The sequence below is a fragment of the Cricetulus griseus genome, chromosome 6, assembly GCF_003668045.3.
Source record: "Cricetulus griseus strain 17A/GY chromosome 6, alternate assembly CriGri-PICRH-1.0, whole genome shotgun sequence".
NCBI lineage: Eukaryota > Metazoa > Chordata > Mammalia > Rodentia > Cricetidae > Cricetulus > Cricetulus griseus.
The window spans coordinates 146,565,453-146,618,335 of record NC_048599.1 but is presented as its reverse complement, the minus strand read 5'-3'; the positions used below and the strand labels follow the sequence as shown (position 1 = coordinate 146,618,335).

The 52,883-nt window shown below is 43.7% G+C and overlaps 2 protein-coding genes across 3 annotated transcripts; one reads left to right on the top strand and one right to left on the bottom strand.

Annotated features, from left to right (window-relative positions):
* Positions 1-1,992: 1,992 nt before the first annotated feature.
* On the bottom strand, positions 1,993-25,407 carry LOC100756214 (protein CutA homolog). Its single transcript, XM_027423706.2, has 6 exons — positions 25,142-25,407; positions 10,760-10,905; positions 7,461-7,520; positions 6,221-6,266; positions 5,839-5,888; positions 1,993-2,461 (listed from the first exon to the last, which is right to left on the bottom strand). Exons 2-6 carry the CDS (start codon positions 10,885-10,887, stop codon positions 2,359-2,361), a joined length of 387 nt encoding a protein of 128 aa, XP_027279507.1. The 5' UTR covers positions 10,888-10,905; positions 25,142-25,407; the 3' UTR covers positions 1,993-2,358.
* A 78-nt stretch (positions 25,408-25,485) lies between these two features.
* On the top strand, positions 25,486-45,385 carry Psmd5 (proteasome 26S subunit, non-ATPase 5). Of its 2 annotated transcripts, none has more exons than XM_027423703.2 (10): positions 25,486-25,700; positions 29,151-29,295; positions 30,100-30,213; positions 30,730-30,858; positions 33,656-33,765; positions 34,265-34,407; positions 38,427-38,618; positions 39,379-39,488; positions 41,845-41,985; positions 42,488-42,676. In XM_027423703.2, exons 1-10 carry the CDS (start codon positions 25,528-25,530, stop codon positions 42,503-42,505), a joined length of 1,275 nt encoding a protein of 424 aa, XP_027279504.1. In that variant the 5' UTR covers positions 25,486-25,527; the 3' UTR covers positions 42,506-42,676. The 2 variants fall into 2 exon arrangements, with proteins under 2 accessions (XP_027279504.1, XP_027279503.1); XM_027423702.2 differs by lacking the exon at positions 42,488-42,676 and adding an exon at positions 44,339-45,385 and having other exon boundaries at positions 25,490-25,700.
* Positions 45,386-52,883: the final 7,498 nt, after the last annotated feature.

The window sequence follows — 52,883 nt, the reverse complement described above, 5'->3', positions numbered from 1 at the left end:
TTAGATAGATAGGTTTTTCCTCATTTCCACAGTTGCCTTTTTTTTAGAGATTCTGGGAATCATTAAGAACTGCTGGAAGGGAGTTCCCACATGGAGACACTAGCCGGAGATCTAGCCTGCCTTTAACAGCCTCATCTTGGGAGGACTACGTAGGATAGTGGCTGTCACTGGACTCTACTCTCTCTTCATCCATGGAGTTGTCACACCCTCCAGATCTATGGTAAGGAAGAAACAAGGTAGTGGATGGACAAGTGTCCGGTTGACAGACAGGTGTCTTAGAGACTAGTAACTTTGCCTGTGGCTATGGCAGACTCTCTGGATCTGTGGCCTTCTTGGGGACTAACTTACCTAAATAAAAAGCAACAGGAGTGTTAATTTTAGAATCAGATTCTGGTCCACAGCCTCACTTTCCTCTTAAGTGGCTTATGCTCTCTGATCTCAGGTTTCAACAGCAAAATGCTGACAAATAGGCCTAACTTAGAAGAATAAGATGGAGAACTTCCTAAACAGTTCAGCAAGTACCCCTCTCTCTCCTTTTCCTGCACACTGTGGCAGACAGGTCACCAAAAAGGGTTTTTTTGATGGCAAACATAGCACTGAAAATGAACCAATGAAGGCCACAAGTATAAAAACCTTTTAAGTTTAAGAAAATTCGAGAGGAAAATACATACTTTGCCTATTTCAAAATGTAAAAGTAAATTTCATGTTGTAGAGAAACCTTTGTTTTTTGTTTTTTTGTTTTTAAACCCTTGAAACTGAAATGTCAACTTGGGAAATAATTTCCAAACCTTGTTGGTGCAAGAGACCAACAAGATTTAGACAGGCCTCCAACCTCCAGCACCTGGTGATCCAGCCTGTAAGTGAGGCTTTTCAAAGGAGTAACACCGGGTAGAGGGGATAACATGACCACTGAGACCATGCACAGTGAGGCCACCCATCTGCCACAGGGGGATGATGAGACTGTGATAGAAACAGGTTCTAAAAGGAAGACACAGAAACAACTTTATCCTAAAAGCAGCACTGATGGTACATCCGGGGTCCTGGGTACATCTTAAGCAGGGTTTTCAAGACTCGTATATACCTCAGAAACTGGGGGTTAAGACCAAGGACATCTCCGTTCCTCGGCCCTCAAAACTGCCAGTGGACTTCTTTGGCCCTTTGGAAGGGCCTCGGTCCTGATCTCACAGATGGCCCTTGAAGACCCTTCACCATCTGGGTCACCATTGGGGCACAAGGTTGGAGACACACAGCAGCTATCAGAACTAGGACATAGTTCTATGTGGCGTATGTAACAACCCCCACCCCATGGAAGAGACCAGGACACCACAGATGTCTGGATCCTGACTCCACCTCCCTGTGCCACCACCACTACCACCACCACTGGTGAGATTCATGAAAAAGACCTGGTTCAACTCTCCCTTTCCACAGCCTTGGGCTCAGCATCCCCTAGGCTCCATGTTCTCTTCACCAGAGATCCTGGGACAGGTATAGAAGAGCCCTCAACATAGGATGAGAAACCATGGCTAGGCTGTGTAATTTAGCATGCCTACTTGTAAGGAATTCCATGAAGTGCAGTTTTTCTTGATGATGCTTAAAATGGAGAATCACAACAGTGATTTACAAACTCCTGGCAGTTTCACTTAGGATGTGGATGGGGGCTGCATTCCTCAAGAAGTTCAGGGGTTCCTCTGTCAGCCCTAGAAGCTCTGTACAGCAAATGTGAAGAACCCTGGCCCAGCAGGTTCATTACCAGGGCTGAGAACATATGTCTCCAGGGTCTTTGCATATCTGTTACATTAAGTCTAATAAAGAGCCAAAGCTTACTCTCAGCTCACCAGGCTGTGTTGAAACCCTGATATTTCCTTAGTCTGTATAGGCTCACCTCTGCAAGTTCAGGAGCAACAAAAGCCTGTCTAATAATAAGTAATTCTGCTGACCCCTGAAACGGTACCACTGCAAAACATGATTTTGAACAGCGCACATGTTAGTTTCTTTAGATGTTTATCCCGCACACACCCAGGTGAGCAAGGCCCTTTGTCCCCATGAGAAGCAGAGGAGCACTTACACCTGAGCACTTACAGCAGGCCCAGTGCCCTCACTGCCACCTCCCCTCTGTCCCTGCATCCTCACCCTCTGTCCACCTGCAAACACACAGCACTCAGAGACAGGCTTCAATTGGTGCTTGCTGGTCGGGCTGGCCTTCACTTCGGACCTTGAAATTCTCAGCCCTTCATTCATCATGCATAGGTCACTTCTGTGCTGTTAGGAACCCCCTAGGGAGGCAGAAGGAGGCCTGCTTTTCCCAGAGCACAGTCAGGAAAGGCTTACAGCCAAGCCAGCAGCCTGCAGTTTATCTGCTTAGTTTTCCTTCATGCCCTCCTCAAGCCACTTTAAATAGCGAGCATCTCCTGGGTCCATGGGAATACTGAAGACCTCTGGGATTTCAAAAGGATGAGCCAACCTTTGGAAAGAAAGCAGAGCTCTAATGAGTGACTGTGACAGGATCAACCTACAAGACAAAACGCAACCCACAGACTCTTGGAGACCCCTGTAAGCTGCTGTGGTTCACTGCCTTGGGCCAGCCTGCCTGAGCCTGTTTCCCATTCAACAGGTGCTGGTTTGGATCAGTGCCTTTAGAGCAGCGGTTCTCAACCTTCCTAACACTGCAGCCTTTTAGTACAGCTCCTCATGTTGTAGTGACCCTCAACCATAAAATCATTTTATTGCTCCTTCATAACTGTAATTTTGCTGCTACTATGAATCTCAACCCACAGGTTAAGAACTGCTGCTTTAAAGTCTTAGAGGTGTGGGTTCAAATTCTATGTCTGCCCTTATTTGGTTCTGTGACTGTGGACAAGTCACTTAATTTCTCTGAATGTCCCTACAGAAGGAGATAAAAACACCTTTTTGGCTGGACTGCTGAGGACCAGCTAGGACACTTAGCTGGAGACCAGCTTTATACACATTGGAGCTCACGACTCTTTTCACCTCCATCCATACACATCACTGTGTCTTCCTGCCCCTTCTCCAAAGTCTATATACTCCTTCCTACCTACAAAGTCCTCACTGCTCCTGCTGACCAACCCAAATCCTTTTTCTTGAGCCTCAAGGCTAAACAGTCCTTGACCTTCCCCCACAGGGCCCTTTTTGCAAGTTTGGCTCAGTCACCTGGCACTCAGTGCACAAAGCCAGTTGTCTTCGTGTCAGTCTCTCATGTGCTGATGCACATAATAATTCTTTCTTTCTTTTTTAATAATTTATTTAACTGTATGTTATGTGCATTGATGTGAAGGTGTCAGATCCCTTGGTACTTGAGTTATAAACAGTTGTGAGCTGCCATGTGAATGCTAGGAATTGAACCTGGGTCCTCTGGAAGAGCAGCCAGTGCTCTTAGCTGCTGAGCCATCTCTCTAGCCCCCTCTTTGCTTACCTTCTGATCAACATAGAGCCCTTGGGAAATTCTCATGAGATAACAGTTAACTAATCATAGTAAAAATAAACACTGTAGCATTTACAGCAAGTAGGGTTGGTTTATTCAGAAGCAGAAGATTATCAGTTTGATGAGCTCATTTCATGGACACGGAAGCCAGAATCTTTTATAAACAGACATATTGAACTCAAAGAATCAGATATGTTAGCAATAACACTCCATAGGTATACTTCATATATTCTAATATGTATAAGAACCTGATAGGTTGATACCCATTTTATAGATAGACAGATGACGCAAAAAGTATACTAATATTTTTCAAGCACTAGGGTACAACTATTGAGTAGGAAGCCAGACTTCAGCATCAGAAGAAGTAGACTCTGGAATTCTCTCCTAACCCAGAAGCTGTCCCTTGCAGGTTTCAGTTTAGGTTCAACCAAGATGCCTCATTCCCTGACCTCTGCTGATGTGCTAATAACAGGGCCTTCCCTGTAGTTAAAATTCAGACTCAGCTACATACAGCTCTGTGGCCACAAAATCCTAGTTTCCCTAAGATGTTAAGGAAATGACTTTTATCATGCAGAGCAAGGTCATGTAGCCCAGGCTGCACATTACAGTCAACATAGGATGCTACTTAAGAAGTGTACTTGACCTACAATCTGCCCTGCCTGCAAGATGTGCTGCAGCAATGGTGGTACAGAACTTGTGGGGGTGGCCAACCATGACTGGTCCAACTTGAGGCCCATGCCATGAGAGGAAGCCCACACCAGACACTGCCTGGATGGCCAGGAAACAGAGCCATGACAGCCCAGAGACCCAAGATAGAACCAAACATTACTGGCAAAAAAAAAAGTCAATAAAATGATTCCTAATGACATTCTGCTATACTCATAGATTGGTGCCTAGCCCAGTCATTATCAGAGAGGCTTTATGCAGTAACTGATGGGAGCAGATGCAGAGACCCACAGCCAAACATTAGTTGGAGCTGGGGGGAAGGGAAGCCCCACAGAAGAGGGGAAAGAAGGACTGTAGGAGCCAAGGGGTCAAGGACACCACACAAGAAAACCCAAAGAATCAACTAAGCAGGGCTCACGGGGGGGGGGGGGCTCACAAAGCCTGAAGCAACAAAACACAAACCCTGTATGGGTCTGAGACAGGTCCTCTGCATAATGCTTTCTGGTTGTGTAGCTTGGGTTTTTTGTGAAACTCCTAAAAGTGAGAATGGGGGTGTTTCTGACTCTTTTGCCTGCACTTGGACCTTTTTTTCTCCTACTGAGTTGCCTCACCCAGCCTTGATATGAGGGTTTGTGTCTAGTCGTATTGGAACTTGTTATGCCATGTTTGGTTGATATTCCTGGGAGGCCTCCTTTTTTTTTTTTTTTAAGGGAACGGAGGAGGAGTGGATCTGGGGGAGAGGAGAGGTGGGAGGAAGGACTAGGAGGAGTAGAAGGAGGGGAAATGTGGTTGGGATGCAATGGACAAGAAAGAACACAAGAATAATAGTGACGATGCATTTGATCCCCATACTAGACAAACCAAGTTGGAATCCATGAGGTAGTGCTTATGTTGGACAATTGAAAAATATCTTCAAACAATGTAACACATGGCCAGCACTGAGGCCACTGGTTAGACCAATGCTTCAAGTGGCAATGTGGACAAGAGTCACTAGGTATGATTCTTGGAATGCAGTTCTATCCAGTAGGTCTGAAGTGACACAAAATCCCATCCCCAATACTGGAGGTAGAAGGGGATTGCCACTGACAGAATCATTTGCAAGCTAAAATTCTAAATTTTGTCTGAATTTGTCATTGTAAAATTAAAACTGTCCCTAGCAGCTATCTTATGAAGCCACAATTTGCAAAATGTGAATGATGCCATTTTCTCATTAACTTCTTGGTTTTGGAGAAATATGACTACTTTTCATAAAAAATGGTATTTGTGTTATTAATATATAATGGTTTTGTTGTTGGGTTTTGTTGTTGGGTAAAAACAGTTTTCAAAATCCTTAGCACTTATGACTAAAAAGTTAACTTTCAAGGACTTATCAAAGCCTTGGAGACCTCAGAGGTAAAAAGACCTCACTTTGTGAACTCCTGACATTAATCACTGGGACTCAAAGTGTGAACTTTAGGACTGCATTACTGGGACAAGCTAGAAATTAACCCATGATGCTTTTGTGAGTCTGAATAATCTTTTTTAAAGATCTGAGACCAAGATTTGAAACCACCAGTGTAAACTATCTTGTTCTACTGTCAATTGTCCAGATGAAGAACTTGAGACAAAGAGAAGGGCAAGGAGTTTTATGGGCAGCCGTGGCTAAACCCCAGCTCCCCCACTCCCCAGCTTCATTTACTCAGTGCCCAGAACATCCTGACCTGGCCCTGTAGTAAATGAGTGAGAAGCCTCACCTCATGTAAGTGGACAGCCTGGAGATCTTGGAAGTCTTTGTCTTTATTAGCTGTGACAAGAAGAAAATTAATCAGCAATTTGGGACCTGAATCCCAGCTCAAACCACCATTCATATGGCCATTTTGCATTCCTCACAGTCACCAGACCAGGTCACTAGATTGCTAGTGAGCCTCAAACATCTTAGGTGGGGCAAGAACCTCAATCAGTTGATTGATGTTGTTTTTGTCTCTATGAGGACTGAACTTAAGGACCGCTGCATGTAAGAAGTCGTCGCTGAGCTACACCCCAGGCTTGTTCCTGATTTCTAATTAGAATCTGGAAAATGACCTTGATGTCACTCATTGTCCTATTAAAATCACCTCTGCCCCTATCCTCACTTACCAACAAGATCTCAGTGGATTCTTCTATTTCTCCCTTCCAAAAGTACCTAGAGAAGAGAACAAAATCAAATTGTGACAGTCACAAGAGAAGCCTGTCAAATTGACAAACCTGCCAGAGCAGGTAAATTACTGAAGAGGAGATGCCACAATCTTCCCCCAAACCCATTTAGCTGGCACAAGTTAGAGTGATTAGAGACAGAGAAGAGAGGCTCAACTGGGAAGAAGCCTCCCTAAGACTGGCCTTCAGGCAAGCCTGTAGAGTATTTTCTTAATTAGTGATTGATACAGGAGAGCCCAGCCCATTCATTGTGAGTGGTGCCATCCCTGGGCTGGGTCCTGGATTCTAAAAGAAGGTGTACTGAGCAAGCTATGAGGAGCAAATCAGTAAGCAGCATCTTCCATGGCCTCTTCATCAGCTCCTGCCTCCAGATTCCTGCCCTGTTTGAGTCCCTGTCCTGACTTCCTTTTGACAGAGATATGGATAAACCCTTTCCTCCGCAACTTGCTTTTTGGTCATAGTGTTTTATCGCAGCAATAGAAACCCTAAGGCACCCATAAAAGAAGTCTAGAATTGGCCAAGGCCCCACAGGTCAGTTTGTCCAACCATTCTGACAAATGCATTTAGCACCCACCAGGGCATTCCTGGAGGTTCTCTCTTGAAGACAGCTTCCTAACTTAAGATTTCACATGAGGTCTCCTTGCTTCCGTCCTTCCCTTGCTTCTTCCTCCATTAGCCCTCCCTCCCTCCATCCCTCCATCCCTCCATCCCTTCTTCCTTTTTGTTATTCGGGAGAGCAAACCCAAGACCATATACACAACAGGCAAGCAAGGACTCTACCACTGAGCTACATTCATAAGCCTCTAGAAAACATTTTAAAAATTCAGAAACTCAGACCTCAGCCTTAGAAAGACTAATTCAACAGACCTAGGCTAAGGCTTAGAGATCAAAAGGAAAGCCAAGTCATGGAGCCATGCTCAAAAGGAAGTGAGCAGCTGAGCAATAGCATGGCTTTTCCCTCCTTTCTCTATACATAACTTTTTATTATTATTTTTTTTGCTTTCCTTGGATGACACAAATTGACAATAAACATAAACTCTGAATACAAGTCAACTGTGAAGTGTTGATTAAATGCCTTTTAAACATTCTCCAACAGCTCACCATTTGTTCCATGTTCTCTCTATCATCCAGGACCCAACCTTAACACTCCCAACTCCCCTCCATTGGCCTTGGCAAAACTCACAGTGAAGATGTCTTAGGCAAGATGTTCACAGAGGCAGCCAACTTCTTATCCAGTATGGCCCTAGAGCAAAGGGGGGTAGGGGTAATCACTGGAGCAAATGCAAGGTTTTAAGAGAAGGGGTGGGAATTACTATGAATATCTAAGTCTAAGCAAACAATCATTTAGGGTGTCTGTCCCCTGCTATGCTTTACATATGCCCTGAGAATTCTTATGTTGTAAACTTAATTCTGAAAGTCTATGTTAATGAAGCTGTAGGTGAGGACCTTGGCAAGTAATTAATGAAGTGAAAATGTGGGAATCACAGCTGCCACAATCTTCATTTAAGCAATGCTAGGAGAGCTATGGGGACTAAACTGCTATCAAGACACAAAACTGTAGAGCTACCAGCAGAGCTAGTTTTATACCAACTTGACACAAACTATAGTCACTAGAGAGGAAGAACACTCACTTGAGAAAAAGCACCTATAAGATGTGGCTGTAGGTAGCTGGAGAGATGACGGCTCAGTGGCTAAGAGCACTGGCTGCTCTTCAGGAGGACCGGGGGTTCAATTCCCAGCACCCACATGGCAGCTCACAACTTAACTCCAGTTCCAGGGGATCCGACACCCATAGCAAAACACCAATGCACATAAAACCACAAATAAATGAACAGATAAATTTCTAAAAGAGAGAGAGACACATTCACACACACACACACACAGAGAGAGAGAGAGAGAGAGAGAGAGAGAGAGAGAGAGAGAGAAATGTGGCTATAGGCAAGTCTGTGGGGGTATTTTCTTAATTAGTGATTGATGGGGGAGAGCCCAGCCCATTGTGGGTGGGGCCATCCCTGGGCTGGTGGTCCTGGGTTCTAAAAGGAAGCAGGCTGAGTAAGCCATCAGGAACAAGGCAGGAAGCAGTACCCCTCCATGGCCTCTGCATCAGCTCCTGCCTCCAGGTTCCTGCCCCATTTGAGTTCCTGTCCTGACTTCCTTCAGTGATGAACAGCAATGCTGAAGTGTAAGCCAAATAAACCCTTTCCTCCCCAACTTGCTTTTTTGATCATGGTGTTTCATCACAGCAATGACAACCCTAAGTAAGACACCTGAGACCAGCTACTCCCTACTGCTTGCTTATTTCTCTATTTGGAAATGTAAATGTCTGCTCTATGCCAGCTTCACCATTGTACTTTAGAACAGGTAATTTGTTTGACTTCACAAGCCAGTGAAGTCGCTTTGCTTCAGGTGTGTTTTGAGTCTCACCCAAATGAATTCAGATGAGAGCTGGATTTGGGACTTTTGAAAGGGTGCTGTAGCTAGTTCAATGTCAGGGCTATGCGGACAGAAGAGCACAGTTTTCTATGTCAGGTTAAGAATGCTGTGGGCAGCCGGGCGTTGGTGGCGCACACCTTTAATCCCAGCACTTGGGAGGCAGAGGCAGGTGGATCTCTGTGAGTTCGAGGCCAGCCTGGTCTACAGAGTGAGTGCCAGGATAGGCTCCAAAGCACACAGAGAAACCCTGTCTCGAAAAACCAAAAAAAAAAAAAGAAGAAGAAGAAGAAGAAGAAGAAGAAGAAGAAGAAGAAGAAGAAGAAGAAGAAGAAGAAGAAGAAGAAGAATGCTGGGGGCCAAAGGGAGAGTACCACAGTTTGAGTGTGTCCCCAAAATTCCTGTGCTGGAATCTAATCCCACAAATCCTGTTAATGAGTTTGGAGGGAGAGCTTTTAGAGGGTGGTCAGTGAGGTTGTGATGGTGGGGCCCCCATGGTGACATTAGTGACTTCAAAAGGAAAGGAAGAGAGGGCGAATCAGCAAGCTTGCCCTCTACCTCCAGGGATGCCCTGTGCCATGTTATAATGCAGGCAGAAGGCTCCTGTCAGATGCCAAGTACCATGCTCTTGGAATTCCCAGAGCTACAACCAGAAGGTGAAATAAATCTTTATTTAAAAATAAATTATCTATTCTGTGACATTTAGTTAAAGCAACAGAAGGGTGGGGATCGCCTTTTTACATCCACCTTCAAACCATCATGTCCTGTAACTGCACACACAGCATCTGAGGACACAGAGAAGCAGCTGTGGGAGGCCACTTTAAATGTGAGCTCAGTGGTGGGGGGATGAGATGATTGGCACTGGGCCTGCAGAAGATGGACATGGACTGTGCCTGTCATTCCTGCCTGAAATGTGTACCTGCTTTGTGATAGGCAGCTCTCCTCTTTACCTTACTAGATGAAAACTGGTTTAGTCAGTGGTGTCTCACCTTCACTCCCAAGAGCTACTTTCATAATGTCATCCCCACTCTGCTGCACACCTGTCTGATTTCTAGATCCTCACGTGACCACAAAGAACTCATACAACTCCAAGCAGAAGTTGCCCGCCCAGTGTTTATTTTGGCAAGTAGAAAGTCTTTCTCAAGTTGTTTTTTCCTGGATCTTTTTTTTTTTTTTTAAGATTTCTTTATTTAGCCGGGTGGTAGTGGCACATGCCTTTAAGCCCAGCACTCAGGAGGCAGAGGCAGAGGCAGGCGGATCTCTGTGAATTTGAGACCAGCCTGGTCTACAAGAGCTAGTGCCAGGATAGCCTCCAAAGCCATAGAGAAACCCTGTCTAGAAAAAAAAAAAAAAAAAAAAAAGGTAAAAGCCCAGAGGCAAAAGATAGACAGGATAATTTAAACTAAGAAAAGCTGGCTAGAAATAAAGCAACCTAAGGCCAGACATTTATAAGTAATAATATGTCTCTGTGTATATTTATTTGGTAGCTGGGTGGCAGGCCCTCTAAGAGTAAAAGAGTAAAAAAAAAAAAAAAAAAACGCTTGCCCAAAGCCACATAAATAAAAGTAGCACAGTCAACAGTAAAACTATGATGTAATTACAAGCCCAGTGCTCTTTCTAGCTCACCACAGTCATTTCTAGAAAAACACCCAATACATGGGGCAGCCTCTTCTTTCTTACTTATCATGAGCACCTCAGGAATTGAGCTAAGGGGATGAGAAAAGAAGTTAGACTAGCAATTGGGGGTTTAAATTGCCCCATGTAGGTTTTCCCAATTCTTTTATGGCCTTAAGCAATCCACCTGTCTCTATGGGCCTCATATTCCTTTTCTGCCACATCAATTACTTAACAGTCTCTAGTATAGCAATAGGATCAGCCCTGGATCACTCCAAGCAGGATCATTCAACAGGTTCCTCATCCCACGCCAAGCAGAAAGTATGGAGTTCATCACTGGACTTTAGAAAGGGTTGACAAAAGTAATGGCAGGGCTACCATATGGCCCCTGGTATCTTCCCATACATTTAGGGGCATCACCTAGCCCCTGCACTATACCTGGCAATGTCTCTGGCAATTTGCTCATTGGGACAGTTGACAAAAACGATGGAGTAAGTGCCAGAGACATAGCTCCTGGTGAGGGAGGAGTGGAACCAGAGGCTAAAGATCCTGAGCATAGGGTACATCAGAACAGCTGTCAGGACCTGTATGGTAGAAAAGACAAACACGGGTCAGTGATTCCTGGCTCCACCAGACTGGAGTCACTTTGTTATCCCCATCTACAAACTAATTCCAGAGACCTGTATTTTACTTTACTACTTAGAGTATTCATGCCCAGGGACTGGGAAGCCAGCTCAGTTGGTAAAGTGCTTGCCAAGTGGGCTTGAGGACCTAAGTTAGATTCCCACAAACCATAGAAAAACCCTAGATTTGGTGGTCCATGCCTGTAATCTGAGCACTAAAGATGCAGAGCCTGGCAGATCCCTAGGGCTCACGGGACAGCTGGCATACTTGTGGCTCCTACTCAGCAAGATCTATGCCAATGACAGACTCTACCCAACACTCCCCCTCCAAAAAAGAGCAAGGTTAAGAACACTGAATACTCTTTCAGAAGACTTGGGTTCAATTCCCAACACACACATGGTGGCTCAAAACCCGAGTTCCAGGAGATCTGACACCCCCATCTGGCTTCCCAGGGCACAGGCACACACATGGTGCAAGCAAAACACTCATACACATTAAGTAAATAAGTAACAAGATGAATGAAGAGTGGTACACCAAGACTGACTTCTGGCACCCATACATACTAGTTTATTCACACATACACAAACAAAGTGCTCAAGCCTAGATGTTTGCAGCTAAGAAAAAAATGGAGGATCACAAATAACTAAGGCAAAAAAAAAAAAAAAAAAAAAAAAAAACCTTTCTCAAAACCATAGCTTTATAGCTTTATATGCTGAAGCCAGAATTTGGACTCAAGTCTGGATGAGTTCAAATCCATTTTTACTGCATGGAAGTGTTACTGCAGGTAATTGTAGCTTTCACTTGCTGAAGAACTAACATCCTATGAAGGTTATTTTAAATGGTAAGCACTTATCTCTCCTGATGTTTTAGTAAACAATTTTACTTGCATTCACTTATCTGAACCAGGTGTTGTGCATAGCTGAATACAAACATACAGTTTTAAAATTATGCAACACACACTACTGGGACTAATCATTACAAGGACCCAGAAATCGATTCTCCTTGAGGGAAGAGCACAGCAGGCTTTGCTGAGCAGATACTCTCTGTATTGGTTACTTTTCTCATTGTGATGACTGGAAGCAACTTGGCTTCCATGTGGTGTGTGTGGCTGGGGAAACAGGACAACAGGCAGTGCTGTAGCCTGAGGTGTTTATCTTGCCAAGAAGGCAAAGACCAGACAGAAGCTGCCTGCCAACTTGCTCCAGTTATTAACCTTTACCTGAAAGTTTCACAGTGTCCAAAGCCACACCATCAGCTGGGAAACGTGTTCAAATATATGAGCCTACTGGGGACATTTCATATCGACCCAAGGATATTCTATATCTGCCCCCAAAGGTCCATGACCATCTCACAATGCAAATATATTCAGTCTTTCTTTTAAAGTCTTCATACATAGTCTTACAGTTCCACAGAAGTTCAAAGTGAGGAGCCCCTATAATTCAAAAGTTCATAAATACCCTACTGGGGACATTCTCATTACCAAAGTTAAGAATAGATGCTTAGCATCGAAAACTGAGCCAAAGTATGACCAAAACCCAGCAGGGCAGACCCAGACCCTTCAGGGAAGAGTTCAATACTGCACCAGGCTCGGTTAGCCCCGCCCCTCCAACTCTGTCACATATCCTGTGTGTCCCGTCTTGGGTCAGCTCCACCAGTATCATATTTCTAGCATTCCCAATATCTTGCCGTCACCACTGCAACCGAGATGTCACCTTCACAGCTTCAGAGTCAGCCCACTCAGGAGCCGCATCCGTGGAATCTGGCCTCTGAACTTTGTGGATTCTGGTGCGGCCTCTGTGAGCCTGTAACTCTTGTGCTTTGCATGCCTGTAATACCAGCATCTTGTGAGGAAAGCCAAGTTCCGCCGCCAACTCGGATATAGCCTGTCCCACTTAGAACACAGATGCAGTGTTCTCTGTGTTCCTTTAAGGTTAAATCTGGAAAACCACTACCCTGGGCAGCGTGTTCCAGCAGGGCAATCTGTTCAAGCACTCTCATTTCAAATGAATTTGCAACAGAGCTTTCCACCGGAAGGGTTTTGCCCTTAGGGCACCTTTCCTAATGCCCCAGCAGCTAAATCCCGGGTTTCTCTAAAGGCGACCTGTTTAACAAGAGCAGCTGCTTTCTCCATGCCCGCTCTGCCCTGGGATGGAGAGGTGCCTTGGTCCTATCTCAATGAGATGATGGGACAGACTTAGTAGATTTCCTAAGGGAGGGCTTACCTTCTCTGAGGAGAAGATTGGAGGTGGGGGAAGGAGTGGGTGAGTGGGTGGAGAGGAGTGAGGGGGAACTGGGATTGGAATGTAAAAGATAAAAACAAAAAACAAAAAACAAAAAAAAACCCTTCAGGTTAAATGAGCTCCTTTGCTTATCCCAGCAGAGAGTCTTTGCTCTACTCTGAACCCTCAGAAGCACAGCACCACTAACATTTACATAGTTACTCTGGCCCTCTAGAGTGCCACCACAGATCCACAGGCTCTATTTACACCAGTCTAGAGGTTCCCTAGGCCATAGCTCCAAACCATTTCAGGTTCCTCCCACAAACCAATTCCAGAGGCATAACAAGCAATAGGATCAGGCTTATCATACCAGCAGCCCTGCTTCTCATCGTCAATTTTCTGTATTAGTTACTCTTGACATTGTTTTAAGCAGATACCTGACAAGAAGCAAATTAAGAGAGGCAGACTTTATTTGGGTTTAGTTTAGGGGAATTCAATCAGGCTAGGGAGATGGCTCACTGGGTGATGTGCTCGCTGTGCAAGCATGAAGACTTGAGTTTGGATCCCCAGCGCCCAGGCAAAACTCTAGGCATGCCAGCACACGCTGTAGTCTCGGCGCTATGAGGCACACAAGAGACTCAGAGGGGCTCACTGGACAGCAGTCTAGCCAGTCAATCAGCTCCAGGTTCAGTGAGAGACTCTACTGAAATAGAGAGCAACAATGGGAGGCACTCAACACAAACTTGCACAGATATGTGTGTGCATATCTTCACACACACACACACACACACACACATACACACACACACACACACACACACACACTCCCTTAAAAAACAGAACATTTTTAGCCGGGCAGTGGTGGCGCACACCTTTAATCCTAGCACTCAGGAAGCAGAGGCAGACAGATCTCTGTGAGTTCAAGACCATCCTGGTCTTATGAGCTAATTCCAGGACAGCCTCCAAAGCCACAGAGAAACCCTGTCTCGAAATACCAAAACCAAACCAAAACAAAACAACAACAAAAAAGCCCAGGACATTTTAAAACAAACAAAACAGTAGTCCACCATGGTGAGGGCAATGTGTGGAAGCTGATTGTTCACGTTTTGCCACACGAGGAAGCAGAGACTGGAGAGGTCAAATTATAAGCACCAAGGCCCACCTCCAATGACCTACTTTCTCCAGAGAGTCTCTGTCCCTTCAAACCAGACCGCTACCTGGGTGTCAAGTATTCAAACACACAAGCCTGTGGCAAACATTCAAACAATGACAGTAAATCAGATTATTGATGAGGGGCACTAAGGCACTAAACCAACTCAAGGGGTATAGAGTACACTGTTTCCATGGGTCTTCCTATGTGGGTAGGAGAAGGTCGGGAGGCAATGAAGCTGGCTAGAATTACAAAGCAAGGGGGTTAAGCTGGCGAGTGTGGGTCTGAATTCAGGTAGCAGGTACTTTGGAGGTTTTAAGTAGGACAGTAGCAATACGGTCAATCAGAGTAGAAGAATGAGCAGGCCAGGAATGGAGACCAGACAGGAAGCAGCCTATTTAGGAAGTCATTTCACCGGCTTAGAAAAAGACATCAAGACTCTGAGTAATGTGACAGCAGCTGTGGGAGAAAACATCTGAGTTATCATTTTCTTATTATCGTAACGAAAGGCACTTGCGAGGAAAAGAGCTGAAGTACCTTCCATTCCAGCGTCATTTTAGAAGCATTAAAAGGACAGTGGCAGCCTAAGAGTCAGGATGCAACCCAGCCAGCTTGAGCAATGGCTGCCCTCTTGTCTCGCAGCCTAGACTCATGCTTTCTTCTAGTGAACCTCTGCCCTCCCCCCATTTTAAATTATCATGTGGTTTCTGACTGTAGTTCTTGACAGGCTCTGAATAATGTTTTGTTGTTGTTTTACCCTTTTTAAAATTTTTTCATATGTATGGGTGTTTTGTGTGTATGTATGTCTGGGTACCATGTGCATGTCTGGTGCCTGCAAAGGCCAGAAGATCCCCTGGAATTGGAGGTACAGATGGTTGTGAATTAGCATGTGGGTCTGGGAATCAAACCCAGGTCCTCTGCAAGAGCAACCAGTGCTCTTAACAACCAAGCTGGCTCTCCAGCCCACTAGGTGATGTTTTTTAATGTCCTGAGTTAGATTTTTATGTTCTGGTTGAATTCTTCTTAACCCCTACAGCTTCCTCTAATGCCTCCACTTCAACACAGCACCCTTTGGAACTGACCCAATAGCTATGAAGCAAAAACGAACCAAGATTTTCAAGGAAGCTTTTACCATTGTTTCTTAAATGAAAACTCATTTGGTTTATTGGGGAAAACCAAAAACCCTGACCATAACCCCAGGTTAGCTCTTGACACCTGGCTCTCAATAAATACTTGCAGGCTAGCAAAATGGACTGTCAGTATGCAAACCAGATGGCAGTGTCAAGATTAGCTAACTTGAAGGAAGTAGGGCTTGAGGGCATTACTGGCCTTTCTGCAATATATGTGTCCCTCAATCTGACCATTCGACTGCTGGAACAATGGGCCCAAGAAACTAGACTTCTCCCCAGGATGCTCATGCTACCAGAAGAAAAAGGCTGTACTCAACACTGACCAGAGAGGGAACTTGCCTCCCAGAAATAGATTTCAAATACAGCTAGCTAACAGTTTGCTGGACCACCTTGTTGGAGACAAGACCCTGACAATGATGGGTTAGTGGTGGGTGAGTCACCTTGACCTGGAGAGCCTCCATGTGCAGATGCCTGGCTCTTTACATCTTGCTCCTCAATGAGGATGGACTTGGTGGGACCACTGGGTCTCCTCATCTCTCTTCCCAATGTGGGTCAATCTTTCTTTTGCCTGCTTTTCACTATTTGGCTGTTTTAATTAACATCTCAATGGTAGCTGTGGCACAGATTGTGACCCCCAAATTCCCTAACATGTGGCTTGAGCACAACTGTAAGCAAAAGGAACACTTACCAAGGGGAGGCTGACCCACAAATGTTACTGAAGGGAAGGAGGCAGCCTGGCTGTTCCTCAGCTGAAACAAGCAAGATCTGGGTTTTCAGCCAGCAGGTGTGGTGGGGACACAAAGCTGACATACAAACACAACATTAGCTGCCCTGGAAGTGTGCCATGAGTTCACAGTCAATGCACTAAAAGGCTACCTAAGGCAGCCTCCACTCAAAGTAATCTGAGGCAGGGGATACAAACTCAAACCAGGGTGGTTTTTGTCCTCCAAGGGACTTAGCAATGTCTGAAGACAATTTTTGGCTCATGACTGGGAAGGGGACGCTATTGTCATCTAACAGGTAGGGATGAGAACTGCCAGCACACTGAAATACATTGTGGTTGCTATCACCTCCCCCATTGGGCAGTTAAGTCTTCATTCCTATTTTTTCTGTATTGACAGCACCTTAGCACTTTAGACAGTGGAAATTGCTTGTGTACATTTGCTGGGGAATATCATTTGAAGGTGTGTGGCATTTGTTTAACTCTGTGAAGTTGTGTTACTGTGATTGTCTCAAACACCTGAACGGTCGACCAATAGTGAGGTAGGAGCAATGATAGGTGGGGCTGGTAGACAGAAAGTATAATTAGAAGGAGAAGAAGGAAGGCAGAGCAAGGAGAGAACAAGGAGAGCAGAACGTCAGGGACTAGCCACCCAGCCATCCAGCTACACAGCAGTCCACAGAATAAGATTTACAGAAGCAAGAGAACAGGGAAAGCCTGGGGGAAAGGCAGACAGGATAATTTACAATAAGAACAGCTGGTAGAAACAAGTCCAACCAAGGCTGGGCACTCATAACTAAGAATAAGCCTCCCTAGGTGATTCATTTGGGAGCTGGGTGGTGGGCCCCCTAAAAGAAAAAAATCTTACTACCAATAAACTTTAACAAAGTATCATCAGTACAAAAGGTCAGTGTGGCCCCCCAACAATGGATGGCAGTTTAGAAAATGACTTCTATGAATGCAAAATGGGTGGATGGAAGGGATCACATTCTCTGACAGAAATGTTTACTATAATTGAAGGCAGCTATACTCACCACTGTCAATGGCATACCGAATGCTCACTATAGTGGGAAAAGATCTGACTATAATTTATGTGTTGTGTGTGTACATATGCATACATGTGCAGATGCACTGAGCTTGTGAAGGCCAGAGGTCAGTGTTGGGTGTCTTCCTCAGTTGCTTTCCACCTTTTAAAAAACTCATTCTTTTGACATTAAAATATAATTGTCATCCCCTCTTCCTTTTTCTCCCTCCAATCCCTCCCACTCCCCTCATTTTCTTTGTTGTCACTGCATATATATATTCATATACATATGCACATAAATATGTAAATACAACCTGTTCGATCTATTTAGTGTTATAGACAGACAATTTCAGGGCTGACCACTTGGTAATGGATAACCAGTTAGGGACATATCCCTGGAGAAGGCTACTTCTCCTGCTCTCAGAATTCCTTAGTTACCTATAGTTCTTTGTCTAGAGTCCATTTTGTTTTGAGACAGTTCAATGAGCTCCAAGGATCTATCTGTTCCACCATCCCTAGTGCTAAGGTCCCAGATGTGTGCTGCTGTGCCTAGTTCTTCTGTACATCAGAATGAGGTTCATGGCAAGCTCCTTTACAGACTATGGCAACTCTGCAAACAAGTTTTAAAGAAATGTCTTCACATTATAAAGTTTTAATACTTTATGTATTTTCTATCTTTACTATACACCATTTCTAATTTTATACTTATATGAACTTTTTATGTATCATTCAGTTATTTCCTATCTGATCCATCCATTCTCCCTTTTTTCTTTTTTTTTTTTTGGGGGGGGGGCGGTTCCGAGACAGGGTTTCTCTGTGCCTGTGGAGACTGTCCTCTTGTAGACCAGGCTGGTCTGGAACTCACAGAGATCCGCCTGCCTTTGCCTCCTGAGTGCTGGGCTTAAAGGCATGCGTCACCACCACCTGGCTCTCCCTTTTTTCTTTTCTTTTTTTTTTTTTGGGGGGGGGGCAGGGGCTTGCTATGTAGCCTTGGGTGGCATGAACTCATTATGTAGACCAGGAATGCCTCAGCTATGCAGGGATCACCATGCTTCAGCCTCTTGACTGTTGGGATTACAGAATGCACCAGCACGCTGGGCTTCTTTCTCAGTGTCTTAAAGTATCTCTGCCTCTAAGAGGTTAGTTGGCTTCACAAGCCTCACCTAACCCAGTGGATTAAACTTTTAACCAACCTAGTTTTAAGTAATCTGTAAATACTGTGACATCAACACAACATTCAGCTTGTATGTTTTCCTAGCTACAAATCCGGAGCTTAAGTAAAACAAACAAAAACCCTCAAAGAGATTTACCAAGTTTTCACTAATGAGGACATAATGGCCAGAGATGGGGTAATCGCTCCAAATGAGTACACCATGGTCATGCAGAACCTTGGGCTTGGGACTCTACTACAGTCCTGTTCTCCTACCAGCTGCAATTATTCTGCTGTCGCGTCTAACATTAACTTTGTAAAGTGTTTAGGAGATGAGAAAACAGCCTGCAGAAAACGGTAGGAAAGCATAATGCAATAGGTAAAGACCCTACCAAAGGGTCTCAGGAGAAAACACGGCCCCACTTATCCCCACAAGGCAGACAGGAAAGGGTGCTGGTAACCCTGAAGCACTGCACAGCTTCCAAGACGTTAAGGGCTTCCAAAGATCTCAGTTCTTCTACAAGCTGCCCATCGCTCAAAACCCCGGAGCAAAGAAGAGAAATACCTTTTCTTCATCTCTTCCCCCTCAACCCCCAAGTAGAAGCTTCAGGCAAAGAGACGCGCGCAGGGCACTCACCAGGAGGCATGTAAGGACAAATAGCCTGAGGGAGCCTGGTGGAGGGCACCGTGATTCCGGCCTGTCCATGGTGTTGCTGGGGATTTAGCACTAGTCAGTAATGGAGCACTAGTTAGCCTTAGGTAGGGTGCCGCTGGCAGGCAGAACCAAGGACCTTTAGTTGCAGCCTCCTCCACCCCCACACACCTTTTTCCAGGACAACACCCAGCTCTGCCCCTCCCAGCTAGACTGGCCAGGAGACAGCCTGCCAGCAGCCCTTGAAGAGAAGCTGTTTTTTTTCCCCACTGGTCTCACCTCTCCTTTGAACTTACTTTCTAGAGCTACTACTCAAGCAAAAATAATGCTACTTTTCCTTTCTCTTCAAGTAAACAATAAAATCATAGACATACAGGTAAAAAGACAAACCTTTCTTAGGAAACAAAACCTTCAGAAGCCACAGCACACAAAGCTGCAACACAGAGATAAAACTCTTCTGTCATCAGGCCAAAGCCACCCACAAAGTCAAACAAATGAAGCACACAGAGAACTGCTTCTCTGTCACATGTTCCTCTCTCCCTCTCTCCCTCCCGACTTACCTGTACCTTAACTTTTGATCTCTACTTCTCTTCCCACTGATTGATCCCTCCCTTCCCAGGCCAGTTAGTTGTCCTTTGCTAGAATTAAGCCCAGCACCATCTCATTTTAACACAGACCCACTTAGAAGCAAGGCAGCAGCACAAACTGGAGAAAAGCAGTAAGTCAGCAGCTGAGTGTTGACCTTCAGGAATACAGAGTCCTTAGTTGCTAAAGTTTCCAACTTTTTGTTTGTTTTGCTTTGTTTTTTTGTTTGTTTGTTTGTTTGTTTAGACAGGGTTTCTCTGTATTGCTTTGGAGCCTGTCCTGGAACTTGCTCTGCAGACCAACCAGGCTGGCCATGAACTCACAGAGATCCGCCTACCTCTGATGGGATTAATGGGATTCAAGGGCTGGAGAGATGGCTCAAAGGTTAAAAGCACTGACTGCTCTTCCAGAGGTTCTGAGTTCAATTTCCAGCACCCACATGGTGGCTCACAACCATCCATTATGAGATCTGGTGCCCTCATCTGGTGTACAGATATACATGGAAGCAGAATGTTATATACATAATAAATAAATAAAATTTAAAGAAAAAAAGGCGTTTAAAGAATAAAAAGCTGAGCTGTACTTTTAAATGTGAAATAGCCTAATTTGACAACTCCAGGCACAGGGAAAGAGCGTTAAGGAACTGTTTATAATAATCTAATATATCTAGATTATTCTGGTTGTTGTTGTTGTGTGTGTGAACGTGTGTGTGTTCAACAAAATATACACTTAAACTAGTGAGTTTTGAGCCAGAGAGATAGTTCATTAAGCTTGCCATCAAACCTGATGAATTGAGCCAATCCCAGAATCCAAGTGATGGAAAGGGAGCAAGTTGTCCTCTGACCTCTACACATGCATCGTGACATACTCACACCCACAGACACATATAATAGTCAAACAATAATTTAAAAAGTGCACTGGTAACATTTACTGTATTGCATAAAATGTAGCAAACTCTCAAACAAAAATGAGGAAATATGGGAAACAAACCAAAAATTGTTCCAAACTGAGCAGAGAAACACAACATTAACCAAATCTGGTCTGTGAGACCAGTTCATAGCTGCCAGTACTTGTAACGATCTTTTTATCTATTGTTAAAGCCCTGGTTTCCTAGCAAAAATAATAACCAAAATTAAATTGTTAGCTGTACATTCAAGCAAATCACTTCCTTGAGATGAAAGGAATAAGGAAAGGCTCATACTTCCTTCCCAGATATAAAAAACAAAAGATTAATATTGAGTAATTTATAAAACGTATAACCATGCTACAGTTTCAAAAGCAGTTTTCAACTACCTGTTTTTACTTGTAAATGAAATATCTGTACAAAATATAGTTAGAAAAAATAAGACTGAAGATCCCTAAAAAAAAAAAAAACCTATATAAGCCTATGAAAGTAAATCAGTACTATACTATAATCCTTCATAGTTATTACATCAATGAAAACCGGCATTGATAATGACCATTGCCTCAGTCCATCTCCCAAGACATTATTGCTCAACGCCTGTTGGATGACTGGATGTTACCGGTGTGTGGCTTGTGGCTATGGGAGTGGTGGCAGTCGTGCTGTGATGCTGAAAGATGGATGTCAGGAGAAACCAACATTTGGAAGAAGCAACCTCTGGATGCTTCTACTCTCTTCAGAGTCAATTCTCAGGTTAGATCCCCTAAGTCCAACTGTGCATGTGTGGCTTTGGCAGTCTCTTGGGACAGTCTTCCCATTTCCTGGGATTACAAACATGCTTCTAGAGGCCTTTTATTCTCATCAATTCTCCCTTTTCCTCCTTATGAAATTCTGACAGTTTTACTCTGGCCGGTGTTGGACTTGCCCCTCAGACTTGGATCCTGCATCCCTCTCCGTCACTGATTCCCATCGCTTTCTTTTGTGAGTTCTCTTCTACCTCTTTATAGGTTATTCAGAAATCCACTGCATATGGAGGGTGCTGTGGAATAATCCTTTTGTACACTGTGAAGATCTGTTGCTCTCACTGGTTTAACAAAGAACCAACTGGCCAATAGCTAGGCAGGAAGAGGTTAGGCAGGAGAGCCAGACTGAGAGAGAGAATGCTGGGAAGAAAAAAGGCAAAGTTGCCAGCCAGATGCAGAGGAAGTAGGATGTGTAGAAAATGAGATAACAAGCCATGAGCCACATGGCAGCATGTAAATTAATAAGTATGGGTTAATTTAAGTTGTAAGAACTAGTTAGTAGTTTGTGCTGGAGAGGATGTGGTGAAAGGGAAACACTTCTCCACTTCTAGTGGGAGTGCCAACTTGTACAGCCACTTTGGAAATCAGTATGGCGACTCCTCAAGAAAATTGGAATCAGTCTACCACAAGATCCAGCAATTCCACTCCTAGGCATATACCCAAAAGAAGCACATTCATACAACAAGGACATCTGTTCAACAATGTTCATAGCAGCACTATTTGTAATAGCCAGAAACTGGAAGCAGCCTAGATGCCCCTCAACCGAAGAATGGATAGAGAAAATGTGGTACATTTACACAATGGAGTACTACTCAGCAGAAAAGAACAATGGAATCTTGAAATTTGCAGGAAAATGGATGGAACTCGAAGAAACCATTCTGAGTGAGGTAACCCAATCACAAAAAGACAAACTTGGTATGTACTCACTCATATGTGGATTTTAGACATAGAGTAAGGGATTAGCAGCTTGCAATCCATACTGCCAGAGAAGCTAGTAAACAAGGAGGACCCTAAAGGAGACAAACTTTGTCCCCTGGAGAAGGGGAAAGGGTCACCATCCCCTGAGCAAATTGAGAGCATGGGAAGAAGGGGAGGGAGCTACGAGAATGAGAAGGGAAGAGGAGGGATGCAGAGGTCATAAGGGAGCAGAAAGGTTGAGTCAGGTATAGATTAGAAGAAAGGATATGTGATAGGTAGGTTTTTAGTTGTGGGGGTGGAAGGGGAGGAAGGGAGGGAGAGGGGAACTGGGATTGTCATGTAATTCAATCTTGTTTGTAATTCAAATAAAAAATTAAAAAAAGAGCTAGTTAGTAACATGTGTAAGCTATTGACCAAGCATTTATAATTAACAAGTCTCTGTGTGGTTATTTGGGAGCCAGCGGTCCCCACAAAATAAAATACCTACAGGAGGCCGTGTGTGTCTATGTGCCAGCACTTCCACAACACGGTGTTGCATCCATATGACAACTTGTGGGAGTCAGCTCTCTCCTTCCACCATGAGGAATGGAACTCAGATCAGTTTGACAGCAAGTGCCTTTCCCTGCTGAGCTATCTTGTAGGCACAGGATCCATGTCAATTGCAGGCAGTGGGGGGCTGAGGCCTGGCATACACAGCATTAAATTTCCTTATCTTTTTTTAAAAGATAAGTTATCTTTTTTTAAAGATTATTTATTATGTATAGTGTTCTGCCTGCATATGTGGCTGCACACCAAAAGAGAGCACTAGATCTCATTACACATGGTTGTGAACCACCATGTGGTTGCTAGGATTTGACTTCAGGACCTCAGCCAGTGCTCTTAACCTTCAGAGATGGCTCAGGCCATCTCTCCAGCTTGAGATGGGATGTCCTTTTGTACACTGTGAATATATATTGTTCCCATTGGTTGATAATTAAAGCTGCTTTGGCCTATGGAAAGACAGAATATAGCTAGGTGGGAAATCTAAACAGATATACAGGAGAAGAGAGAGGTCGAGAGGTATTCAAGCCAACTGCCCAAGAAAAGAGATGTCAGCAGCCTAAGGAGAAAGATTCCAGAACAAAAGTAACGCCAAGGTCATGTGGCAATACACAGATTAGTAGAAATGGGTTAATTTATAAGAGAGCTAGCCAGTCATAAACCTGAGCCATCAGCCAAGCAATTCTATTTAATATTAACCTCTGAGTGGTTATTTCATAAGCAGGTACGGGGGACTGATGGGTGAGACAAAACAGGAAAACATTCAGCAACACAAGCCTCCTTAGCATTATTTTTAATTTCTGCTTGTAGGGACTGGTCTTTTATGTCTATGGATATAAGCTCTTAGCTCCATATTTTCCCTTCTTAATGTTAGGGGTTTTTTGGTGTTTTTTGGTGTTATTGTTTGTTTTTTCTGAGGCAGGGTTTCTCTGTATTGCTTTGGAGGTTGTCCTGGAACTTGCTCTGCAGACCAGGCTGGCCTCAAATTCACAGAGATCCTCCTGTCTCTGCCTCCCGAGTGCTGGGATTAAAGGGGTGCACCATCACTGCCCAGCTAACTGCTGAGTTTCTTAAGTTAGGTTTTTTTTTTTTCTTTCTTTCAATGCAGTGAGCAAAGTGATCTAATGTCTTCTTGGCATAATTACTGAATGCTTCCAAAATACAATTCAGGGGCCAAAACTAAACAGGCCTCTGAGAGGAAGTGGGGAGAACAAGTTATCAACATTAAAGTAAGCAAAGGATGAGTTTGAATGGCTGGCACTTTTGTTCACAATCACCAGCACCTTTAATTTAAGACTTTTCTCTGCCTATCTGTTTCTAGGTTTCATGAAGTAATCTGAAAAGAAGGCAATCGTTACTGATACTTCTGGGTGAGCATGGCATAAAACAGGAAAACGGTGGCTTATCTTTTTCCAAAGACAAGTGGGATTAGAGTTCTTATAAAGCCACAGAACTCGACTGAGTCCCTGACATGCACACACACACAGGAGTATCCCATCCTTAGTTTTGTCTAAGATTTCTGAATTTTTGTCCCTTTCCCTAAAGTATAGGAAGCAGTGCTCGCTTTCCAAAACAGACTCATCTCCTTGGCCTTGAGGACCAGACTTTCCAACTGCTTGAAATAGTTGACTGTTATCTTCATTAGGGTTTCTACTGCTGCAACAAAACACCATGACCAGAAAGCAAGTTGGGGAGAAAAGGGAGTTTTTGGCTTCCACCTCCATATCACTGTTTATTTTTGAAGGAAATAAAGGATAGGAACTCAAACATGGCAGGATTCCGGAGACTGGAGCTGAGGCCGAGGCCATTGAGGGGTGCTGCTTCCTGGCTTGTTCCTCATGGCTTGCTCAGCCTGCTTCCTTATAGAACCCAGGACAACCAACCCTCCCCCGTCAATCACTAATTAAGAAAATGCCTTACAATTGGATCTTATGGGGACATTTTCTCAATTGAGGTTCCCTCCTTCCAGATAACTCTAAGTTGTGTGTCAAATTGAGGTAAGATTACCCAGCACAGCTGTCGACTATCTTTTAATGGTTCTTCCTCCTCCAACAATATTGTATTTCTCAAGACAGCAGCGACTTTAGAACTTTTTCCTCTTGCTTTCATGTAATTTTTTTAAAAAAAGATTTGCTTATTATGTATACAGTGCTCTCTGCGTACACATATGTCTGCAGGCCATAAGAGGGCACCAGATCTATTATAGATGGCTGTGATGTGTTTGCTGGGAATTGAGCTCGGGGCCTTTCCAGCCCTTGACCACTGGTTTCCACCAGATACCTAGATATGCATTTGGCTCGGTTGCAAACGGCCCTCAGAGTCTGAGGCCAGCCCCTCTATGGCCTGCTCCTCCACTCCAAACACTAACGCAGAGTCCATCCTTTGGATGGTTCCATCACGCACAGAATCTTGAAGAACTTTCTGCACACTAGCCCCAGACGGGTCTTAATCCAGCTTCCCGTTGGCTGACAGGCGTCAAAACCGCGCCGCACGGCGTCCAGGTTGTTATTCTCAGAACTTCCGTTTCCGCACGTCTTCCTGAGGTGGGACCACGTCCCTGGTCGTCTGGAAAACCATCCGTACCCGGATTCCGGTTCACCCATCCCGGTTCCGCTCGGTCGGACCGAGCGGCTGAGAGTGGGCGGGCGAGCACCGCTCGGAGCAAATCCCAAGGCTCTCGCTTCGCGAGACTTGACAGACCCGTGGGAAGCTACGCCCACTCAGGTCTCGCGAGACTCGGAGAAGGGCTCCCGAACTGGTCGGTGGGTGGGCGGACGGGAGCCTGGAAGATGGCGGCGCAGGCGGTGACGCTGCTGAGGGAGGTGGCCCGGCTGGAGGCGCCGCTGGAGGAGCTGCGTGCGCTGCAGTCCGTGGTGCACGCTGTGCCGCTCCACGAGCTTCGCGAGCAGGCGGCGGAGCTGCGCCTCGGCCCGCTCTTCTCCTTGCTTAACGAGAACAATCGGTGAGAAGCCCGCGCGCCGCTGGGGAGACGGGTGGGAAGGCGTGGCTCCCCGGCTCTTGGGAGAAAAGTGAAGGTTGTCCCGCTGGAAAAACCCCTCCACTGTGTATTGGCCCGGGCTCGGCGGTTGTCCTCTTCAGAGGGGATCTTATGCATTGGTGCCCTTTAATCTCAGCATCCGGTGTATGGATGCTTGTGTACCTGTATTAGTGTTCTATGTATAGAGGGGCAGTCAGAGCAGATTCGTGAGACAGCAGAAAACTAGAAACAACCAAATCAAGGACATAAATTCTTGCTGTGTAACATTGCACAGCTATTTAAAATTTGAATTGTGTGTGTGTGGATATGGAAACGTGGATTAAAAAGGGCGAATTGCAAAGCTTACGATCCGGATACGTGTAATTTAATCCATTATATAACCCCTACAGGCAAGAGTTAACTGCCTAACCCAGGATTATCTGTAGAAACTATTAATATGGAAACTGGAGTTAAAATGTTAGGGTAGCAACCTTTGATTTAACACGCACCTGTAGTATTAAGTTAAAAACATCTTGTATTTGATAACTTGATCATTTAATGGATTTTTTTTAATGTGAGCCAGAATTTAAAAGTGATTTTTTTAATTTGAAAAGATCGTGACCTCTTTGATCAACACTGAATGCTGTCAGGCGTTTTACCTCTCTTATCCTCTCTCTCTTCAATATAAACTCTCATTCTCCTCCTCTTGCTACATTTGTTGAGTTGGTTTTAACAGTCATTACGGTAATGGTTATTTCCCTCTCTGACCAGTCCTCACCCTGCAACCAGGGTTAGTGTCTCAGGTCAGCTGGCGTGGCTTGTCCATGGTTACCCTTGCTAACAGTGTGAAGTCATGACTACATAGCTTGGCATTTGGGCCCTTCCTGGTATATTTCCAGTCTAATCCTTATCATTTACGCAGCTTGAATTTGTCTGTTCCCCCTGTCATGTAACAGCATTAGTGTTCCTCGAGCATGACTTGCACTTTCTTAAAGTCGAGCTTATCAAAGCTTCCAGCTGAATGCCCTCTTCTCGGTTCATATTCTGCAAAGGCCCAGCGGAAATGCCATCCCTCCATCTGCAAGTGACTATTCCTCAGACGTCTTAGTGGATACTGTCATTGTCTGTGTTTGTGATTCTGGACTCTTTGGTTCCTTTGTGGTAGTTCCGTGTCCATCTTTGTGGTTTTGAAAGATCTCTAAGGACAGGAACCATATTTCATGTCTGCATCTCCTGAAGCACTGTACATAAAATAGATGCCGAATACAAGATGAGGCTTGTGGCCTTTAACTCTGGTCCCTGGCCCAGGTTTTGTATTTTTGAGATAGGCTCTTGCTATGTAGAGGAGTATGTGTAGCTCAGGCTAACTCGCAGGGTGCACATCACTCCTCGCCAGCTTTTCATGTTGGAAGTGAAAAACTGAAAACTCATAGTGTGGACTGGCCCAGGCACTGAAGTTGAGTAGTTTGCTACTTGATGTACTGTGTCAGTTGCAGTTTGTGGGAGTGGCTCTTCTCTGGAAAACTTGTGGCCATCTCCACATTACATTGCTGTCGTCTTGGCTAGACCACTTAAGAGAGTATGCTGAGATTGGGATTTTGTTGATGGAGATCTGTGATCTTGACACTTTTTTGGAGGGAAGTAATTATCACCTCAGATTACTGATACACACCATAGAAGTCAAACAAGAATGATTCTAGCTTACCACCTCTAGCTTGTGTGGCAGCTAAAGTTCACATTGGACCTGCAATTTATATACAATGCAAGTTTAACCCATCACTGCTTTTAAAAATTCTTTTCATGAGAGACAAGGATTGCGTGGGGGGGGCGGTGGGAAGACACCTTCAGGGAGTCCATTCTCACCTTCCACCTGCTGAGCGTGACTTGTGTTTTTTTCTGCCGCTGCCCTATCCTACTCCAGGCCATTGGCTCTCAACCTTCCTAACACTGCAGCCCTTTAATACAGTTCTTTATGCTGTGGCGACCCCAACCATAAATTACTTTTGTTGCTTCTTCATAACTGTAATTATGCTACTGCTGTGAATCATAATGTAACTATCTCTGTTTTCCAATGGTGCAGTTTTCCAAGGGGTTGAGAACCTCTGCTCCAGGCTAGCTGGCCCATGAGCATCCTTCCGATTCCCTGTCGGGTGCATACTACTGTAACATTCAACTTTTTCCATGGGTTCTGCAAGTCATCAGGCTTTGCATAGCAAGTCTTTTCACTGAGCCAGCCAGCTTATGGCAGTTCTGGGAATCTGAACTCAGGTCCTCACTGTAAGATATGGCAAGTGTTTACCCACTGAGCCATTGCTCCAGCCCAGGTGTGTTTGTTTTTAAAGCTTTTGATTTTTATTCTTGTCCCAAATAGGAAAGTTAGGCCCGTTTAATTCTGTACTGACACCAGACATAGGTTAGCCCATTTATTTATATTGCCTATTAAAACAGAAGTAAATTATTCTTGGAATAAGATCTGTACCTATAGTGGGTAGTCAACAAATATGGATTGGTTTGCCTTTCTAGTAGTTTTCATATATACCTCTTCTCCATCTTGCCTACTGCTTGTCTGGTTCACTTCTTCATCACCTATAATCTCTGATATGCTGCAGAGTGGCTCTCTCTCTTCCTTCATGTATTCATTTGTTCTTTCTGCTTTCTTGGCATTAGGGACTGGACCTAGGATTTGTACATGCTAAGCTTGTGTTCTACCACTGAGTTACATCTCCAGCCCCCAAAAGATTTCTGTAAGCTAAATGTCTTTATGTTAGTTAGTTTTCTGAATAAAGCCACTGGGTCACTTGGCATTGCTTCTCTGGAAAAAGCCTCCACTTCAAGGATGGCGTAAGAGACTCTCAGCATCTGGCTGGCGTCTGTGCGGTGTTTAGTTTTGTTTCTTTGCCGTTCATCTCACCCGTTCACCGTCTCTCTACCTCTTCCCATACTGACCCCAGTCATAACATGCTCCATGAGGTTTCTCTGACGTTTTAATGCAGTAGCTTATTTCTCTCTTTTCTTGTATGCTGCTACCTCCTCTGCTTGCAACACCTGTCTTAATCATAGTCATTTATTCCCCCTTTTTTTTTTCCCATAAAACTTAGTTCAGCATCACTGCCCCGGAAGCCTTATCCATACCTTACAAATTTATCTTTAATCTCCCACAGCTTGTAGCATTCATCTGTAATTTGTCTATCTTTGTGTGTGTGTGTCTTGTATTAAAGTGAGCTCTCTGAAGCCAGATAGTATGCCTCGTTGGTGTCCGTGGCCCCAGCACAGGCATCACAGACAGTGGGTACATATTGAATATCTAGTGTGTGACTAGACACTACTAGTTTGGAGAAAATCTTCAGGAAGAAACTGTGATAGAGCCAAGTTTGAGGTGTTAAGTGCTTGTTTGCAGTCTGGCATGATGTGAATAAGTTCTGGTGTCTCCTTTAGGGAACAGACTGCTTTGTGTGTGTCCATCCTGGAGAGGTTGCTCCAAGCTGTGGGACCGGTTCATGTGGCCAGGAACCTCAGGGTTGACCTGCAGAGGGGACTGACTCACCCAGATGACTCTGTCAAAACCCTCACTCTGTCCCAGGTATGTAATCTTAGTAGTAAATGCAAGAAGCAGCCTAGTGGTTCTCTTGTCAGCTGTTCATTGAAGTTTTCCAGCATGCCAGGCATTAACAAAACAGACCTGTTGTTTTTTTCTTTAAGGAGTGCCTACTTTGAAGAAAATGATTTTGGGGTGTTTAAAGATTGCCTTGTTACATTCTATTGTTTGGAAGAAGCATGAACTAAGTGTGACGTTCATTAGCCGGCGTTAAGAATAGTAACTCCCATCCTGGCGTAGCATTTATGTGACGTGCTGCTGGGGTCACGCCAGAACGTTAGGCACCTCAGCTGGTTACCCAGTAGACAGTCTGCAGCCTTCCCTTTGTGTTCAGCCGGGGTGGTGTTTGTTCCTTGCCCATGTGTGTATGCCAGAGGATAGCAGATGCTTACCCCATCTTCATTTAATTTTCTTCTGCCCTAGAATTGAAAATTGCATTCCTATTTTATATTGCTTAATTTGAAAATTAAGCTCAAAGAAAGTAATTTGTCCAAGATTTGTGCAACTAAAATTACCCTATTAGGATTTATATTGTTTTCATTGACCTGTCCCCACTCTTTACCTACTCTTTACTGTTCCTTTTCATTTAAAAGTGTGACCACACCCTATGCTTTAGTGAATATGGATCATTGTGAATTTGTAGTAACTTGTGTAATAGCTGTAATGACTACTTGTAAAATAATTATACACTAGAAAAAGTTCAAATATCCTGTGTTCACGTGTTCTCCTTGGGAAGAGTCCCTCTCTGCTGGCTTGTTTTGTTGTTGTTTTGTTTTGTTTTTCTTTCAGATTGGAAGAATTGTTGAAAATTCTGAAGCTGTTACTGAGATTCTGAATAACACTGAACTATTAAAACAGATTGTTTATTGCATTGGTGGAGAGAATTTATCTGTTGCCAAAGCGGTGAGTTCTCTAGAACTCTCAGCCAACTGTGCAGAGGCACTGTGTCCTAAAGTCGGTAGAGAAGGTTTCGTGGATGATTTGTACGATTAAGGTAGAATCGAGTCTGCAGCCTTGTGTAAATGATATCAAATACATAGCAGTGAGTTCCTAAGACACAGGTCTACTTGGGCTGTCAGACTTACATTTGGTTGCTTAGTGTTTTCCAGTTATAAATAACAGTAGCAGCCAGGCGGTGGTGGCATACACCTTTAATCCCAGCACTTGGGAGGCAGAGGCAGGCGGATCTCTGTGAGTTCGAGGCCAGCCTCGAGTTCCAGGACAGGCCCCAGAGCTACACAGAGAAACCCTGTCTCAAAAAAATAAATAAATAAATAAATGAATGAATGAATGGCAGTAGCTAAAATGTTAATACCTGTTAGATTAGGGTATTTTATATACTAATTTTCATATCAGGCTTAGGAAGTAGGTGTAAATATTCTGTGCTTTTCTGACAATTATTTTCTTTCTGTATATAAGGCTATCAAATCCCTGTCAAGAATATCACTAACCCAAGCTGGACTGGAAGCTTTATTTGAAAGTAATTTGCTGGATGATTTGAAAAATGTAATGAAAACAAATGACATCGTTCGATACAGGGTATATGAGGTAAAACTAAAAGCACACTTTCTGATGCTTTCAAAACAACGTAGTACATGTACAAAGGAAGACAAAATGGTTCACTTGCACACATTTATTGATAGTCTGTGTTAAATCCTGTATTACATGGTGCTCATAATACCTAGATGCATTCGAATCCTGATAAGGGGGCAGTCACAAACATACTTAGGGTGTGGTATAAGGGTCACTCTTGACAGGACACCATTGAAAAGATGTTAGTACTGGTAGTGGGAAGGTATGGCTCTTCTTTCCATCTGTTTTCTGTTGAATACTGCTAAAAACCTCACGCTGTCATTAATTCCTTTTGTGTGTTTGCACTTGCTTAGATGTAAGCATGTGGAGGCCAGAGGTCAGTCTGCATCATTCCTCAGGTCTGTCTTGTTCTTTGAGATGGGGTCTCTGGGCCTGGAATCCACTGATTAGGCTAAGCTGCCTGGCTGGTGAGCTCCAGGGACCCACCTGTCTTTGTCCAGCATTAAAATCACAATTGCATGCCACTGCACCTGGTATTTTTAACATGGGTCCTCATGCTCTAAGCACTTTAGCCCCTGCATCATTAATATAGTAAATGCTGTATGTTGTTAATCTTACCATTGAAGAATATTTGACCTAAGTCCACACACCTAAGTAAGTAGCATATCTAAAATGAAGCCGTGTGTAATTTAATTCCCTCACTACATGTAATCGATTCCTTCCTGTGAGCTTTGGTGTTCCTTTGTCTGTTTCTTCTGCTTCCTGCCTCATTATTCCTTACTTGACTTCATTGTTGATTGCAAAGTCCTAACCCCTGCTTTCACATTTACTCTATACTCAAGTGTTGGGGAGTACTATTTTAAGGTGTGTGACTTTTGTATATGTTGCATTTGTTTAACTTGGTGAAGCTGTGATTCTTTCCCTGTCTAAAACACCGGATGGTCTAATAAAGAGCTGAATGGCCAGTAGTGAAGCAGGAACAAGGATAGGCAGGGCTGGCAGGCAGAGAAAATAAATAGAAGGAGAAATAAAGAAGAGGAATGAGCAAGAAGAGAACAGGAGAGGAGGATGTCGGGTGCCAGCCACCCAGCCAGCCCCAGAGTAAGAAGGAAAGTAAGATATACAGAAGTAAGAAAGATAAAAACCCAGATGGAAAGGTAGACAGGCTAATTTAAAGATAAGAAAACCTTGTTAGAAATAAGCCAAGCTAAGGCCAGGCACTCATAACTAAGAATAAGCCTATGTGTGATATACTTGGTAGCTGGGTGGTGGGCTCCCCCCAAAGCCAAAAGAACAAAAAACAAACACAACACTCAGGCAAATTTATTCTCATGATTTCAGTTTCCATTTCCACCTATGTGATAAGACTTTGGTACATAAACTTCTAACCCACACCTCTTCTGAGTTAAGATTCAACCTTAATGCAGCTGCTTGCTGACTGTTACCCCCTCACATTCATACTGGGACTGAAGTCCTGGCCTGTGCTGGACAGTGGTTCTTTGTTGAGTCTGGACCTTGAGCTCACTCTTCACAAAGGGTTGTTCTCCTGTCATACCTCCCATCACATCTGTGTCTTTCCTCACTGGTATAGGTGCCACCACCCTAGACCAACCTACCAATATAACTTTCTGCACTTGCATTTGCATCCAAATGAATTTCCCTTCTTTTTCTCATCCCGAGTTTCTCTTAAGTACAATGGAGTATTGTTTTCCCCAAATATATATATTTTAACTAATACACTAAATGGTATTTATTTGTGGTGTCCAGCATGATGTTTGTAGCATATAGAAGAATGATCTTTAGGCCAGTCAAATGGCTCGGTGAGTAAAGTCACTTGCTGCCAAGCCTGATGACTTGAATTTGGTCCTCAGAATTCTTTTTTTTTTAATTAATTAATTAATTTGTTATGTATACAGTTATCTGTATGCATGCTTGCACACCAGAAGAGGGCACCAGATCTCATTATAGATGGTTGTGAGCCACCATGTGGTTGCTGGGAATTGAACTCCGGTCCTCTGGAAGAGCAGTCAGTGCTCTTAACCTCTGAGCCATCTCTCCCACCCCCAGTCCTCAGAATTCTTATGGCAGAAGGAGAGAACCAACTCTCACAAGTTGCCTTCTGGTCTCCACCTCTCCTCATACACACATACTCCTCTTCACAAAATAAATAACTAAATAAAGATGTAAAAAACAAATTCCTGATTTACCACTTCTCTGCTTAAACCCTTTCAGTATCCTTTGCCTTTCATTAACCTTTAGGACATGCTTGTCAAATGAAGATGTGACAGATACATATTGTTGTTTGTTTTGTTTTGTGCTGCTTAGATACAGGCCTTATACATAGTAGACAAGTGCTCTCTTACTGACGTGCGTGCGTGCGTGTTTGTTTGTTTAGAAAGACTCATCTTTATGTTTGTTGATGATGCCCTGGTTAATAGGTTTCTTGGTGGAATTACACATATACCTAGATGCAGTGGTTTGTTTATGTTCAGTGAAGTTTTCCTAGAAGCATCATGAATTGTTAAGAACTCAATTACAGCTGGGTAGTGGTGGTATGCACCTTTAATCCCAGCACTCAGGGGGCAGAGGCAGGTGGAACTCATTGAGTTTAAGGTCAGCCTGGTCTACAAAGTGAGTTCCAGGAGAGCCAGGGCTGTTATACAGAGAAATCCTGTCTCAAAAACGAGAGAGACAGAAAGGGAAGGAGAGAGAGAACGCTCTATTACAAGTTAGTGCATAGTTCTGCATTTAACTTAAAATGAGATCGAGCAGATTTGGGATGGTTCTGACCTTTTTTTCTCTGTTCTTTCAGCTAATCATAGAGATTTCTTCTGTGTCGTTAGAATCTTTAAACTACTGTACCACAAGTGGACTGGTGACTCAGCTCCTGAGAGAGCTGACGGGTGAGGACGTGCTGGTCAGGTGTGTGGACTCAGACTTCTTAGAGATAAATGCCTTGTTTGGAATGTCAGGAAGCAACTCTGGGACTTCGTGTGGCCTGTGCTATTGGAGACTGTACAAAGTTTGAAGACTCAGGACTGCTCTTTATCTTCAGGAAGCATTTTAGGAAATCACACATTATATCGTGACATATTGTGCTTGGCAAAGCCCTGCAAGTAGTTTTAGCTATTTCCATATGACCATATCCTCTGTCCCTGGGCAAGTGTGCTCTTTGCTTAGTATGTTACAGCTCTGTTACAGAAATAGTAGTGGGCCTCCAGTCAGAAGGTCAGGCCTCAGTTTTGAACTCCACTGTAACAAGTGATTCCATATTAGTTAGGAAAGTAGTGTTGCTATTGTGTCCTCATCTGAAAATGAAGCCAGGACATGGGCCTTTCAGATTTAGTGAGGAAAATTAAAATATAACCAGTGTGAAAACAGTTTTAAAATGCCCTTCATTTTTATCCTTTTTTTATTTTAGAGCCACCTGTATAGAAATGGTGACATCACTAGCATATACCCACCATGGACGACAATACCTTGCTCAGGAAGGAGTCATTGACCAGATATCTAACATAATTGTTGGAGCAGATTCAGACCCTTTCTCTGGCTTCTATTTGCCAGGTGAGAGCTGAGTTACATGGGCTTCTGAAGGGCAGGGATCACCCTTCTTAGGGCTGCTTCCTGTACAGGACATCCACAGCGTCAGTGGGACGATGGGGGGATGACAGTCACCCTCTAGTGACTCAGTGAACCCACGTCCATCAGTAGAATACACCAGATTACTAAGTAAAGGATGAAAACATACCAGCAGATACCAAAAATGCATCTGATAAAAATTCAACATCCTTTTATGACAACTTGATTAACTAGTGTAAAAGAAGAAATGCAGGGCTGGAGAGATGGCTCAGCAGTTAAGAGCACTGACTGCTTTTCCAGAGGTCCTGAGTTCAATTCCCAGCACCCACATGGTGGCTCACAACCACTTATGAGATCTGGTGTGCTCTTTTGACCTTCAGGGATGCATGAGGAGGAACTATACATAATAAATAAATCTTAGAAGAAGAAGAAGAAGAAGAAGAAGAAGAAGAAGAAGAAGAAGAAGAAGAAGAAGAAGAAGAAGAAGAAGAAGAAGAAGAAGAAGAAGAAGAAGAAGAAGAAGAAGAAGAAGAAGAAGAAGAAGAAGAAGAAGAAGAAGAAGAAGAAGAAGAAGAAGAAGAAGAAGAAGAAGAAGAAGAAGAAGAAAAGAAGAAGAAAAAGAAGAAGAAAAAGAAGAAGAAAAGAAGAAGAAAAAGAAATGTATTTTAATACAGTACAGGCCACGAGTGACAAATCTGTAGCTGATGATGTGTTCAAGTGTGAGAAGTTGAAAGCCTTTCCTTTAAGATCAGGAGCAGTGGTCCCTCTCTTACTACTTCTGTTCGGTGTAGTATAGGAAATCCTAGACATCTGAAAAAAGAAAACTTGGTGATTAAAACATCTTACTCCTGTAAAGACACACAGACCAACAGGACAGAATGGAGCGCTCAGCTTAAATTTATTTAAGCTCATGTATTTACAGCCCATGCCCAGAACATACAGTGGAAAGTACATTATTTTTGATAAATGATGCTAAAAGACAAAACTGGATATTTAAGTGAAGAATGAAACTAGACCTTCATCTCACATCCTAAAACTCAGCACAGTGTAATTAAGGACTACATTGTAAGACATAAAACTGAGCTGGTACAAGAGAATGTAGTAGGAAAAGTCTTGGACTTCGGTCTAGGCCAAGAAGTTTTTGTATATGCTTCCTAAAGCACAGACAACAGAAGGAAAAATCAACAAATGTTATTGTATCAAACCGAAAGGCATCTGTTCAGACAAGCAAACAATCACCAGAGTGAAGGATTAGAAGAATATTTGCAAACTGTACCTAGGAATCAGTGTCCAGAATATAAGGAGTGCAAACAACCCAACTAAAACTCAGCAAAGGCTCAGGAGGCAGAGGCAAGCTGATCTCTGTGAGTTCGAGGCCAGCCTGGTCTGCAGAGTGAGTTCCAGGACAGCCTGCAAAGTAATACAGAGAAACCCTGTCTCAAAAAAACAAAAAAATCAGCAAAGGGCTTGGGTGGGTGGGGTGAGGGGGGGTGGAGTTGAGGCCAGCTTGATCTACAGAGCAAATTTCAGGACAGGCTCCAAAAAGCTACACAGGGAAATCCTGACTCAAAAAAACAAAAATCAGTGAAGATCAACATTACTTGAAAGAATCCAATGTGCCCAGTATGTATATGGAAAGATGTTCAGCAGTGCTACTCATCAGGAACAAATTTAAACCACTGGGAAGAGTCACTGCATCCAAAAAGCCAAAAGGCGAGAGGTGATGACGTGGAACAGAGAGACCCTTGGACCTTGTAGATGGGAATGTAAATTAGTGCAGTCGTGGGAACTGGAAGGTCTTCAGGATAGAAGTCCATTTGTGTGCCTTTTGGAAAGGAAACGAGTGTGCTGAAGCCAACCGTGTTCCTGTACTCATTGCAGCATTTCAGTGGGCACGATGCTATCTCCCTAAACACCTAACAGTGGGTGTGCAAACACTGTGGACAGTATATACAGTAGAATGCTATGCAGCCTCAAAAATAAAGATCTGCCATTTGCACACTAGTTGAGCCTGAAGAATGACATACATACTAGGTGATCTTACATGTATAATCTGGAAAAGTTAAACTCAGGGATAGGTTAGTGTTTACAGGAGGTACTAGGGCATATTTGCATAGCTGTTAGAACATTCAAAATACCAGGAACAAGTATAAGGTGATGACTGTTAACAATGTATTCTGCCCTTAAATTTTGCTAAGAATAGATTTTAAGTATTTTCACCACAAACACAAAAAATTTAAGAAAATACATATGAGCTGGGTGTTGGTGGCGCATGCCTTTAATCCCAGCACTTGGGAGGCAGAGGCAGATGGATCTCTGTGAGTTCGAGGCCAGCCTGGTCTCCAGAGTGAGTGCCAGGATAGGCTCCAAAGCTACACAGAAACCCTGACTCAAAAAACCAAAAAAGGAAAAAGAAAAAAAGGAAAAAAAGAAAATACATGTTAGTTTGCTTAATGTGTCCATTGTACAGTGCAAATAGATTTCCAGATGTGATATAGTAATAGCTATGTACAGTTTTTTGTTAGTTTAAAAAGTTGATTTTAAAAAGAAAGGTGTAGGCAGTAGTGGCACATGCCAGCTCTCGGGATGTTAACACAAATTAATAAAAGACCCAGAGACTAATAATGAGGTTCGGCTTCCAGCTGAAGATCAGAAAAGGAAAGCAGCTGGGTAATAACTCTCACCTCCAGCTCAGGCTGAAAGGGCTGATCCATGCACAAGCTCTCACCAAGCCTCAGACTGTAACCTCTCCTCAGTGTGGCTGGAGAATGAATGTCTCCTATTGAATGCTTGCTCCTGTCTTTTATACCCCTTTAGTGCTGGGATTAAAGGTGTGAGCTATAATTCTCTTTTAGACTGATTCAATCTTGTGTGCATCTGGATGGCCTTGGACTCACAGAGATCCATCTGTCTCTTAATCCTGAGTCCCAGGATTAAAGGTGTGTACCACCACCTCCTAGCTTCTGGCGGCTGGGATTAAAGTTGTGTGCCTGGCTTCTATGGCTTGTGGCTGACTTTGTTTTCTGAATCCTCAGGCAAACTTTAATAAATCATAAATAATATATCACTACAAGGGAGGCAGAGGCAGTGGATCTCTGTGAGTTTGAGGTCAGCCTGATCTACAGAGCAAGTTCCAGGACAGCCAGGGCTACACAGAGAAGCCCTGTCTCGAAAAACAAACAACAACAAAAAGACACCTAGAGCCCCTCAATGAGGTGAAATCTTTTGCCCCAGGGGGGGAATTCACTGATGTTATGAAAATATGGGTCCTCTTTAGAACATTAGATGGTTTTCTTTAAAAGTTCCGTGAAAAGTAAATCAAATTACCAATACCACCATTTAATGTGTATGCCAGATTCATAAATCTCTGAGGTGAGATGCTAGAGGATCCACTCCACCCATTTCCTCCCAGGACAAGTTGATTGGTCTTTATTGAACACTTGGAGCTGGAGGTTTATGCCTATTGAGGTGGTCTGCTGTAGTTTATTAGTGTATATACCTCTCTGACAGTTTCTTCCAATAATGTCTTCAAGCTTGTCTTCGTGTCACTGGTATCCACTGGTGCACACATGTTCCCTTGCTCTCCCCCTCCTTCGGTGTCTCTCTGTCCCTCCCCTCTCTTTCTCTGTGTCTGTCTCCCTCCCTCTTCCTCTTCCTATCTCCCTTCCTCTCTCTCCCCTCCATTTCCTTCTCTCACTGGCTATAACTCACTGTATAGACCAGGCTGGCCTGGACCTCACAGATACTCCTCTGCCTCCCAAGCTCCATTGACACCTTGGGGTTTCTGTTCTCTCAGAATCACACATCTTATGGGTCTTTCAATTTCCTTATTAGCTCTGCTCTGTAGACAACACAGTGCTTGTCTGTCTCCTCTTTCTGGGATGCATTTATTAATATTCCTGTGAAAACATGGGTCCTCTTTAGAACATTAGATGGTGTTTTTAGAACAATTTGTGCTGTCTTATATCCTTCTGTTAAAGTATATTTTTTATTAATATATTTAGGATTTGTGAAGTTTTTTGGAAACCTGGCTGTCATGGATAGTCCTCAACAAATCTGTGAGCGCTACCCTGTCTTTCTCGAGAAAGTGTTTGAAATGGCAGACAGTCAGGACCCCACCATGATTGGTGTAGCTGTGGACACAGTTGGAATCCTGGGATCCAGTGTTGAAGGAAAACAGGTTTTACAGAAGACAGGTTGGTATGACTTATCTTGGCTTTTGTAAGATGTGGTTTCATTTCTGGCCGGAATTCGGAGTGTGGGTTATCTGCTGTTAACTCTTGTAGAGACTATTTTTATGGGCAGCAGTCTATGGTATGGACTCATCTCTCAGAGTCTCATGACAACTACTGAAAAGCTGTGGCTTTTACTCCTTACTGTATTCAGGTTCTTTCATGCAATGGGGACCAAACAGCGTTTTCTGTTACTGTCTTCCTTGACTGCTTTTTATAAAGGCATGGCTCATGTCCTGTCCTGGTTCTATCACCGATGGAATGTGTGAATTTCATTCATGTGATTTCTCTAGGCCTCGCTTTCCTTGTTTATCAAAACAGCACAACAGCAGCTTCTTCGGGATTTTGCATGTTTCACAAGCACAGAGAGACAGTCAGGAGAGAAAATTTTGTGTCAAGGGTTTATATTTAATATAAAGATACATGTATGAACATCTACTCATACAACAAATCTAACACAGAAAGCACAGCATATTTTGATGTACTTGTGAAGTACAAGTTGAAAATTGATGAATTGGCCAGGCGGTAGTGGCCCACACCTCTAATCCCAGCACTTGGGAGGCAGAGGCAGGCGGATCTCTGTGAGTTCGAGGACAGCCTGGTCTTCAAAGAGAGTTCCAGGACAGTCTCCAAAGCCTACAGAGAAACCCTGTCTCAAAAAAAAAAAAAAAAAAAAGGTTAAAATGGTAGGTTTTATGTTCTCTGTCACCATTATCCTTCACAGGAACCCGCTTTGAACACCTCCTCACAAGAATAGGTTATCAAGCAAAGAATGCTTCTACAGAGCTAAAAACCAGATGCTTGGATGCAGTTTCTTCTCTTCTGTATTTATCAGTGAGTAGATGAAGAAATGATTGAAGGGCAGTGGGTTATGTTTGGGAGGATGAGTCAGCTTGGCACTAGTCAGGTTAATGTTCACATGGGTGTCCTGCTTCTCACTTTAATTAAGATGATAACCTAGTGGCCCACACCTTTAATCACAGCACTTGGGAGGCAGAGGCAGACGCATCTCTGAGCTCCAGGTCAGCCTGGTCTATGTGGTGTGTTCTAGGACAGCCAGGGTTACATAGAGAAACCCTGTCTCAAAAAACAACAAAAAGAAGATGATAACTTCCACTATATGACTCGTTACATGAAAAAAAAATTAGGGATATTTTTAATTCTTTAAGCGTTTCATACATGTATACATATATTTTGATTGTATCCACTCCTCTTTAACAACCCTTCCGTGTTCCTCCCATGCCCTCCTCCCAATTTCATGTGTGTCTGTCTTTCTGCCTCTCCCCCTCATCTTTCATAACCATTGAGTCCAATTAGTGCTGCCCGTGTGCACAAGAGTATGAGATCATAGCCACACTTGCAAAGACACCCCATACCCTCCACCCCCACCCCCAGGCTGCTGTCTGTGTGGGAATTTTGGCTGACTTAAACTTGTGGAGGTAACCACAGCTACTAAGGATTTATGAGAGCTGCTATCATGCTCTATCAGAAGACAGCATCTCACAGCTTCAGTGTTTACATTCTTCTGCCCCCTCTTCTGCAGTGTTCTCTGCACATTGGAGAGTTGGGGATTGATAAAGCTCTTACTTTAGGCTGAGCAGTTAAGTCACGTATTCTCAGTAAGCACTGCCCACCACAAAACAAAGAATCTCTGACCAAGCTTGCAGCCAGCACAAATCTAAGAGTATACACGTGACTGGTGGGCTGGAGAGATGGCTCAAAGGTTAAGAGCACTGACTGCTCTTCCAGAGGTCCTGAGTTCAATTCCCAGCAACCTCATGGTGGCTCACAACCATCCATTATGAGATCTGGTGCAATCTTCTGGTGTGCAGATATACATGGAAGCAGAATGTTGTATACAAAATAAATAAATAAATAGATAGATAGATAGATAGATAAATAAATAAATAAATAAATTCTTAAAAAAAAAAAAGTGACTGGTTAGCAAAACAGGAATAGTAGTAGGTCCCCCTCTAAGACCTATGGCTTCCTCAGCCATGAGCTTTTTTATTTAATTATTTTATTTTATGTGTATGGGTGTTTTCTTGTATGTCTGTGCACAGCATGTGTCTCAGAGGCCAGGAGAGGGCATTGGATCCCCTGGAACTGGAGTTATAAGTGGTTGTGAGCCTCCATGTGGGTGCTGGGAATTGAACCTGGGTCCTCAGAAAGAACATCCAGTGCTCTTAACCTCTGAATCGTCTCTCCAGCCCCCAGCCATGGCCTCTGGCAAGATTTACAGTGCAGAGCATGAATTCTGTTCTGTGAAGCTGTCCTCAGATCCAGTCAGAGGTGCTTATCCTCATAACAGTCATGGCACTCTGTACCGTGGACATATCTTTGAAGGTCAAACTGTAGCCTTCGGGGGGTTAGCACTGGGGAAGACAATGATGTCTCTTTTCCCAGAAGCCAGCATAGTGCCTTTTTGTACTATGGAAGCTAGTCAGCTGAAGAAAAGTTTCCTAGTCGTTGATTTCTCTATGTCTTGCAGTCAAAGTCTGGGTGTCTTCAAGAATAGGGTTACCATTTAGTTATGGTGGGCAACCAAGAGCAATAGGCATAGCCTGTTTTAATTTGTGTTGGGGGGGGGGGTCTCTGGCATCTCCCAGGGAGTCGCTGGGGTTTTCATTTAATAACCTATTTCTTCTGGGAACAGTGTTGCCCACTTATGCAGGATACCACCATTCAAATTCCCTTAAAATGGGTGGTGGAGGTTCTTATTTTTGGTTAGCTTTCCCATAACCCTCTCCTCACCTCGTAAATTTTATTTATTATTGTGTATAAGAGAAGGAAGGATGGGGAGAGGTGTGTGGGCACACATGCCATAATACACATGCAAGGGTCAGGACAGCTTTGCAAAGTGATTCCCTCTTCCTGCTTTTATATAAAATCCAGGGATTGAATTAGGCCATCAAGCTTACACAGCAAGTGCTTTTACCCATTGAGTCACCTCAGCAACCTGATTAGTAGCATTCTAAATGCAAAGTGGAAATAGAATAGAATTTAAGAGAGCCTAGGGATTATTTCATCCCCTCCAACAAAAGTGGGGACTTTCTGGGCTGGATTTGGGGATGAATTCTCAAAGGGTAGCTTTCTGGTGTCATTTACACAAGGTTCTTTGCACCATAGCTGCTAGCTTTTCTCCAGGTATGCTAACCTTGTCGTGAGAGTTTCCTTTTCTGTCTCATAGCCTGAGCAACAGACTGATGACTTCCTGAGGATGGCAGAATCCTGGTTTGCCTCCTTATCTCAAGACTCCCTGGAGCTCTTCCGTGGCATCAGTAACCAACCCTTCCCTGAACTGCACTGTGCTGCCTTGAAAGTGTTCACAGTAGGTATTCTCTCCTTAGTGACTGCCAGCTCAACACAGAGCACTCAAAATGAGCTAGCCACTGTGTGCACACACAGCAGTTTCTGCCCCTGCTACTGAGGGAGACACAAGTCAACAGGTTATCAGTTAAAGGTATCTGATGTTGTTTGAGGTTGAACAAGCTTCTGTTGGATACAGATTACGGATTGATTAATTGCAGATTAATCCCAGCTCCTGAACTTTTCGTTCAGCCTTGCCCTTGTCTCTTTCCTGTTTTATTCCTATGGTCCCTTCTGGCACTTAGTGCTCAGGTGAAGCCAGGTGGCTAGTTTCTTATCTCTGACCTCTGCTGTGCTTTCTGACCTCAACACTCTTTGCTAACTTTGCTTAAGAACCTCTTATTTATTCAAGAAGTAGCTTCAGCACACTTTGCCTAAGTCTATACAGTGGAGTTAATTGATACTGATTCTCATATGTGATATATTCATTCAACAAACATTGAGTTTTCCCCCTTCCCTACTAGATGTTGAGCCTTTTCTGAAACCGCCAGTCTGTGGAGGGAGCCAGACCATAAATATATTTAGAAAGTTGATTATAAAATTATAGCTAAGGTATGGATTATACCTGTGCATGCTTTATTATTATGTTTTATTATTATATTATGTTGAAATGTTTATTAGTTAATAAACTCCTTCCTCTGTTTACCTTCTTAGGCCTAGCACTTAGCAGTGTGCCAGTCATCCTGGCTAAGTATAATCACATTAGTGGTTTTATCCCAGAGCCCAGGACACACACTAGGCTGTACTGAGTGGGAATGACAGAGGCAAGTTTTCTAAATCGTGTCTTAGTGAGCACATGTGTTTCTGAAAGTGTTTTGGGATGCTTCACCTTGGAAACAGCCATCTATGCTGATGTCTCACAGCCTTAGTTCTTGCTCTTCTGACCCTCTGATTTGGTGGTGGATGGCTGGTGCTGCCGGCCTGAGGAAGACATGAAGCTGGAAATGTCCTAAATGTAGTAATGAGCTTTTGATAAACATATAAGTTGCTGATTCATTATTTTAAAATTTGAGAGACTGAAAAATGGGACATTTCAAATCACACAGTTGCATGCTTGTCTTTGGTCTTAGTTTTAGTATTGGCTGTCTTGGAGCGCAGTGTTTCCAGAGGAAAGTTGGTGTGTGCTCGGTACCTCTGTCTGATCACATCCATGGTCCTCTTTCCTACGTCTAACTGTCACGGATGTGGGGTTCACAGGCCAGTGCTGATGGTTCTACTAAGTGCAGTGCAGATCATATGTATTCTTAGATTTTAGTTTTAAGATGTATCTGGTTTAAAATGGGCCAATAGGCTGGGCGTTGGTGGCACACACCTTTAATCCCAGCACTCTGAAAGCAGAGGCAGGCAGATCTCTGTGAGTTCGAGGCCAGCCTGGTCTCCAGAGCTAGTGCCAGGATAGGCTCCAAAGCTACACAGAGAAACCCTGTCTCGAAAAACCAAAAAAAGTCAGCATTCCATTGACTTAGTCTCCTGCAAATGGAGATTTAGATACATGTTACATATGATGCTATGAACATTCCTCAAAAGGATTCTATTGCATACAAGTTTAAGAGTGACTGTGCTGGGCAGTGGTGGCATACACCTTTAGTTCAGCACTTGGAAGGCAGAAAAAGGCAGATCTCTGAGTTCAAGGTCAACCTGGTCTACAGATTGAGTTCTAGGACAGCTAGGAGTACCCATTTCAAGAGTGTTGTCATCTCTGGTTTTGCTCTTTATTTTTGTACCATATTTTAGTGTTGTCTAGAAATTGGATCCATGTCAGCAGTTCTCTAACTGTAGAATTTGTGATGGACCTGTCTGTGGAACATGACAAAGGGGTAGTTCACTACCCCTTTGCAAATGTCTATCTGCAGAAGTATTTACATTATGATTCATAACAGTAGCAAAATTACAGTTACAAAGTAGCAATGAAATAACTTTATGGTTGGGGTCCCCACAGCATGAGGAACTGTATTAAAAGATTGCAGCATTAGGAAGGCTGGGAGCCACTGCTCTCTCTGTCTTTCATGTGGTAGATTTACTCATGTCATTAAGTGTTCTTTATAAATAATTAAGTCTTAAGTTTTTATTGCAATGAGCCATAGTTTACTTAACCGGGCCCATTATTAGACACTAAAGCTTTTACATTGTACAAAGCTTTTAATATATAACATTATTTAAAATATGTTTCTCGGGAATTTGTTTACTTGGACCAAGGGTGATGCCTCTAAGGTTTGTGCTGCCAAGTGTATTTCTGAGTATTGTGTTGTTCCACTCACGGACTTGTCTTCTTAAGGCCTAGATGAATTGTATTCTCTTTCTGCCTTCAATTTTAGGCTATTGCAAACCAGCCCTGGGCTCAGAAACTTATGTTTAACAGTCCAGGTTTTGTAGAATTTGTGATGGACCGGTCTGTGGAACATGACAAAGCTTCAAAGGATGCCAAATATGAACTGGTTAAAGCACTTGCCAATTCCAAGACTGTTGCAGAGATCTTTGGGAACTCAAATTATTTGAGACTCAGAACCTACCTAAGTGAAGGTCCATACTATGTGAAGCCTGTTGCCACTACAGCAGTGGAAGGAGCGGATTGATTTCTTTTGGTTAGGGCAGAAGACCATGTTTTGACCAGAATTTGTCAAGGCATGACATTCCATCTGTTTTCAGAGAGCAGGGGCTTCCCTCTTCCAGTGCCATCATGGAGTGTGTTCCTACGTGAATGTGTTGTGGGCCAGGTACTTACCCTGCAGTGAATGCAACAGCATGGCTAGGAAAGCACTAGTCTCTCCCCGGCTGGTCCTCTGGCTGCTGTAGTCTCTGCTGCAGGGTCAAAGGTTGGTTTTCTCAGAAAGCTTCCATGGGCAGACTCGTGACCTCTCTTAAAAATAAAATGAAACCAAAATGATTCTGATTTCTTTTCACCACTCTTTTCCTTATCTGAATCCACCTCTGTTGTGGGTGACCCTGCTCAGACACCCCTTGGGGGAGGGGGTGAGAAGATGCAGCACCAATGACTCAGGCACTGGGAGTCAGTCACTAGCAGAGCATGCTGCAGACTTGTTTATTAAGGAAGTTAGACCTGCCTTTATACCCCCTCCCAAGGTCCTATTGGCTCAGGCGGCTGACTCTGCTGTGTTGTCTTTTTCTCATTGGTGTCTCAGGGTCAGGTGTCTCTTTGTCAACAGTCTCTGGGGTAGAACAGGCTTGGTTCAGGGAGGAAGTGCCTACCATACATGCTCATGCAGGCTGGCCTGGGCACCTGAGCCTTGGGTAGTCTGGCCAAAGTTTCCCCTTGGGTATCTTAAGTAGTCTCTGAAAAATATGTCATTTGGAATCATTGAATTGTATTATTTGTATACAAGGAATAAATGGTTTTACTAAGATTTCTTGGTTTCTTTTCTTTTGAAAGTGAAAATCTCTAAAATTTGTTCGGGATTAGTACTTTTGCTATTTGTCAGTTTTACTGTGTTTCGTTACAGGGGAGGGAGAAAGGGAGGGAGCCTTAACCAGACAGTTCTCTTAACTATCGCTTCATTGGTGGGCCGTCATTGTGAAGGGTTTGGGGTGATTTCTCTGATCCATGAGAGTCAGAATGGAGAAGACAGTGTATACAACTGAGATGCCATCTCATTGGCTTACAGACGGTTCTCCTCTACCTTTTTTCCAGTGTTATTCTCTCTAAACAGGAAGGCTCTCTACACACAAAAATCAGTTGTCTAGAGGTTTCTGCATGATCTTGGCAGTGACCAATTTAGAACCAGGAAGTGATTCTTTTAGGCTGTGGTGAGGTTGGTAAGTCATCCCTTCCTGTGACATGATTCTCAAGTGATTGGAATTCTGATCCTGTTGCATCGTTTCTCCTCTGTTGTCTCCGAGTTTCTTTTTCTCTGCTGCCAATATCTCAAATTAGGCTACAGTCAAATATTTCCTGTTAGGAAATATCCAGAGGGACTTTCGCTTGAATGACATTCATGATGCTGGTTTTTTTCCCCTGAACTTTTATGTAGTGGTGGTTGGGGGGGAGGGTTTGTTTTGTTTGTGTTTGTTTTTCTCTGAGACAGGGATTCCCTGTGTAACAGCCCTAGCTGTCCTGGAACTCACTCTGTGGACAAGACTGGCCTTGAACTCACAGAGATCTGCCTGCCTCTGCCTCCCAAGTGCTGGGATTAAAGGTGTGCCCCAACACTACCTGGCATCCCTTAACTGTTGATTGCAGTAAAATACATATACATATATATATATATATATATATATATATATACACACACACACACACACACACACACACGTAAATAAAATGTAGCCATTGTATGTATACTTTTTGGTGGCATTATATGTGTGCAGATGTCATACAGTGATTATTGCTGTCCATCTCCAGGCTGACCTCAAATTCACAGACATCTACCTGTCTCTTCCTTCCAAATGCTGGGATTAAAGGTGTGCACCATCACACCCATCTCTCATTCTGCTTTTGTTGTTCTTTTTTTTCATATTTAATAAGAGCTATAAATTATTATTTTGCATTTGATAAGCAAGGTATTGTGTGGCGAGGTCTAACAACATCAGTGCAGCCATGGGACTAGGCCTCACACTTACAATAACCAGGAAAAACCACAGACTATACCTCTTTGGGGGACCAATCAGAATTGAAACAAACAAGTACTAGATGCTCCAGAACATAAAGAATAGCTTACATAACCTGTTGCCAATTTCCTTGCAGCAACACCAGTGCCACTCCCTGTTTGACAAAACTTCTGTTACTGAACTCCTGCCTAATCAGGCGTTAAACCCCCAACTGAATCCAAAATTCCACCAGCACCCCATCCTTTCTTTACTCCTTAAAATCCCACCATTACTGAGCTCAATGCTCTCCTAGATCCAACCACTGTGTCAGAAAGGGCCCAAGCTCAAGCTAGCAATAAAGGCTCTTTGCTTTTGCGTACAAACTCGGACTCCTGGTGGTCTCTAGGGGGTTTGTGACTCAGAGGTGGGGCCGGGGGAGACAATGAGACTTCATCAGCTGAACAGAAGGCTTGTGGGCAAAACAAACACCAACAGAATGACCAGGTGCAAAGACAGCACAGATCCATGCATGTCTTGCCTCCTGGGTTACCAATATCCATTTCTGCCAGTGGACCCTACAGAGGGGGTCCCAGCAGAACAGCTTCCCCACTGCACTACAGAAACAGCTGCTGTGCTAGTGAAGTTCATGGGGAAAGTTGCTGTGTCTCTCAGACCTTTACAAACTGGTCCACAGACACTCTTAGAGTTGTCTACACCCCTACTACCAGCCTCTGAGACCACATCGTAGCCACCACCAGGGAGCAGCATTGTACTCCATATTGCTGACAAATGCTGTATATGTCCACATTGCTGATCCTAATTCCAAGGTTTTACAGCCCCAAGCTTAGGAAACAGCTCTATTCTGAAGCTTTTCCACACTGCTCCACACTCACACAGTCACAATGTTATAGATCTTGTCCATGATAATAAGCTGTCTAGGAAGCACTCCATCTCCTGTCTTATTGCTGCTGCGTCTTAACCCTGACTATTTAGAACCCAGATCCAGGAAAACAGCTGTGAGTGACTTGCTACTGAGCTGCGTAGTGCCTTGCCCCTCAAGAAATAGATACATCAAATGAAGAAGCTGTTTCCCTTCAAGGCCTACACCACCGTGTTTCCCTGACTCCAGGGCACTAGAGCTTTAATCCAGAGGAACAACCTTGGTGCTTGAACTTTGATGACACCCCTTACCAAGGAAACACCCTTGGCTGGTCTGTGTCATCTCTGGGAGGAACAGCCACAGTGTCTCACCTTCCTGCATCTGAACTTGCCCTATAGTCTTGAGATACTTGAGGACCCCACTAAATGGGGAATGAAATCAATGCTGCACTGCTTCCCACTCACCAGAGTCCATGCCAACTGTGCCCCACCATTCCCAGGACATAGCTGCCTTTGCAGCCCCAGTCACGGAGGCCTGCACCACTACAGTGTTCTAACACTCAATGTGGGCATCACTACCTAGCAGCATGCTTTATGCCAATGCTCAAGCTGCCACTGTCCCTATTGACTTCACAACCCAAATTGGAACTGTGTTCCACTATTTAGGATCTGTGCCTGTTGTGTAGGAGGTTGAAAACTTCCATCCTACAAGGAGGCTTCTTAAGCAGGGACATAAACAACTCAAAATAGCATCAGGAAGTACCTGAAACTGAACAAATTCACTAGACCCCCCCCTCCCTGCCAGAGTGTCAGGCTGTATAATATTTTAGAAATATGTCTGGTCCAGCCAGTTATAAGAGCTCAGAACTTCTATTGTCTTTTAGATAGCAGCTGATTATTGTCTGATGCCATGCCTCAGTAGGGAATGGCTCCTATTTCTGTATAACAAAAGACCTGGGCCAGGGCTAGTCTACACCCACCCTGAGGGCTAGTAAGATGTGCTAGTATGGAGTGTCTGAGGGCTTGGGTATGTGCTGCGTAGGAGTGTCTCCAGGATTAAAGGAAATATTTCCTATCAGTCCTATATACATGATAATAGATGTCTTCTGCTGATGCCTCCACCTTTGGATTGTTACTTAAGATGATGGAACAATAAACCGTGGCCTTCAGTATTGACTGGGAGCCCTTCTGTTATTACCAGAAGTCTCTGTCTCATCCTTAGCGTCGTTGGATAGCTAGGCCTTCCCTCATCCACACACCCCCACTCAGGGTCGGACCCGGGGCTGTTCGCTGGTTCAATCTCAGCCCCAAAGACATCAGTCTGGAATAAGTGGCTCCAGCAGCATGGGGCTAATACAGCCTGGACCACAATACCAGAGCTAGCAATAAAGCTGAGAGTCCCTCACTGACAAGCCAAGCTGCCAAAAAGTCTGAGGTCTGGCCAGCTGCCTGGAAGAGGCTTAGCCCCACTGAATCATGTGGGAAGGATACTCTCCTACCTGTTGAGCTGCCTGCAGGTTGGGACAATACAACTGTCTCTGAGTCATTTCTGCTCCTCTAAGTAACTCACTGGTTCACCAAACTGCACAACTGCACATTGGTGGTATCTGTACTTGGTCTGTTGTGGGCTCCCTATGTGGAGTAAGTAGAGGTGTGTGTGTGTGTGTGTGTGTGTGTGTGTAGTGTCTCCACAGAAAATGTTTGTCACGCAACATCATCTCTGGAACACATTCCTCCCTGGACCATGATGCTCAGCACCAGATTCACAGTGGTATCTTTGTCGGGGGGGGGGGGGGGGGGGGAGGGGGGTGTCTGAGCTGCTGGGAAATTACCTGAAATTACAGACCTTGGCTTGAGGGGAAAGCTGTATCCACCTGTTTGCATGTCACAGGTGCCTCAGTTGTTCAGTGGGACACTGAGCCCTGGAACACAGTGTAGTCAGAGTCAGCACCATCAGGGACCCTCTCAGGTAAGTCAATCCTGTGGAAACTTAGAACAGAACTGACCCTTGAGTCCTTATCACCAAGAACACTAAAATCTGTGTTGCCACAGAAACATGGCCCCAGGCCACTGAAGCATCCACAGTAATTGGTGACATTGATCACAGCCAGAGATGCTGTACAGAAGCAGCACTGTTCCAGCAGGAACCAGAACAGCAATCCCTGCACAAACTAGGATCCAAGTGCTGGTGAGGCTCTATGAAAGGCTCTCTATAGCTGGGTGTTGGTGGCACACGCTTTAATCCCAGCACTCGGGAGGCAGAGGCAGGCGGATCTCTGAGTTCGAGGCCAGCCTGGTCTCCAGAGCCAGTGCCAGGATAGGCTCCAAAGCTACACAGAGAAACCCTGTCTTGAAAACACACACACACACACACACACACACACAAAAAAAAAAAAAAGGCTCTCTATAAAATTGAAGAAGTGACTATTCTAGATGTGCAGATATCAATAGAGACATGAAATGTAGTGGTTTAAATAGGAGTGTTCCCCCAGGCTCAAATATTTGAATATTTGGATATGAGAGAGTGGCACTATTAGGAGGTGTAGCCTTACTGGAGTGGGTGTGGCCTTTTTTGGAGGAAGTGTGACACTGGGGGTGGGTTCTGGGGTTTCAGAAACCCAAGCAAGGCCTAGTGTCTCTCTGGCCTGCTGATCCAGATATAGAACTCTCCAGCACCAAGTCTGCCTGCACACCCCCATGCTTCCCACCATGATAATGGACTAAACCTCTGAACTATAAGCCAGCCCCAGTTAAATATCTTCTCTTTATAAGATTTGCTGTGGTCATGGTCTCCCCTCACAGCAATAGAACACCAACTAAGACAGATTACTATCAAAGGAATCTGGTAATTCTCCAGTAACTAACCCCATAGATGGAATTTATGAAGTGCCTGATGAAGACATCAAAATAATGATTCCAAGAAAACACAGACACAAGAGAACTCAGGCCATTTACTAAAAGCAAGAAAGCATTCTTCATCTGCATGAAAACAAATCACACACATAAATACACAATAATCTTGGAGCTGAAAAACTCAATGAATAATAAACTATAATTGAAATTTAACAACAGAAGATTTGTGGGTTTTGAGAAGGCTCAGCAGTTAAGAGAACTTGCTACTCCTGAAGAGGACTTGAGTTTGGTTCCCAGTACTCATATCTGGTGGTTCACATCTGTAACTCCAAAATGCCCTTTTCTGGTCTCTACAGGCACCAGCACACAGACATATAAATAAAAAAATTTAATTCTTTTTAAAAATGAATCTTAAGTCTTTAGAAATAATGCATAGTGGGGCAGGAGAAAAATGAGAAAGATGATAAAGTCCTCTAGGATTTATCAACAAATTCTCACATTACCAGATTCAAGGAGAAAAAAGATGGAGAAAGCCCAAAAATATTAGGGTGATTCCATGACATTTTCCAGCTCTTGGGAGACTACCAGAAAAAGAAAGACTCTGAACTCAAAATTAGACTAGTGGGAAATATATTATCAGAGGAGAACAAAGTATAATAAATGAAAGATTGAAGACAGATTATAGATGAGCCCACGTCTTTGAATTGTAGGACCCATGGTGAAGTAGAACAATTACTTTAAAGAAACCATCTTAGGAAACTTTACAAACTTTGAAAAAGATATAAATGTCCACGTACTGGACATATGATGATGCACACCTGTTATCCTAGCTCTCAGAGGATTCACAATTTCAAAACCAACCTGGGCTATGCAACAAAATCTCACCTCTACCAACCCCCATGAATATCCACACTGCTATCCAGTTATCGAGATGGCCTACTTAATTTGTAGATTTTCATTTAGTCTGTTGTTAGAAATAAAATCTGGTGGTTCATTTTCAAAGGTGCCTTGAGCCAGCTACAAATGAACAGAAAAGGGTAAACCTCTACTAATACCTGCTAGTCTAGCTATTCCCCAAAGTCTGCTAAGATAGACACACAAAGTAGAATATTAAAGTAGAAAACTTGCCCACAATGTCATGCTTCAAATAAGTTTCTTTTAAGATTTTATTTATTTATTATGTATACAACATTCTGCTTGGTGCTCTTAACCTCTGAGCCATCGCTCCAGCTCCTCAAATAAGCTTTAAAAGAAGCAGGATGTGAGCCGGGCGGTGGTGGCGCACGTCTTTAATCCCAGCACTCGGGAGGCAGAGGCAGGTGGATCTCTGTGAGTTCGAGACCAGGCTGGTCTCCAAGAGCTAGTTCCAGGACAGCTCCAAAGCCACAGGGAAACCCTGTCTCAAAAAAAAAAAAAAAAAAGAAGAAGAAGAAGAAGAAGCAGGATGCAGTTGGTGGTGCTCACCTTTAATCAGGAGGCAGAGGCCAGCCAGGTCTACAAAGCTACATGTCTCGAAAAATCCAAAAGAAGAAAGGAGAGGAGGGGGGGAGGAAGAGGAGGAGGAAGAGGAGGAGGATAATGCAAAATAGATGAACCCCCTGTGGGTTTTGTTGAGAAAGACAAATTTAAGCTACAGAGGGAAGGATACAACCCAGATGGCATATAAGACTGCGCCCTCTTGATCATTCAAAAAGGGAGGCTCATGTGTCACCCCGTCTGTTCTAGAATGACACCAGCTCTGCAAGGAGTCTCTGAGTCTCAGTACTCTCATTATGAATGGCAGAATCTTTGTCTCTCACATCTAAGAAATGTATCAAAATCCCAGTCTTGCTAAAATACAAAACAGATTGTAAATCTTGTGGGTGCTCAAAGGACCCTAACCAAAGAACAAGCTAGAATGGATCACACTGTAGTCATTTCCTGCATTTCCGAGGTCCCATGGCCACACAAGCAGCCATTGGCATTCTGACAAAATACCTAGTCATCCAGGGCCTTAGGTAATCTGTGCTCATGGGCAGCATGGCCACATAATCTATGTGCATGTGTGGTGTGACTACATTAACCCCCCATGCGCACGCACTTTTGAGACCTTTAAAAGCAGACACACCCATCTCACTCCCTCTCTCGCCATGTTTCTTCCAGACAGGCGTGCACACAACCTCTTCCCTTTCCCCATTCTTTACTAATAAAACTCTTAAAGTGGGTTCTGTTGTATATCTTGTGTTCTGTTGTCTCGAACAGTAAATAACACACACTATCTGACTTTTTGAAATCACAGTGATCAGAACAGCATGGGACTGTGTAAAAAGACACACGGATTGGTGGAACAGAACTGAGTGCTCAGAAATAAAGTTTAAAGTTTATGATCAATAGCCAAGAACACAATGCCTACAGTACATTATCCTTAATAAATGGTGATGGGAAAACAATATCTACACTTAGAGGGTTAAGATTAGACCTTCAACCCACAGCACAAACAAAAATAATGTTACAAGAGTAAAGCCATAGTGACATTCAGGCCTAGACTACTACTGAAGACCATGTCTGGAGCCATGCATGATCCTATCATACATAGACAAGGTCTGT

What these genes read in the sequence shown, in the direction of transcription:
- Psmd5 (XM_027423702.2), top strand. Translation starts at nt 25,528, where the DNA reads ATGGCGGCGCAGGCGGTGACGCTGCTGAGGGAGGTGGCCCGGCTGGAG. An exon ending in ATTTATCTGTTGCCAAAGCG is followed by an intron (nt 30,214 to 30,729) that starts GTGAGTTCTCTA and finishes TCTGTATATAAG; the next exon opens with GCTATCAAATCCCTGTCAAG. An exon ending in ACAGGTTTTACAGAAGACAG is followed by an intron (nt 38,619 to 39,378) that starts GTTGGTATGACT and finishes TATCCTTCACAG; the next exon opens with GAACCCGCTTTGAACACCTC.
- LOC100756214 (XM_027423706.2), bottom strand. Translation starts at nt 10,887, where the DNA reads ATGTACCCTATGCTCAGGATCTTTAGCCTCTGGTTCCACTCCTCCCTC. An exon ending in ATTGCCAGAGACATTGCCAG is followed by an intron (nt 7,521 to 10,759) that starts GTATAGTGCAGG and finishes CCTTTGCTCTAG; the next exon opens with GGCCATACTGGATAAGAAGT. An exon ending in AATCCACTGAGATCTTGTTG is followed by an intron (nt 5,889 to 6,220) that starts GTAAGTGAGGAT and finishes TTCTTGTCACAG; the next exon opens with CTAATAAAGACAAAGACTTC.